Raw genomic sequence first — 53,649 nt, 5'->3', positions numbered from 1 at the left:
AGACTTAAAAAAATTCAAAGATATATAACTAGAAAATAACGTCCCTGGCTATTTATAACATGAGAAACTGTGCCAATAAACCGCTTCCAAGAGGGCATGGTCCCAATGGAGGTCATCGTGACAAGCTAGGCCTCTTTTTCAACATCTTTCTTAAATTCTCAAAAAAATTTAAATTTTTCCTGCTACCAATTTAACACTCCCTAAGAACATCTTAAACTAACTTAACGTAGGACTTAAAAAAAAATGAAAAGATAAATATGGATTGGAACAAACTAAAATCAAGAAACAAAAATATAATGAAAATGACATTACAATGGAGTGATGAATCAAAAGTGAAACAAACACAATTTTAAATATATGCCGACGTTACAATTGTGAAACTCCCAAGTTGACAATTTTAAAACCAGAGACAAAGCACATGGGTGGCATGGTCAACATATCTCCTAAGCTGAAACAAAGGGAGAAAAACACAGAAATTCCTTATAAAATAAATGCAAAGTGGAATGAATCCTTGTCTAGATACGAGGGAAGAAGGAGAGGTAGGTGGTCCATTCATATTTCATATATAGTTGAGAGTTTAACTTTGACCTGCAGGCCGGCCGGATAGACGATATCGGAATACAAAAGGTTTGATGTTGCGACATGGCGTGGGTTGTTGGATTCATTTAATTTGCCGTCGTCAAATCTGCGCCTGGGACAACAAAGGCAGTGTCACATGAAATTTCAACCAAACCTCACTCTCTAATAACATGTCATGTTCTGCTACTATGCCTTCTGTACTATAATGTGTCCAAACTTGAATTTTAGCATGTCCGACCTACACAAAATGCAATACAACTTTCCCCATCTCATTGTTAAATAAATAAATATATATATATATATATATATATATATATATATATATATATATATATATATATATATATGTAAACAAACTAGTTTACTCTATTTTTAAACTCTATTTTGTATTCATTATAAGAGTATTTTCAATTATTCATAATAATCTATCTTACAATAATAAGAAAACTATTGTAAAGTAATAAAGTACATAGAGAAAACAGAGATATATATAATCAAAGAGAAGAGGTTAAGTCCATAGAACTCTTTAACCTTTCATTAGATAACCGTGGATTATATATACATATATACAAACGTGGACGAAATCGTATCTAATTTAGGGAAGAGAAAAATTAGGATAATGACCACAAATAAATATATTTACAACACTCTTCCTTGTTATTATCTTACACAATAGTTATACTATGGACCGTGTCCATTTATATAATGAATGTTCACAATTTACATATATAATGAATATTCACAATTTGAATTGTGAACATTTAGTATGTAAATTGTGAACGTTCAGTATATAAATATTGAACATTTAGTATGTAAGTTGTGTGTCTATAGAATAATTTGCCTATCTTACCATACTCATGCCGCATTAAAAACATTGTTAGGAAAATCCTGTGGGAAAAACCTAGTCAATGGAAAAAGAGTACATGATGTATTTCAAAATGTGTTATACAGGTTGTCTCACTAAAAACCTTAAGGCTAAAAAAACCTAGTGGGAAAAAACTTAGCTAAGGAAAAAAGAGTACAACCATAAGCCTTCCGGGCGTAATTTTCAGGATAACCAATCATAAACCTTCGGTGTATAATCTTCAGGCTTTTGAGGTTTGTCTATACAAGTATTTATATGCAACTTTCCCCATTTTGACATTATTATTTCATACTCATGCCTCGTTAAAACCTAACTAAAAAAACCCAATGGAAAAAAAAAACCTAATGAGGAAAAGAGTAAATGATATTTTTGCATTCATGTGTTGCACAAGCTGCCTAGTTAAAAAACCTTTAATTAATAAAATTATATTAAAACTCAATTAAAGGAAAAAGAGTATAGTTGTTGATATTCAAGATCCCATCTTCATGATTATTCAAGTCCAATATTCAGGATTGATTCAAGTGAATGTCGCTCCCCTAGAGGTAACAATCTTCAAAGTATACACATTCTAATCTAACACATTTTCAAAAAAGTGTAGAAAAGAGATATGGTAATATTCAAGATTGACACTAGAGTGAACATTCTGTATCATAATCTCGTGACTCTTATTTCAAAAAAAAAAAATCTCGTGACTCTTCTGGAGCTCATGTGGGTTGCATCTTGACACTATATATGCTTTGTCAAATATTCTTAAACATACCCATTTACAACACAAGCTTTATTGTCCACAGTACATATATGACATTGAGGGTAATTCATAACATAACCAATATGGGATTTGGCATCATGGAGATAAAAAAACAGTCATTACCCAAATAGCCCATCAAAACCACATATTGATTTCTCACATAAATGTCAAAATCTTTGTACCTCAAAGATACTAGGGGATATGTTAAACATTATTTCATTGCAAAAAAGAGCATTAAATGTTACTAGCAATTTTATTGCAGATATAATATCAAGCCCGATGCGATTATGGAACTTCTGGTTCTATAGTAGTGCTCCAATAGCAACGAAGTAATAGACTTCTAGTCCCAAAGTATCCTCATTATCATTTTCGAGTCTAAATGAACCCTTATCTACTTCAAGAGATTATTGGACAATCGTTAGTGTGATAAGTCAATGGTACTTACCCATATAAAATATCTTCAAGACGTTTTTCAATTAAGCTAACTGGTGTATCAAACTCCTTCAAGGATATGCTCGATCTTCAGGTCAAGACAATACTTGGGACTTCCAAGTCTTTCATTTCAAAATATGTCTTTAGGCATGAGCTAATATATATCATCAAGCTCTTTATATATTTCAATGATGTTCATACCGTCAACACAGATTGAGATAATGAATAGATAACTCCATTAACAACTCTTTAATGAGCACATAATGACACACACACATACACACACACACACACACACACACACACACACACACACACACACACACACACACACACACATATATATATATATATATATTCATACATACATATTCCCATTTCAGGAGGAAACTACTTAATTGACTGTTTACTACTTTAAGTAAAGTCTTTATAATTCAACAAAATATATATTGCAATTTTCATTTCTTTTCTCATTCTAAGAATTATAAATCTATCGGGAATTTTCCCAAATAAACATTAGCGTCTAGTGATCCATAATTATGCAGTCATGACCACGAGGGCAATATGAAGGAAGATGGAAAGCCGACCCAGGCAAGATTGGCCCAAGGTGGACAAGGTCGACCACAAGGTCGGCCATGACTAGGGCTCAACCATCGTGGTTGGCTACGACATTGGAGATTGAGGCCACAAAGAGGCTTGACCGGCAAGGTCGGCCTCGTTGTTCAGCCCCCGAAGTTGGCCTTCGGGGGTAGTTGGGCAAAAACATATTCTCGTGGGTCACACTATTTTCAGGGAGTTGAATTGGTTAGGCTTACTACTTTAAATAAGCATTCCTTGTCCTCATTTAGGACATTTTCATCTTCATCCTGTCTTATCATCATCTACATTGTAATCACATTACACGAATTCTTAATACAAGGCTTTTGTCTACTTAAGCTTCATACTTCGTCTTTAGCTATTACTTAATTATTAGTATTAGTTAATTCGAATTTCCGGGTTAATTAATTTCATCCCTCACCATTCGATTTAGCCTAGCATAGATCACGAAAGTGGCATGTTAGCTCCCAGATTGGCAGTTGGTAATCTTGAAATTCAACATTGAGTTTATCTCTGATCTCCTTCATCTTTAGTCATGGCATTTGAATCATGTGTTACTTTATCCCAAGTCCTTATTTGTTATCTTCTATATTTATTTGTGTACGGTGATTGCTATTCCCCAACTTAATATTATTGCTTAGCCTATGTCAATTTCCCTATCCTTGTGTCTATATACTTTTCTGGATCATGCCCTAAATGCCATCCTAGTGAAAGATTAAAAAAAATAAAAAAAAATTTTGTTTAATTTGATTTAATTTTTACCAAGATCACTATGTATTAGATTTTCTCATACCTAGACAAATTCGGCATAAGAAAATAAGGCACTAGTGTCAGGGAAATTACCAGTAAATCCCATATCTAACTTAACAAACCGACTTAAATGAGTAGTTTATCAAGAGTATTGATAAGACAATATCTAAGATAAAGGGAGATAAGTAGTCAAGCTTGATGAGTATTGGATCATGTGAAAGTTGAACATGAAATAATGATAAAATTTCAAATATCAAGTCTACTAGACTACTAAGCTAAGCTAGATGAGTGATTAGCGTATGTTGACACAAAATTAGACTAGCTAATAATAAGTTGAATGGAAAGTCCTTTGGACGGTGAGACGACAAGATTGTGTTAAATACAATAATTACAGGAGGTGCTGATGAGTAGGCCACCTTGCAGTGCTTTTGGATGGCATTCAATCAAACCTGCAGGATTCTATACTATACATACAGTAATTGCACTGTGCATGTAGTCAAACAGCAGGGCTATCTCACATTCAGATCCATATCTGTAGAAATTCATCATTAACTAGAAGCCATATGTTGTAGTGTGTGTAGGAGATTTCTCAACTATACTGTTACAGGCGAGAAATTAGAAGGATCACATGGTTGATGTTGGCAACCTTATTTTAAATCAAGAATATTCCAGAGAATGTGAGGAGACTTGTCGAGTTGATTATTTAATCAATACGAGATATATATGGGGTACGTGATTGGCAACTTGAATATGTGTAGTTTATAGTGCCAACATTTGCATATTCGTGTAATGCAGGGCATTGACGTAACTAGAAACTAGTTGAGCGCAATTGCCACCTCAAGATTTTTTCTTTTAATAGTAATTTTTTGATACACTAAAAAACAAAAGATAGAACCACAATCAATAGTAGAAAACTAAAACTACCTCATCTTTTGAAATTTTAACTTTGGAATTAAATACATACCAGCAACAAAAGTGTCATGTTCTCTTCCAGATTCAATGAATTAAGATAACCCGCTCGATCTCCCTCTCTCATTTGTCACATGTTTATCAAGTGATCACCATATGATATTTCTTTCTTTAAAAAGTATAGACATCTATCTAATCATGAATATAAGTTATCTCTGATCTCTTTAATATATTCGATCAACTAGCTTGCTACAACCGTAACAAAGTTGGGGAAATTAAATATTTCTAAACAATTATATTAATTAATAATTATAATTTTAAAAATTAATTGTCTCTAAATAAATCTTTAATTTTTAACTTCAATTCCACCCCAAGAAAATGAGGTGCATTATCACCTCATAATCAAGTCATATTCAATAGTGTCATGTGATTTGGTAGAGTAGTTTAGTATGGAGTTGAAACATACTGAGTAATTAATTAATGAATTAATGAGAAATATTATATTGAGGGTGGTGGATTTGGGAATGACTTGGCCAGATTTGCATGCCAACAAGTCAGCAAACCCATGCATATCCCTCATCATCTCTTAGACATCCTTAACGGTTCAAGGTCCCATTACACTATGCTACTCATCATAACAACAATCATAGAAGTCCAAAAAACATACATACGGATCGGAGTGTGATTTATCTTTGTGAACTAATTAAACGTGGTGAAAATTTTAAAATACTGTGCAAGGAATTTTTTTTTTTAAATATTTATAAGTTAATTCCACTTTCATCCCTTAATTATTATATTTTTCTATTTTTAATAATCGGAGGTAATTAAAATTAATTAGATTTGATTTCAAACTATTAAAATTATGTTATTTTGGTCATGCATTAAAATTCATTTTAAAATAAGTAATATATTTTTAACCATACAACTGATACAAGTGGCATAATATTACTACCTCCGTCCCATTTTGTTTGTCTGATTCGGTTAACGAGGCTTGACTGGGATTATTTTTAATTCAATTTTTTATAATATTAAATTTAGTATTAGTATATAAAATTTATATATTTAGAAACTACATCAAAAGTACTATTAAACACAAAAAATTAAATTTAAAAATAATTAAAAATTAATAAAGAAAATAAGCAATTAAGAAAGAGTTGGTTTGACCAATGAATAGTAAACAGAACAGGTAAAATGGGACAGAGGGAGTAATAGATAAAGATCAAATATTGTCAATTTTACTATTTCCATCAACAATCATTATATAATAAACCACTCAATCAGTAATAGCATTGACGATATGATGCATTTGAATATAAATCCTTATTTAATTTCATAAACCAACCAAAAAATACAATATCATTCATATTATATTCATTCTATATATATATATATATATCGTTCCTAATGAAGGTTCCAGATATATGATGAGATAGCGACGAAACATTATATTCAGGTTCTTAAAATTTAACTCAATATGATCAGCTAATCTCAAAATAGACCCACTAAGTCATATACATGTATATATAGCCACCGAGGCATGCCCCATTAAGCATATATGCAAGAGCCGGCGGCGAAGGAAACCACATGTTGCACTTCCTAAGGCTACCAAAGGATCCAATTGGAAGGACAATTGGGACCCCAAACAGGGGTGGTTCATGATGGGCAATTGGGCATAACATTATTATTGGAAACTCAATTTTTATGTCTAGATCATAGTGTGGATTGTCTAGAGTGGATGTGAGTTTTCAAATGAAATTATATGTAGTTATGTTTCAATTTTATTTTCACATCCTTTTTTGTACTTTTTTGGGTGTTTTTTTTCAAGCATCAATTTATGCTTGTTTCATATTAATATTAAATATTAATACTAATATTATTGTAAGCAGAATAGCTCATTCTCAAAAGTATTATTGTGTTTAGAAATAAAATGATTTGTCAAACAACGAAATAGGCCTATTTACGAGAATGTTATTTTCTTACCAACAATTAATTATGTTGTTAAGGCCAGGTGTCCTCTTTAAGTTACACTAGGGTAAGGTTAGATGCACATATTATATTGTTCACTGTACGTAGTTCACCATGTACATTGTGAACTTTGATCTAGATTATGTACTTGTAATTAGTAGATTATATACCTGTTAAAGGTATATAATATGACATAATATGTAAACGATAGGTTATGTACATACTGAAGGTTCATAATATATTAACTATATATACATAATATGTGAACTATAAGTAAATAAATTAAAAGTATACTATATTATGTTAACTGTATGTGCATAATCTGAATCATTGTTTACAATATGCATGGTGAACTCAAATTTACAATGCGAATTATGAGTTCTACTTCACAATATAATGATTGGATCGGATTATTAGGTATTGTTAGCATTGTGCATTATATATAACTAGCTAGTTATTAGAACATCATTTGATCTTATAAAATATATAAAATAAAAATTAAATAACCCCACATGAGGCGTAAAGAGGATTAAAAAACGTGCGAAGATCTGCACAAAAGGATCTTCGATCTGAAAGATTTATCTGGCTCATATGAATTAAATATATATTAAAATTTAAATTTTTTATCATTAGACTTTTTGTAGTTTGGTTTATGTGGCAATTAAGCTATATAATGCTAATGTTTATTAAAAAAAAAAATTGCATGTCAATTAATAACCAATTTATATTAGAAGGATTGAGAGGTAAGAAAAAAAAATTCTTGAGTCAAATATTATAATTAGATATAGTTCTTGTTAATACAATATAGCTTATATGAAAACTCCAATTAGATCTAACTTGTCACTGATTCAAGATTAAGGGTGTGTTTAGTTACCCGAAAAATGATTTTCAGAAATCATTTTTCGAGATTTTGGTGTTTGGAAACCTCCAGAAAATGTAGTCAACGGAAATTTTTTCCGTTGACTACGGAAATATGGGCATTTTTCCGGAAAAATGACTTCCAAACAAAAAGTCCATAAGTCATTTTCCAGACATAGAAAATGGCTTCGTGCCACAGAGAGGATTTGCTCTAGACTGCTCTGGTTTCAATGACTTTTCCGGGGCTGAATTGTTCAATGACAGATTAGAGGCACATATTATATTGTTCACTGTACATATTATATTTTAGCAAATGCCCAAGCAAGGGTCAATGACTTACACATGCCAAAACAAAAAGTAAGACTTCTCCTCAATTGTTCCCCGATCAGGTTATAAATACCATATATCAACCAGTATGGGAAAAGATATGTAATTAGTACGTGTGTCTTAGGTCCTAAATATCTAAAATCAAAACCTTATAAGTTTTGCTCATTGTAATAGAGGAATGGTCTAGACTTGTACTTTTCTAAACTAGATAGAGGACCAATGCTTTGGCAGACACAAAACAAATGTCAAACTTTAGCCGACCACATGGAAGAGATAAATGATACGCATTGTCATTACTCGAAAATTACTAGCTATTCTCTTCTTTTTTTCTTCAATAATCTTAACTCTTTATAGCACTAAGTCAGGTGCTATTCTTTTTTTTTTTTTTTTTTTAAAGACATAGTCGGGTGCTATCTCTTGAATTTAAAAAATTTGTCAATAATGAATGTAAATATTTGACATTAATTTATTAAAATTTAAATGTTTGAATATAACTATTATAAATACTTAATTATATATTTATATATAGAATATTTGGGGGTGTGCAACTGTTTTTCACGTGTAAAATAAAGTAGTAAATATTAGTTAAGACGGATTTCATAGCCATATGGAGGCATATAACTAAACTTTATGATCAACGGATCTGCCAAACTATATGAATTGAAAGAGAAACATAATTTTATACTACTAGCTATTGCATACTGCAGTCTGTAATATAATATCGTATTTAAAATTACAGTCATACCATTAAAATCTTTAGCAAGTCAGTCGGGAATTCGGGATTAATGGAACATTATCTTTTTTGGTAAAATTGCCAAATTGGACTCGTATTGTATAAAATTTGTTAAGATTCAAACCTTAATTGTGTGTGTGTCTCTATATATATATATTTTGGTTCAAATGCGGCCGTGCTCTCCCGTGCGGCCGTGCGGTCACACACCACTCAATGTTACGAAATACACCACTCAATGTTAAGAAACACACCACAATGAAACACAATGAAACACATCACAATGTTAAAAAACACACCACAGTGCATATTTGTGTGGTGTGTTTCTTAACATTGAGTTGTGTATTTCGTAACATTGAGTGGTGTGAACCGCACGGCCGCACGGGAAGGCACGGCCACACCTGAACATGACCCTATATATATATATATATATATATATATATATATATATATATATATATATATGATGGATTCATGGGACCTTGAGACCCGTTTTATTGGATAGATCTTAATCAAGAGGGATTATTTTTTTTATTGTTAAAAAGGAAAGAAACATGGTGGCCCAAAAGAAACGAATAAAATGTTAAGCTAAGAAGGTTTAGCCAACAAGCGCCTTATGGGATAACAACACAAGCACCAACCATGTAAAGATTGTTAACATCCAAGTATTGGGGTGCACATTGTGGCCAAGAATGAAGGCAAACCATAACCGTACATTTGTCAAACATCCGGAAAGCCTTCAACTCTATATAAGAGGCTTGATGTCTCCCTTTAGATGTCACCCTTGTAACCATTACAATACTCATAGCTTAGTGGCTTGTAGTCCTAACCTTCAACTCATACATTAGGGTTCAATTTCTAACAACAACATTATTATTGTTTCTAGTGCTTATATTATTTCAGGTCCACTATTTAAGCTATAACTTGTATTATTTCAACCGCCGACTATTCCTTTACTATCTCTGTACATCCAAAGTTCAAACTCATTGATTTTAGTTGAGATATACACTTAGGCCAAGTACATTTTTGTTAGAAGCTAAGTAAATCAACATACTAAACTCTCTTTTCAATCCAATAAGAGCATTTCAATTATGGATGACATTAGGGAACTGAGAATCATATATTAAAATATCACAAACAAAATTTATGAAAAGGTGTGTTGCCATACTTAAATTTCCCCAACACGAATGGGGACAAAAGACAAACATTTTGTAAAGATGTTTGAAAATATGTATGTTACATAAGTTAATTGTATGTTTAAGTGCGGGTAGATTCCACACATTCAGCCATAATTGACCAGAAAAAATCTCTTCTTTGTAGTTAACTATGGAACAAACCCGACTTCCAAGCTGTAACTTTGTCCAAAATACGACACCCAGAATTGCACCTGGAAAAGTTGTACCATATACCTAGAAAATAGAAATTAACATTAAACGCCCTCCATATTATACTTAATTCTTGTTTAGCAAATTTAATTTCTATTAAATTTTATATTTTGTTACCACATGAATTGTTGTACAATATTAATATGAATTATACTTTTTGGGAAAATTTTACCGTGCATCATGGTCCATGCAGCAACGTGGACCAAGAAGTAAAACCAAATCGTTTAATTTTAATATTATATTTTAAAAAAATAGTTACCATTTTTCTAGTTTGTTACCATTATATAAGCTTTTTTTTTTTAAAAAAAAATGTTTTACTTTAATTTATACACACTAGTTTATTATAGTAATGCTAAAGTATAATTTTAATTACACTCCATATCTCTATCAATCTTGTGAGGACAATTTTTAAATAAAGTTAAATACTCACTCTGTCTCATTTTGCGTGTCATGTTTATTATTTATTGGTCAAATTAACTTTGTATTCATTGCTTGTTTTCTTTAGTAAATTTTAATTATTTTTAAATTTGATTTTTGAGTTTAATAATACTTTTAATTTAGTTTCTAAATATATAAATTTTATATTCTAATACTAAATTCAATATTATGAAAAATATAATTAAAAATAACTTCAATCAAGTCTCGTCAACAAAATAGACAAACAAAATAGGACGTAGGGAGTATTATTTTTAATATTATATATTATCATTATATCATATTTTTAAGATTGAATTAGAGATGTAAGAGTACTGAAAAATATTAATAAATTACAAATATAATAATATGATAGTAGGACTACTTTTAAAGGTGAGATAAAATATTTTTGGATTTTAAAAATAAATTTCCATTGCAAGGACATGTGTGTGTATGGAGTGGATCAGGTGCAAATATAACTTCATGTGCGGTTAGCACAAAAGGACGCACCTTAAGTACAAAAATCACGCACATTAAGCACATACACAAAGTACCTTAAAAACACAAACCACACACCTAAAGTTTTAAAATGGTGCACCTTAAGCACACAAACAAAACACCTTAAGAACATAAACCACGCAGCTTAAGTTTCAACAACTGACGCACCTTAGCTTAAGCATACAAATCATGCACTTTAATAAGGAAAACAACGCACCTTAAGAAGGAAATAAAATCACGCACCTAAAACTTTAGGCCGACGCACCTTAAGTTTCAACAACTAATGCACTTTAAGCACAAAAAGTCACGCAGCTTAAGAAGGAAAACCACGCACCTAAAACTTTAGATTGACGCACTTAAGTTTTCAACAACACACCTTAAGCCACACAGTACAAAAATCACGCACTTTAAGAAGAAAAATCATGCACATTAAATTTGACCTAGATGCAAAAAAGACCAATTATTGTTAATCCTAGGCGTTGATTTAGGCAAAATTAATGGCTCAGATTTAATCGCAAAACTGCACGGGACACACTCAATCGCACGGGAACTGAATTATATATATATTAAAAGGCAAAAACTTTTGTGAGACTGTCGCATGAGTCTCAATCTGTGAGACAAATTGAATCTTTGATTAATGAGGTCAAAGACCCGACCTATTAATCAAAGATTTAACACATTAACCAAATATCCGACGCGTCTCATAGATTGAGACCCGTGAGACAGTCTCATACAAGTGTTACCCATATTAAAAAGGAAAAAAAAATCTTCAAAAACGATGTTTCAGATCAACACTTTCCAAGAATATAATATAATTGTACATATAAAAAGAAAAAAAAAAAGAAAAAAAGAAGAAGAAGAAGATTATCATGATGTTGTAGACATAGAAAAACAACTAAGCTAGTTTTAAGGGGTGTGTTTCAGATGTCACGTACGTCAGCTCGGATTTCTTAATAGTTGATTAGTTTATAATAATAATAATAGTAGTAGCAGCTTAGTAACAAGCTCTGATTTGGTCATTATTTATTCAACAAAACCTATTAATTATATTATATTATATTAAAAATTCTAAGATGACAATCAATACCGGTGACTTTTATATTCAATATTATTTCAGTGAAATATGGAGGCTTTTGAGTATGTACTAATCGAGTATCCATAGTACCCCGCATATATTTAAAATGTTTTTGAAAATATTTGTTCATATATACTTAATACAAGCAGCATCATATGATGAATAAAATAAGTTTCCGGAGCTGAGGAATCGGGTCAAAGCTAAGAATGCAGAGATCACTAGACACCACTGCACGTGTTGGATCGTGACCAAAATTTTTTAAATACCTCACTTCACTGTTATATTATTTATAATAAAAAATTATTTTTTAATACGCAAACGAAAAGATTCCCATATGAAATGTTTAGAAACGACTGACCGTTTTTTATTTTTAATTTTTTTTTTAAATTAAAAAATGATTTTTCTTGCAAATATAAACAATATGGCAATAACTTGTAGTAAGACTTCCACCATCCCTAAAAAGATGGGAATTGCAATACAATCTGACATGGCTATTGTCACGTTACATTTTTTTCTTGAAGGTAAACGTAGTTATTCCATTAATTCATAACATAAAACGTTTACATCAATGATAAATGAAATGGTAAACCATTTCTTACAGTCAGACATAGAAACAATTTTTTAACTATGCTATATAGAAAATATTGTTGAATTGTAAATGTTATAATATAATAGTAAAATATAGTTTTAAAAAGAGAGAAATATAAAAATAGGTTAATAATGTTAGTTTGCAAACTTTGCATATATATATATGGTCAACAATGTAGTGCTAGGTACAAGTTTCCCTACATTGGGAGGGGAGGCCCCAACTATCCATAATTAACGCGCGCTACCTATTCATTCCCCTAAGGCCTAAGGAATGGTGTATTCCATATAATGCATTCAAAAATCCCATTGACAAATTGAAGCATGGCTTCAAACAATCTTGCCGTTACATATGGGAATTTAAATGCATGGCCGCCGTATTGTTCACATTCTTTTAAAAATTTAATTTAATTAGTAGCTAGCTAGTTCATACTGGATCATATATACTTACTAAAATTTATCAGATCAACAGTAGATCAGAGCAGTAAAATTTCTCATCCTCCAATTAAAATCATGATTTAACTATAATGAGAAATATGGATGAGATCATATATATCGTGGGATAACTCCAGTTAAATTGGTCAAACAATTAACTTAGTAATCATAATGTTTAAAATTTATCTTTTTCTTAATTTGAAGCAGTATGTTACGGATAATCTAAATTGGTTGACATCTTTGTGGTCATGTACATCTTAAGTAAATAATTAATTAATAGAAAAAAATGTTAGAATAAAAATGTAAATTGTTGGGCATGCATGGCGGATGCATGTGGTGAAACTAACAAATAAAATAAAATAAAATAAAATAAAAAAAAAGGATGGGATAGAAGATAGAAGGATAACGTGGGCTTGCGTGCTGCTGACTGACACAAATAGGAATAGGGGCCACTGCCCAGCAAGTTTCTCTTCCAGTGTGGCGTATCTCTGATCTCTTCTACACCCCCCCACTCCACCTGGCCCTTTCTTTTCTCCCATCGATCTCTACTATTTCATTTTTGGATTTTCCATTTCATCCACCTGCTTCTCGTCTTACTTTTATTTAGGGTTTATATATATATGTATTTCTTGTTGCTTATAATTGATATATATAAATTAATTGTAATAAATGGCACGTAGATAAAAATTATTTTTACATATAATATTACAATCATCTTATTTATTTCTCCATTATCTTCTCATATCAGATTGTGGGACCTTAGCTTGAGGTTGGTGGGCTTAAGTGTGGAGTATGTGTGTTTTATAATTCCAACCATTGATGCAGATAGTGGTCAAAGGTGAAAATTTTAAAAATAAAATAAAATTAACCATGATTGTGCAAATTAAAAATCTTCTAGTAACCATTTGTTTATGGTTTTTGGTATGTGAGAATTAAACACATTCTTTTTCTGGAGCCATCCAACATAAACATTTTTGGTTAATGCCTTCCGATAGATGGATTCAACAAAAATAACATTTTGTTTTTGTCTTTTAGCAGAACCATGAAGTATTTTGTGGTCTAGCTAATAGCATTGCTATTAGTTTCAAGTTTGAGTGTTTGGTAGTAAATAGGAATTGTAATAAAAATAAATAAATAAATAATTAAGAAAAATATAATATAATATATATACATACATAAATACATATATATATGTGTATACATACTAAAATTTCATATTTAATGTATTGACAATGACTTTTTTTTTTTTCATTTTTTCTCCCTTATTTTTAATTCTAATGTTCAAAAATAGAAGAATAAAATGGTAATGAATTTTGTAATTACTAAAAAGATTTGAATCCAACAGTAGGATAACAAAAGTAAGCAAAAGAACATTATAATAGATATCAAAACTCATAATAGAGTGTAAAAATCTCGGACCAAACACAACACACCCTAAGGGGGCGTTTGGTTCAAGGGATCTGAGATTACCCCGGTAATCTGAAAAAGGTAATGTAAGATTACTATGTTTGGTTTAGGTAATATGAGATGGAAGGTAATATAACATTACTGCCACGTAGGAAATGGGGGTATATTTGAGGTAATCTGATTACCAAGTTTTGTTTAGGTAATGTGAGATTACTTTTCAATATTCCAAAATTGCCCTCATTTATATGCCTCTTTTATTTCATTTATATAGCTCTTTTATTCATAGACACAGACACGGACGCTACTTTTATATACATTCATATCTTCATTGGATTTATTTCTAGTGCTTATACACATTCCTTATTATTATTATTATTATTATTATTATTATTATTATTATTATTTGTTGTATTATTATTATTATTATTAGAAGCATATTGTTAAATTTTGAAATATGGAAAAAAAAAAACTTGTAGTTTACACCTTTCAATTTCTATGAGGGCATTTAAGTAATTGATATAATATAACCTAAAATATAACCTTCAACCAAACAAGTTAATATTACATTCCCAGAACTTTAACCAAACACATCAGGTAATCTTACATTCCCGAAATCTCACATTACCTTCCCGAAGGTAATCCTATTACCTGAGGTAATCTAAGATTCCGTGAACCAAACGGCCCCTAAGTCTTATCCCAGTCAGTGTTGACATTATTTTTTGACTATATATTTTTCTCTTAATTACTCTAATAACCATAATTTTTTTAAAAAAACTACAGCATGCACCATCTATAGAAGCTTAACTTAATAATGAAATTACTTTCCCCATTTTAGGCATGTCTACATCATGCATATACATATATACATATACATATATATATATACACACACACATATATATATATATAGTAATTGTTGTTGTATATAAAAACAAGAATAGCCCACTACTTTCTCCCATGCACTTGTCTTCATTAACTCCAACAACACACTTGTTTAGTGTTTGTGTATGTTTCTCCCATCCAATTCTCTCTCTCTTCCTTCAATTCATCTCTCTGTCTATAATCATTTGTGCCTATCTACTATACACAGTTAGAGTTACAGTTACCACCGCCCTCCTCTCTTCTGCCAATTCAACCCGGCCTAGCTTTTAAATAATCCCCCAGCCAGGCCAACTCACTTCGAATTCATCCATCACAATATTCACTCTTCAACCTCCCTCCATATATCTCTGACAACAACAAAACCCCCTTTTTCCCAATTATCGTATCATCATATCGTATAGTAGGTAGCTAGGTTACTATATATACTACTTAACTAGGTTTGTAAGTTACGTTGTTCCGGCTACCTGAGACAAGCTCAGCTAAGCTAAGCTAAGATAAGGTGATCATATATATAATGTCTAGCCGTAGATCATCATCGCGTTCCAGACAGTCGTCGGATGGAGTGTCCAGAATAAGCGAGGATCAGATCGCCGACCTCGTCTCCAAGCTCCAACGACTTATCCCTGAGATCCGCAACAGAAGTTCCGACAAGGTATGTATCTATATATATACATTATTATTTATTATTATTGTTTCATCATCTATCATATATCGTCACCTATCCTATCCTAGGATGCTACTTTATCTTCTTCAATTCTTTCCCGCCTTACCTATACGTACATACTATCATCTGTATATGTGTACATAAATACACACTACATACATACATTATTATATTATATTGTATCTCTTCCGATCCCGGCCATATTCCAGATTTCTACGTGTGGCCTTCATTTTCCTTAGCTTAGCTTTGAAGATAAGCTAAGCTAGAGCGCAGCGAGGGTCACACATCCCCCCGGCCATTTAATGTCGTGTGGTGACACACATCCATTTGAATTCGATATATATATAATATATAATAACATAAACTCACTCTATTTTCCTCAATAGTATTCAAATACCACCTCCAACGAGGTCAAGATAACCTCAGCAACGGTTCATTAAAGATACAAATTTGTAACCTACCACAATGTCACAAATTCGAATCCCAGTATCTTTGGCTTGAATCCATCAATTATGAACAACTTAGATTGATTGATTTATCTCTTTAATTTGTGGTCCTTTGCTGGTTCTCACATAGGAAACCCCAAAAAAACTTGAAATTTGGACACATACTAATAATTTTAAAATACCTAGTGGGATGGCATGAATAATAGTTTAAAAGTGTGATGATGTGAGTATAGTAATATAGTTTTTATATATGTGGTACATTATATTGCAATGCAATTTGTATACTATATGCTAATTAAATGAAAATGAAAATGAAAATGAAAATAGGCGTCGGCATCAAAGGTTTTACAAGAGACATGCAACTATATAAGAAGGCTGCACAGAGAAGTGGATGACTTGAGCGAAAGATTATCGGAGCTTTTGGAATCGACGGACAGCGATAGTGCTCAAGCTGCTATTATCAGAAGCTTACTCATGTGATCCATTTTATTACTTAATTATATATGCATCACATGTGGTCACAACCCTAAGTAACTCATCTATTATATATATATTAATTAATATTAATGTACTCTACTAGTCTACTCTTATATATTTAGCTGCATGCAACTACCTCAACTCTCCATCTACTTATTGTACTTTGTAATCATTTTTATTTAATTTATGTCCATTTTTAATTTATTTCCACTTTAATATATTATTAATTGCCCACTATATAACTATACATAGTTAAGACCTACCTACCTTATAATTATTGCATAAACTATAAATGATGATCCAAATTAAAAGTGATTTCTTAGCTTGGACTAGTTTAGGTCATCAAGCTTCATGCATCGTTTTGTAGACACATTTTTATATCCATTACCCATTATCAGATTATGGATAATATATCATCATATCCTACTTTCTAACTTAATTGGATAGATTCTCACTTTCGATCTCTCATCTTATAATAATGCCCGGCCCGGTAGAATATATAATGCAATACACAACCAAATTTGCATGGTTTTATTTAATTATATTAATTCAATCCGTAATAAAATTGACCAGTTTGCAAAAGGCCAATAAACCAAAAAAAATGAAATCACATTATATTATAGTGTGCGGAACACATAATATTATATTAGAATAGACAAAAAGGGTAAGAACAAACAAGAATTATATATGTATATTACTTGTGATGGTTTGATAATACAAATAAGTTTGAAAGTGATAATTAATAAAGGGTCACACTTGTGTGAGACCGTCTCACGGATCCTTATTTGTGAGACGGGTCGGGTCGGGTCAAAGCATCATGCAAATGTCATACTTATATGCTCAAATATAACACTAATCAAAATACAATTTTTGTTACTTATTAGAGAAAAAGTAATACATTTTTCATAATAAGTAATGTTGACAAGTGCCCCTTACTTATAAGGGCAAATATAATACTTTTAATTCGAAATGTAAAAATATTGTATTTTCCCTTAAAAGTATTACATTTACCCTTATAAGTAACAAAAATTTTATTTCTGATTAGTATTACATTTGAGCATATAAGTATGACATTTGTGCATATAAGTGTTACATTTGCATCTTAACCCGACCCGTCTCATGGTGAGACGGTCTCACACAAGTTTTTTCCATTAATAAAATGATGTAATAAAATGAGTGTTATTGTTATGGGGCCGGCCGGGTTTGAAAGAGCCGGGAAAATGTGAAAAACTTTTTAAGAAAATACTACTCAGGTTATCAAGTTCTACTCCTTATTTTTACTTTCTTACTCAAAATTTTGATGATGACACATACACAAAATAAGGATAATTTATCATCTCAGACTACATCAGAGTAAAAGTGAACCAGTATAGATTGGGAGTACAAATACTACAACTCAAATTAAAGTTTTATGGCCAGAAAGGTCAACCGGTGGGGAGTGGTGGATAGATATTAATTAGAGTAAGGATCGGAACATGTGACATGTGACATGTGACTTGACCCTACTACAATTCTACAAACCTCCTCTTGCTGTCTTCCTGAAAGTGATGTCTGCAAAAAATGCCTCCGATATGATCCAATTTGTGCAGTGCCAATATAATGCTTGTTTATATTACAAAATTCAAAAGGCAAACAAAAGATATGGAGTGTTCAAATCAATCAAATTTAGTTTAATTTCCAAATGAAATGTAGATTCATGGGATGGGAATCATATATAGTCGTCGCTGGGCAATCAAGTTGCCGGCCGCCCGGGAAATGGAGAATATATATATGCCAATACCTTCTAATCATTTACATATTTCAACTACTGTTTCCTGCCATGAAAATGAGGGAAAATCTTGTGATCCAATTCAAGGAGCTGAGTGATCTGAAGAACATCCCAGATTTAGACGACTCTTAAATTAGTAATGTACCTATACTATACTAGTAGTATATCTTGACTAAGCTAGCTAGATTCATCTTTGTAATTAATCTTCAAAAAGATTCCTATAAAAGCCTCAAATTGTCAACAAATTATTACCAAGTGGCTTGAATTGTGTGTATTATTTTATGCTGGAGACTGGTGTACATGCTAGATCTTAGTCGTCTTACTATACGCTATATTATGCTCTACTTGTCAACTTGATTATCCTTTAATTTTTGAACTTTAAAAATGTTAGTGTATATTGGACAAAGTAATTGAGACAAGTAAAGTTCTTAATTGGTAGCTTATAACGACAAGAACAATATAATATTGCATTGATTGAATTTGGCAGAGTTCAAACTCAATTTTTTTTTTATAGATACAAATTAAAGTAATATTTATAAACTATTTGGGCTTAGACTACATACTAAAAATACTACTTAGACTCCAAAAATCTACTTCCAACTTTTATTCCTACTAAGTGTTTAAATTTTATTGGAGGAAAATAAAAAGAATAGATAAGAATCGCGACCCCCTTATATTAAGCAATCAAAATATACCACACCATTTTTTTTTGAAAAACGAAGACGAAACTTTAATTAAGAAGAGTACGTCAAGCTCTAAAGCAAAAACAACAGAAGGAAACGGAACAACACAACAGTTCGTACAATCAGACTTAAACAAGGCTTCCCTAGCAAGAAGGCGGGCAACTAACCTTATTCGCGGACCGCTTAGCAAACAAAAAGTTAATAGTAGACAAGTCATTAACTATTTTTCTAATGTCATTAATAATAAGGTCGAACGAAGAGAAGAGCTGAGCATTCTTGATATTCTCGACAACAGCAAGACAGTCAGTCTCAATCTGTATAGATGACAGATTGAGCTCCTTGATCCACTTTAAAGCCTCTCTCACACTAATTGCTTTGGCCTCCATAGGTTTGAATAATCCAGTCCAAGGAACATGCTTTGCTGCCTCAAAGTTACGGAGAACAAATCCCATCCCCATTTTCCTGTTACTGCTATCCAATGCTGCATCAACATTGAGTTTGAGCCAACCCTCTGGAAGTGATTCCCATTTGGCATCCTGTGAACCATTCTGACCCAGCTGCCTGGCACTTTGATTTGCCATTTGCCATTTGCCATTCCAAAAGGAAGGATTGTGCTCTTGTTACAACATCAAAAGTTGATAAAACAACATTGTTCCAAAGCTTTTCGTTCTTGGCTTCCCAAATCTTCCAACATGCAGTAATCATCAAGCATAAGGCATTAAGAGATAGGGAAAGGAAATGGTATTCCAGCCAGTCCCAAAAGAGGAGAAGTTTTGATATGCAATACTTCCTAGATGGTCCCAACAACTCCTAGCCAGAGGGCACCTAGTGAAGATATGAAATATGGATTCCTCCTCCAAACCACACAGGGGGGACTTGAACCTTTCTAATGCTCAAAAGCTCATTGGTTGGTAGGGAACCAGAGCATACATGCTAGAAGAAAACTTTGATTTTAGGGGGCAGCCACAATTTCCAAACTCTAGTCAATAAGGGAATTTGCTGACCATGGAGGTCCTCAATAGCAACTCTTGATAGTATAACACCCCTTATCCTTCATAGACCAAATGATCTTGTCCTCAACCACTGGAATATTTCAAATGAGCTCCACATCAGTTGGAACAAAAATATCATCAAGCACAGTATTATCCCAACCAGTCTTAGATGCATTAAATAGGTCACAGACTTTGGTGACTCCAACATTATCAGTCAATGGAGTACGGATAAAAGGCGATGAAACATTAGGAAGCCAAGGATCACCCCAGATATGAATACAAGTCCCATCACCCACCCTCCACCGATAACCCTCTCTTATGACTTCTTGGGTTTCAAGAACACTCTGCTAAATAAAGGAAGGGTTTCCACCTAGTTGAGCCTCAAGAAAGGAAGATTTAGGAAAATATTTGGCCTTATAAATCCTTGACATCAAAGAGTTTGGGAATTTGATTAGCCTCCATGTTTTTTTCCCAATAGGACAATATTAAACTCTCGTAAACAACAAAAATCCATTCCTCCCCACTGTTTTGAAACACACAAGGCATCCCAACCCTTCCACCGAATCCCCCTAGCTCTCTCACCTTCACCACCCCACCAATAGCCATTCATAACTCTCTCAATTTCCCTACTCAATTCCAATGGCATCAATAATACACTTGATGCATAAGTAGGGATGGTTTGAATCACATTCTTAAGAAGCACTCCACTTCCAGCCTGAGACAGGAATCGATTAGTCCAACTCTTTATCCTATCTGTGATTTTATCCTTAATAAAGCCAAGAATCTCCCCTTTGGTTCTCCCTGTAAGTGAAGGAAGACCCAAATAGTTACCATTCAAATTCCCCTCTCCCTCTTGTTCCTCCCTAAAGTGAAGGAAGGCCCAAATAGTTACCATTCAAATCTCCCTAAAGTGAAGGAAGGCCCAAATAGTTACCATTCAAATTCCCCTAAAGTGAAGGAAGGCCCAAATAGTTACCATTCAAATTCTCCCCTCCCTTGTTTCTCCCTAAAGTGAAGGAAGGCCCAAATAGTTACCATTCAAATCTCCCTAAAGTGAAGGAAGGCCCAAATAGTTACCATTCAAATTCCCCTAAAGTGAAGGAAGGCCCAAATAGTTACCATTCAAATTCTCCCCTCCCTTGTTTCTCCCTAAAGTGAAGGAAGGCCCAAATAGTTACCATTCAAGTTCCCCTCCCTCATATTCAACACTCCAGTGACAACCCTCTTAGTACCCTCATTGGCATTTTTGCTGAATGTTAAAGTAGATTTCTCATAATTAACAACTTGTCGTTTTCAAAAAAAAAAACTTGTCCCGATACTTTAACAAACAAATCAATAACCCCTTTGATTGTAATCACTTCAGGAATGTCAGTTTTACAAAAAATATAGCAATCATCAACGAAAAATAAGTTAGAGATCACAAGAACCCCTAGCAATAGCCACCCCATGAACACACCCCTCCCTCACCTTCTGTTGAATCATCAAATGAAAAACTTCCATAATAAATATGATTAGGTAAGGGGAAATAGAATCTCTCTGCCTTAAATCCCTCCCCAATAAGAGGAAAAGCATACCACATCACAAGTGAAAAATAAAAATACATGTAAAATTGCTCAATTACATACATCTTGATAGTAACTATCTATCTTTATAGCAATATTTTGACAGTAACTCCCCACCTGAACACACTAAAAGTGTTCTAGATTTAGTTCCCATACATCTTGATAGTAACCTCAGTAAATGGCAGAAAATCCAGGTATGAAGCATACATGCAAAGTAAGCCACACAGCCCAAGTAAACATAAGAGAGTAGATATTGACAACCAATATAAGACTAATATTGCACTAAATAGGAAAATCAACTTTTACAATGGAAGGGAAGGAATGAAGCATAGTTCCATTATCTTCTCCCAAATACTGCCTATTAAATCAATGAGCTAAGCCCGTGAAGGCAGCGCAGTTCCATTATCATCCATCTTGATGCCAACCCTTCTATTGGTTCCTCCTATCCCCAAATTTCTCTTTACATCCCCACCCCCAAAATAGAAGCAGAAAAAAAGAGGCATTTTAAATTAACTGAAAACACTACAGAGCTACATGTTACAAGCTTAGCTGCTAAGCTGATCAACTTATAGTAACCCCCAAAGGTATGAATGTGTAATGTGTCAATATATTTTACTTCTTTCCGCTCCAAAACCCTGTTTTTGATGTAATGTGCTAGAAGCAGCTTCTGTTGTATGTACAACCACATTGGTGAGTTGCAACATGTTTACCTTTGAGCCACTGCTGCATAATAAGCCATTCTCATTGTTTAACTCTAACCATGAGGACTAGATGGACGTTCCTCTTGAATATTGATCTCAACTCCTCATTTGCATCAATGCCGATCTTCCTGCATAAATATAAATGACAGCCATTCATTAATATTTTGCGAATAATTCCATAGTTGTCAGAGAAGAAAAAATTGCATTAGGCAAAATAATAAATACATAAATAATTGCTTTAGTCAAATTATGCCAGTCACCAGGAATTAATAAAATGAAGTTAGTCCAGCCAAGTCAGAACACTTGATCATAAATGCATTCAGGCCCAAAATGAAGTTAAACATTCTTGGTACTCATAGTGCCTGGAAGGCCTTTGGATTTTTATCAGAACCCTACTGCAAATGAACTACATAGAAAAAAGTGTCCCAGTTTTCTTCTAGTAATACTGTCCATACATAAGCAAAAGATAAATTGGAAGTCCTGAGATATATACCAGTTGAATCAAATAAGGAATAAGGTACTGCTGACTAAAACTAACCAATCTTTATATTAGTACAATGCACAATACTCCACTGAATCCAAAGAGAAAGAAGCACTGTAGCAGTATAATATTGCAACTAATGCAATTGAAATTTATTATTTTTTAGAAATGGACAATAAATTTGGTCCCAAGAGATAAAACAGATATATAAGACTGAGTTTTGCCACAGCATCCAAAAGTTATGGGTTCAGAGTATATTAAAAGTAATTCATTCACGGAAACATTAATTACCCAATTTTAGAACCCTTCTTTCCCACAAGAATCTTGCGTTGGCTTATCTTGGGTGTGATTAAATGCTGCTCAATTCTGAGAGAGCCATCTCGTAATTCTCTCCAATCAATTAAGCGATGTTCAATGCCATATGGAACTTCCTGAATTAAAAATCAACAGCCTTAGGTTAAATGCATAAATCAGAGTTGCAATACAACCAATGAATTCCTTGCCTACTTTTATTTCCTCTCACTTTTTGGTTCTCTCTCTCTCTCTCTCTGTCTCTCTCATATTAATAACAAATATTTTTTTTTTTGAAAAAAAAAAAAGAAAGAAAGAAAAAGTAGTACCTGATGCACATTATCTAACAACTTTTCCCTGACAATTTCCATTGATATGTTCTTCATAGTTTCTTCACTAAAGACAAATGGTATTTCATCCCAGGGCCTTTCAACTGCCTAAGCATATTAATAATAATATAACAAGGAGCAGAAATAGATTATTAAGATCGTGATAAATTAAGAGAGAAAGCACCCTCATCTAGGGGTGTGTTCAAAAAAAACCATAAAACACTTCTTTAAGGAAAAATATACTTGAAGATAGTAGTTCCTTTCAACAATCAAAGTAGAATGACTTATCAACTAAGCAGCTAAAGTTCCTTGGACAGTGCATGTCTAATAAATAAATTAACAAAAAAATGGACATCATTGGGTAACCCTTCAGAAGAATAATCGTACTAAAATCAGAACAAATTAGATGGTGTATACCTGATAAATCAAAGAATAAAAAGACAACAATTGAAATAAGCCTTCATATGGATAAATCACAACAGAATTAAAAGAAGTTAGAGGGAACATGCCTGTTCCATCAAGTATTGTGTTAAATCTTTCACCCCTGATCCCTTTAGCCCGGATATCATAAAATGCCTATCAAAGGAATTTTTAAAAGATTAGGCATAATTATAAGCATTTTCAATCAAAAGTACAAAAGGTGAAACTTACCTGTCATATCCATGAAGATGTTTGAATTCCTCGGTAACCTTCAATAAATCTTTTTTTTTCTTAACCAAGTCAACTTTATTCATACACAAGACACGTTTCTGGTTTTTGTCAACTTCAGAACCCATCCGTTCAATCAGTTTCACTACTCTTGAATCAGGCCTGTATAAATTATTAGTGGAAATTCAAAGATCAGCTAATTCTTCTCCAGGAATGGAAAGGTTTCCACATTAGACATCCAATAGTGTATTCACTGTATTGAAACTTGTTTTATTTGAGATATTATAAAACTTTCTTTTTTCTTTATTTGCATTCCTATGGTTTTTTTTATAACTCAATTACAGAGGGATGTGAAGAAGCAAGAGATAAACTGAAACTTGGAAGCCAAAAATGTTTGCACTTCATGGTCACCCTTACCCAATATCAAGAAACAAAGAAACACCCTAAAAGAAGAAATGAAAGGAATAAGCATTCTATATTTCTAACCAAATAGCAATTAAGTACATGCCTCGCCAACAAAGTCAGTTCATTGGGAATATGGAAACTAAGGCTTTATTTATCCATGCAATACTCTCTCACTTTCAAAAATAGACTCTACTACCATATCATCATAGTTGCAATTCACTCACTATTTTCTCTACATCTCTACAATTCCAACTCATTCCTAAAATATTATAATAATAATAATAATAATAATAATAATAATAATAAAACTATTTTTACAAAATTTGTTTGGGCCCACTCTCACATTTAGCAGAATGAAAGTCACGCATGCAAGCTTGCAAGCAATTTAAAAAATAAAATAAAATAAGAGTGCAATGTCATATTGAAATGGTTGGTCAGTTGGTCCTTCAGGGATACTCAGCCTAATAACCACTATGAGTCTATTACCAATTACTTAAGTAGTAAAAGTATCTTGCCAAAATACAATTAGTAGCCCATAACTTGTCAAAAATAACCAAAATAAAATATTTGCTGGGGCTTGCATACTGTGAGTAGGCTGAGTCCCATGTTCATCAATTAAATGAAAAGTAAAGAAAATATAGATGAAGCATTTTCAAGGTCAAGTCAAGAGAAAACTAACTTGGTAAGGTGTCTATGAACATCAAATATGACAAGGAGTACATCATAAAGACTAACAGAACTCCAGGCACTATGAACACGCACTTTCATGTCTCTATAGGGGAAGCCAGTTTTCTTTAACATCAATCCTGGAGTATCAAAGAAACACTGCATAATCAATTAGTCAAAGTTTAACTCAAAATGAGAACAATCTGAATATTCATGTATGCAAATATAGCCAGACAATATTCTATTTCATTGTTTTCAGTTTTTACATTTGAATAAATAACATATAAAAGCAAATTCTAAACAGAATTACAGAAATAGACCATATGAAGTTTTCTGTCCGTTCTTAATGGTGACTATCTTTTACCTGTAACTTTGCACTTGTTTGCCTCACAGAAACGAGCACCCAAAAAAAAAACAAAACAAAACAAAAAAAAAAAACAACAAAAACAAAAAAAAAAAAAACTCTTAAAAATCATTCTCTCATTACTCACTTATCAAACATGCCACAATTTTTTTCCTTGCCTTTTCTTCTGAGTGGGGGAGTTGATCAGGTGAGTAATGTGTTAAGGACTATCACCAGTTCAGTTTTGTTAGCTGATGAAGCTATGAGGTTGCAATGCATTAGAGTAGAGATCAAAGAACACACTTACAATTTGTGTGTTTCCTTTAGTCAGCACTCCTAACACTTCATCCGTCGTAGTATTCATCTTGCGTGAGACAGCAGCAACTTTGGTCCCAACCTACACAGAGAATAGTGAGGACAACCAACTCAGAAGAATATATAGTTAAACAAAAGGACCAATTGCTTACTATCATGGTTAATAAAACATAAATCCTGAAAATAGTTATAATGGACAGGGCACACAACAGCCTGAAGAAAAACATACATGAAAATCATGTAAGCAGATTGATGAATGTATCTTAGGCATCTTCCAGGATAAAATAATCACAAAATGGCCTAGCAGAAGTCTTCTTAGTCATATCATAGCTCGTTAGTAAATAGGAGGTGTGCTGATTGTGGCATCAGAATCAAGATAAAGTACCCACAAGGCCACCAAAAGAGATGCCTTTCTCCATCCCCAAGGAGATTTACAATGACAAAAAAAAATAGATCATAAATGGTTGGTTAAAACCTCAATCTACTTGTTAATATAACAGGATTTTTAGCTTTGTAGACTGGAAGTATAATAATCTATTTTTTACTGCAAAGCATGCAGATATAATGTTCAAAGAACAGAATTTTAGGAGGCCACTACTTTACTCTTGTGTCTAAATTCTAAATGAGGCATTTCATGGTTCTATACTATGCCCACCATATCTCACAAAGTCACAGGCAATCCTTAGAGGTGTCCTTAAAAACCATCCTACCATTTTGATAAATAACATAGAAGAGGGAAGAAAGTGTCTTCACAATATAGAATCAAACATTCACACTCAGTAGCACTATTGCAACACCTTCAACCCCAAACCAGAGCAAAAAAAGAAAGTGAACACCTGATGCCAATCATAGTCAGGGAAACTAACAATGCCAATTCTAATCAATTAATAACTTGTTTTATAGCAATCTTCAACATATATGTGAAAAAAAAAAAAAAAAAAAAGTTTTTTAAGCCCTGCTCCAGCAACCTATATAGCCCACCATATAATTTGTTAGGTTGATCAAAGACAAAACACCTACTTTGTGAAATATAATTTATCATCAAGAAGTTGGTATTCCTGCAAGAAAAGAAAGCTAGTCTGAATTAGAAGGAGAAGGCTGACCATGGAATTGGTGAGAGAAGATTTTCCAGCATTAGGAGCTCCAATAATCCCAACAGACACAGATTTCTGATCCTCCTCCTTCACCAACCTCCCATCCTCCTGCACCTCACCTTCATTCTCACTCCTCCCAATAGCAACCTCAAGAAGGCTCTTCGCCAGGGCAGCAGCTCTCCTCCTTTTCTCCTCTTCCTTCACGAAAACTCTCGAACTACTCGCCTGGGGAATATCTTCCCCAAACACCCTCCTCCTAACTTCATCCCTGTACTTGTCATCCCAAGTGGGCACACCGCTCGTATTGCTCTCCGAATTCCCTGTTAGATCCGAACCTAATGCGTATTCCGAGCTGTCGAAAACATCTGAAGATGAAAACTCTTCTTCTTCCGAAGACGATGAAGAAGGGAGCGCGGAGGCTGAGGAGTTGTCGGCTTCTTGAGGTTGGGCAGAGTAAAATCGATAGAAAACGGATAAATTGAAACGGGGTAAGGAGGGTTGGGTTGATACTGATAAGCTCAATACTCTCAGGGCTTTGAAGGCTCTCATTTCAAAACTCAATCAGAATCTTCTAACTAAACTGCAAACATGTAAGCGAGAAGGCGAGGGTTTGCACTGCACACTGCAGACTTGAAACTTGAAAGGAGAAGAACACAAGGGGTTTTCAGGGTTTAGGGGCGCAGTGTAATAGTTTTCCTGGCTTCCTATACAACCTTTAAGATTCTGCCACGTGGGCACTATGCAATCAATCAACGGGATGAGATTTAGGGGAACAAACTGCCGTTTGGTACCACAAACCGAAAATTGGAAAATTTTACAAGGAGTTTAGGTTGAATACAATTGAGTTGTTATTGAATTCTAGGGTGTGTTTGGTTCGCTGCGAATCGAAATCGGTATGGGTATCAAATACGGGTAATTTTATTTGTACCATCTAAAATTCTATTTACACTACCATCTAATAGGTTTGATAGCTTTATAGGTGGTGTAAATGGAATTTGCTATTTGCACCACCTTCATTAAAGTTGGTCAAAAATTATGTTTTCTATTTAAAATATTTATTATTTATTATTTATTTGTATTTCTAATTGTGATATTATAATAATTTTGTCTATAATATTTTGTAATTAAATATTTAAAATATTTATTATTTATTATTATTTCAAATTGTGATAGTATAATAATTTTTAATTATTTTCTGTAGTATCTAACATTTAATAAATTTTCATGATATTCTTTATAACTCAATTTTTTTATATGCATTATTTTACCTTATTATAATAATATAATAAAATAATTTTGAATCTCTAAAAACGATAAAAACACATTAACATCACAATAAAATATAAAAAGAAAATCTCCATTCCATTTCAATCCGATATAACAATATCATGAGTACAACTAGAGCGTACCATACTCATTGTAAGTATTGATTCGATTCACATATGGAGTAATTCATGCATCTGCACAGTCATATTTAAAATAAGCCCATTTTGAAGCAATAGTAGGCATTGGGTACCCTCCTGTCAATGTTATCTTAACATAATGATTATTAGTAACGTAACCAATGGCAATTGCTACATGCTCGTACCAAGGTGGTGGGCTAGATCGGAGCGGTAAATATGTCGTACTGCTAGCCATACTAAAAATGTGAATAATTGCATTGGTTGCACAAATATGCCTTATTAAAAAAATGTATTAAAATATACATATAATAATACCTGGAAAGTCAAGCAAAACTGCTTTTAGTTGGCTAAATGGGACATATATGCTTCTTGAGACTGAGACTCAACTAGTGCATTATATGATTGGTAGAATAAGTCCCAATGGTGGCTTGATGCTATCGATGACCTGCACTTTCTCAAAATACTTCTATAGATATGCCATCTACAAAGTAATCCTTTAGCTTTCCGATACACATTCTTGCATGCTTTCATCAATGCCAACTCTCGATCTGTGACGATAACATGTGGGGTAATGCATCCCTCAATTGTGGCTTTGAGACAATTTAATGCCCAATTATAATTGGACTCAATCTCTTTGGGAATGAAGGCAAACGCTATGCAAAATGTCATGTTGGTCGAAGTTACACCAACCATTTCGACAAGGGGCATTGAGGGCCATATAAATTATAATAGGTTAATTATAGTTTTACCATTTCAATAGAAAATGCGCATGCAACCTCGAGATTTGGGTTCTTCGGATCATCATTTTTATTTCCATTGTCATCATGAAGTTCGATTGCATCTTCATTCTAAACAGACAAACAAATAACGACTTTTAGTAATTATATTTGACAGTATATAATTGTGGTAGAATCTAGTGTTTTTATCCCCATCTCTAACCCAATCCATTCTATATTTCTGAAACCAAAGCGCCTCCTCTTGGTCCAAAACTTGTTGAGATCATTAAGGAGATTCCCTTCTAATCTCTGAAGGTCCCTATTGGAATGGTAATCACTAGCGCATTGGATACTATAAATTCTAGCTTCAAGTCGTCTCTTCCTTTTAAAAATGTTACCGAAAACATTCTGGTTCCATAATAAACTCTTACGAGTAACCGAGGAAATAATATCAACCATATTTGAATCCCTCGCCTTAGCCGCCTCTTTCCAAATCTTTTTATAGTCATCCCTTTGTAGCCATGCTGCTTCGAAACGGATCGGACGGTTGTTCCTTTCAGGAGGGGAACCAGCCTCTTCCACGAACAAGATTAGGTTATGATCCGAACATAAACGGGTAAGAACCACCGTTTTGGCCTCCGGAAAGGTCAATTGGGCATTAATATTCCAGAGGACTCTACCAAGTCTTCTTCTTTGGACCACTCTCCTGCCCGCTAAACGACACCAAGTGAACTTTCGACCCGAAGAGCCCGGGTCGTTCAGGCCGCAATCACTATAGGCATCCACAAAATTTTAGAGATTAGCATTGTTGATTGATGCACTACCCCACTGCTCCTCATCCGCGGCAATGTCGTTAAGGTCGCCCATGAGTAACCATGCGCCTCGCATAGAGCCCGAGAGGGCTTTACAAAACTCCCAAAACCTAAGCTTAGACATAGGGTTAGGTTAGGTCTCACATAAGCAAAGGTAATAAAACAATCATTAAGATGATTTTTCACTCTCGTGTGAATGGCTTAAGAATTATGGCTAACCACCTCCAGGTCGACGTGACCCTATTTCCAAAACAAGAGGAGGCCGCCAGCAAAACCTAAAGGATTGACCAAAAAATGATTGGAAAAGTCAAGACAAGAGGTTATAGCAATCATCCTCTCCGCTTTTGGAGAGCGAATTTCAAGGAGGCAAATGACATCGGCTTTAGTCGAAATGAAGAGGTCTTTAACGAATCTCCTTACCCGAGCATTAGCGATGCCCCTACAATTCCAAGAAATAACCTTCATGAGGAAACCACCGGGAGAGGGGAAGATTGATCAACGCCATCCCCAAGCGAACAACAATTCGGGTCACCTGCCACAACGGGAGGGAACCCCATCGTATTCTGCCACGCCACAGGCGGAGCAGTACTACCAAACTGGAACACAAAATTTCCAATATCATGGTTGGTATTACCACCACTACTAGGAGGGATGGCCCGACTCGTCAAAGCCCCTCGGCCGGAACCCCTTCCACGAGACGCAACAGACCCGCCACCCCTTCCCCTCACACTTGGCCCGGGATTACCACGATTCACGTAGTGGGGTGTCGGGGCCATGTCTTGTCTTAAAGGGTTCTGAGGGGAGTTCAAAAAGATAGGCGACTTACCTTTGGAACTATCCCGGCGTTCCCCAACCGATTTGTCTTTTCCTTTGGACTTCTATGTTTGCACGTCACCACCTCCCTTGTCTGCAAGAACCTTAAATGGATTCGAGTTGCTATGGGAGGTGTCACCAACTTTCTTCCCCTGGTTTTGACTCTTATTTTTCCCCTGGTTGTGATTGGTATTCTTCGTCTGATTATGATTCGTATTCTTCACTGGTGCCTTGGGTTTTCTAGTCACTAACATCTAAGGACCATATCCCCTAGGCGTATTAGCGACCTTCTCACTAACCGGCTCCTTTGTCGCCTCTGTTGCCATGTCCGGTTCCGTAGGCGGCACCGCATTGATATTGATGTTCGAAGAATCAACTGGTGCAGTTTTCGTGTGGGGGCAGTCCTGCTCCCTGTGACCAACCACCCCACATCCAAAACACACCACATGCAAGCCTTCATATTCGACCATTTGCACATCATTTCTAATCAATACCTTAGTGACCAGCGGTTTACTCAAGTCGACCTCCACAGCGGCCCTTGCAAATCGCCCTTTTTCCCTTGACACCGTCGTGCGGTCAAGTTTCAATGGTTTACCCACACCTTCCAGGATCGACTTAACTATATCGTCTTTAAAGTATTCAACCGGGAGTTCTGGGAGCCTGACCCATACCGCCATCTTCGAAAGCTTGGCTGATCGAGGCCTGAACTCTGGCTCCCAACGTTGAGTGACGAGGTAGTTGTCAAAAATTTTCCACGGTCCATCGAGGAGAGCATGTAAATAATCCTTACAGTTACCAAAACGAACAATGAAACAACCATAACCCATATCAATGAGGTTGAACTTACCCTGGAGACGCCACATGCTGCTAAGTCTTTGGTTTATAACATTGAGGTTGATGTTTGACGGTAATAATGTTACCGGTATATTATTTGAGTATTATTGAGTATAAATGTTGAGTACAGTGCTTGAGTGCAGTACAATGCTCAGTGTATGTTTTTTTGTCTAAGTTCAAGTGTCGTCCCCTTGCAAGTGTTGTGAGCGTCCTTTATATTCCTAAGCGCAACGTTCCATCTTCAATGCGCAGTAAATGGAGCATCAATGCTGAGCGCCGTTAGAGTGCCGTTGTAGTGAATGCTGAACAGCTAGTTTGAACGTCCACTCATTGTCTTGGGTCTGCTTGCCTGATTACTCTGTCACCAGTCCCCCCACTCCATAGCCAACGAGAGCGATTGAGGTGGTTTTGGAGTAATGACTTGTGCGAAAATTGTTCTTGTTTTTGTTGTTGTTGTTGTTTTTTTTTAAAATTTTTTTTTTCGAGCGCGAGATTGGCCGAGGTCAGGCCTCGGCCAAAGTGGGCCGAGGATTGACCTCGGCTAGAGTTGGCCGAGGACTAACCTCGGCCAATTTTTATTTTATTTTATTATTTTATTTTATTTTTTTGGCGCTCTGAGCGCGAGCTCACTTCGACCGCCCGTAGGCTCGGTCAAAGGTCAGCTCTCCCGTCAGGTAGCTAGCGAGATCGAATCTCGTGCCGGCCCTAAGGGATTAGAGTTTGGTGTTTTTTGAATCCAAACCTTTTGCTGGGCTCAGAAAAACACTCTCCCGTCAGGTACCTAGCACGATTGGATCTCGTGCCGATTTTTTATTGTTTTTTGGTTTTTTAACAAAATTGATCAGGGCAGACCATGACCAACTACTGGGTCCTTTTTCTTATGGAGGTAAACGCACAAGTGAAGGAGGCGGATGCACCAGTGGAGGCGACAGACGCACTTGAGGAGATAGATGCACCAGTGGAGGATGCGAATGCACAAGTGCAGAAGACGGATTCACAAGTGGAGGAAGCAAACGCACTTGAGGAAGAAGCAAACGCACTTGAGGAGGATACGGCGCACTTGAGGAGGCGGCGCTGCTCAAGGTGGTGACGTTGCTCGTGGAGGTGACACCACTTGAGGAGGTGACGCTGCTCGAGGAGGTGACTCTGCTCGAGGTGGTGACGCTGTTCGAGGAGGTGACTCTGCTCGAGGTGGTGACTCTACTCGAAGTGGTGACGCTACTCGAAGTGGTGACGCCGCTTGAGCAGGTGACGATGCTCGAGGTGGTGACGCTGCTCGAGGTGGTGACGCTGCTCGAGGAGGTGACGCCGCTCGAGGAGGTGACGCCGCTCGAGGAGGTGACGCCGCTCGAGGAGGTGACGCCGCTCGAGGAGGTGACGCCGCTCGAGGAGGTGACGCCGCTCGAGGAGGTGACGCCGCTCGAGGAGGTGACGCCGCTCGAGGAGGTGACGCCGCTCGAGGAGGTGACGCCGCTCGAGGAGGTGACGCCGCTCGAGGAGGTGACGCCGCTCGAGGAGGTGACGCCGCTCGAGGAGGTGACGCCGCTCGAGGAGGTGACGCCGCTCGAGGAGGTGACGCCGCTCGAGGAGGTGACGCCGCTCGAGGAGGTGACGCCGCTCGAGGAGGTGACGCCGCTCGAGGAGGTGACGCCGCTCGAGGAGGTGACGCCGCTCGAGGAGGTGACGCCGCTCGAGGAGGTGACGCCGCTCGAGGAGGTGACGCCGCTCGAGGAGGTGACGCCGCTCGAGGAGGTGACGCCGCTCGAGGAGGTGACGCCGCTCGAGGAGGTGACGCCGCTCGAGGAGGTGACGCCGCTCGAGGAGGTGACGCCGCTCGAGGAGGTGACGCCGCTCGAGGAGGTGACGCCGCTCGAGGAGGTGACGCCGCTCGAGGAGGTGACGCCGCTCGAGGAGGTGACGCCGCTCGAGGAGGTGACGCCGCTCGAGGAGGTGACGCCGCTCGAGGAGGTGACGCCGCTCGAGGAGGTGACGCCGCTCGAGGAGGTGACGCCGCTCGAGGAGGTGACGCCGCTCGAGGAGGTGACGCCGCTCGAGGAGGTGACGCCGCTCGAGGAGGTGACGCCGCTCGAGGAGGTGACGCCGCTCGAGGAGGTGACGCCGCTCGAGGAGGTGACGCCGCTCGAGGAGGTGACGCCGCTCGAGGAGGTGACGCCGCTCGAGGAGGTGACGCCGCTCGAGGAGGTGACGCCGCTCGAGGAGGTGACGCCGCTCGAGGAGGTGACGCCGCTCGAGGAGGTGACGCCGCTCGAGGAGGTGACGCCGCTCGAGGAGGTGACGCCGCTCGAGGAGGTGACGCCGCTCGAGGAGGTGACGCCGCTCGAGGAGGTGACGCCGCTCGAGGAGGTGACGCCGCTCGAGGAGGTGACGCCGCTCGAGGAGGTGACGCCGCTCGAGGAGGTGACGCCGCTCGAGGAGGTGACGCCGCTCGAGGAGGTGACGCCGCTCGAGGAGGTGACGCCGCTCGAGGAGGTGACGCCGCTCGAGGAGGTGACGCCGCTCGAGGAGGTGACGCCGCTCGAGGAGGTGACGCCGCTCGAGGAGGTGACGCCGCTCGAGGAGGTGACGCCGCTCGAGGAGGTGACGCCGCTCGAGGAGGTGACGCCGCTCGAGGAGGTGACGCCGCTCGAGGAGGTGACGCCGCTCGAGGAGGTGACGCCGCTCGAGGAGGTGACGCCGCTCGAGGAGGTGACGCCGCTCGAGGAGGTGACGCCGCTCGAGGAGGTGACGCCGCTCGAGGAGGTGACGCCGCTCGAGGAGGTGACGCCGCTCGAGGAGGTGACGCCGCTCGAGGAGGTGACGCCGCTCGAGGAGGTGACGCCGCTCGAGGAGGTGACGCCGCTCGAGGAGGTGACGCCGCTCGAGGAGGTGACGCTGCTCGAGGTGGTGACGCTGCTCGTGGAGGTGACGCTGCTCGAGGAGGTGACTCTACTCGAGGTGGTGACTCTGTTCGAGGTGGTGACGCTGCTCGAGGAGGTGACTCTGCTCGAGGAGGTGACGCTGCTCGAGGAGGTGACGCTGCTCGAGGTGTTACGTTGCGTACTCGGCACGAGGCCAGGCCTCCGTGCCGAGGCGTGACCTCGACCAGCGCCGAGGTCGCGATTCGTGACCTGGGCCGAGGTCACGATGCGTGACCTCGGCCAGTGCCGAAGTTACGCTGCAAATGTTCATCTGACTGTGGTTGTTCTTCCTCGACGAGAGGGGGCGGGGAACTCACCGTGTCTGCAAATGATCTCTTCATAGCCTTAAACTTCTTCATCGATCTTGGAGGGTCGTTGTCCAATGCCATAGGAACATCAGATGGTGCCTCCGTCTTCAAATTTGGATCCGGAGCTACCTGCTCCGTCGACGCCATTCGCCACCACCCACCGCTAGCGGCTAGGAGGAGCGGAACTTGTTACCGAAAATATCTTAGCCGGGAAAAGGAAAGAATCTCTCGAAACCGAGAGAGAAAATTTTCCCATTACTAGTTCATTAAGTCACTACATACCTACAACTTATTACAGTAACCAACTATGAATAACACCACCAATCATTTTGTTTTATATTTTAACAAAAATCTTTTTCCGTATTTAACAGAATACATTAATAAACTGAAATTGTTTTCAACCTTTTGCACCTTTTTTTAATTAAAAGTATTAAGTAATAGAAACTTTTTTCATAAGTTAATATAAGCAAAGAATTACACAACTGTGGTAAATCTAAAAAAATAACAAAATCTTATTCATAACCCTTTTGATAATACACAATTTTAAAACCAGTTCTACACAATTACACAACAGTACCAAATCTCACTAACCATAATGGATGTTAAAATTTTAAACTACAGTTCTACTACTCTATAATACACAATCTAAATTTGAATACAAACATCTTTTAGAGAAATCCAAATGAGACCTTCATCACTTCCCTCAATCTAAACTGCAATTTTAAACAAAATGTTGATACTGCTCCATATGTGGCACTGTAGACCCTAAATCAGTTTAAAACATTATACACACCCAATTTTAATGTTTGTACTCTAAGTGAAAGGTCCTTATCTTTCTTACTGAAGCGAATTAATGTCAAATTCAGACATAGTAAGATAAAAATTTGTCAAACGAAGGCATCAGAATGTATAATTCATCACTTGCCTGAGTCTAAACCAAAACATGTTAGATTATTCAGATAAATAAAAAAAAATATGTAAAAAAGAACAAAAATTATCATTTGCTGACAAAAAATATAATCTCATTATAATTTTTCTTTCTTTTATCCCTTTAATAAAATCTTTTTTTTTTAAAAAATTTTNCTGCTCGAGGTGGTGACGCTGCTCGTGGAGGTGACGCTGCTCGAGGAGGTAACTCTACTCGAGGTGGTGACTTTGCTCGAGGTGGTGACGCTGCTCGAGGAGGTGACTCCGCTCGAGGAGGTGACGCCGCTCGAGGAGGTGACGCTGCTCGAGGTGGTGACGCTGCTCGTGGAGGTGACGCTGCTCGAGGAGGTGACTCTACTCGAGGTGGTGACTCTGTTCGAGGTGGTGACGCTGCTCGAGGAGGTGACTCTGCTCGAGGAGGTGACGCTGCTCGAGGAGGTGACGCTGCTCGAGGTGTTACGTTGCGTACTCGGCACGAGGCCAGGCCTCCGTGCCGAGGCGTGACCTCGACCAGCGCCGAGGTCGCGATTCGTGACCTGGGCCGAGGTCACGATGCGTGACCTCGGCCAGTGCCGAAGTTACGCTGCAAATGTTCATCTGACTGTGGTTGTTCTTCCTCGACGAGAGGGGGCGGGGAACTCACCGTGTCTGCAAATGATCTCTTCATAGCCTTAAACTTCTTCATCGATCTTGGAGGGTCGTTGTCCAATGCCATAGGAACATCAGATGGTGCCTCCGTCTTCAAATTTGGATCCGGAGCTACCTGCTCCGTCGACGCCATTCGCCACCACCCACCGCTAGCGGCTAGGAGGAGCGGAACTTGTTACCGAAAATATCTTAGCCGGGAAAAGGAAAGAATCTCTCGAAACCGAGAGAGAAAATTTTCCCATTACTAGTTCATTAAGTCACTACATACCTACAACTTATTACAGTAACCAACTATGAATAACACCACCAATCATTTTGTTTTATATTTTAACAAAAATCTTTTTCCGTATTTAACAGAATACATTAATAAACTGAAATTGTTTTCAACCTTTTGCACCTTTTTTTAATTAAAAGTATTAAGTAATAGAAACTTTTTTCATAAGTTAATATAAGCAAAGAATTACACAACTGTGGTAAATCTAAAAAAATAACAAAATCTTATTCATAACCCTTTTGATAATACACAATTTTAAAACCAGTTCTACACAATTACACAACAGTACCAAATCTCACTAACCATAATGGATGTTAAAATTTTAAACTACAGTTCTACTACTCTATAATACACAATCTAAATTTGAATACAAACATCTTTTAGAGAAATCCAAATGAGACCTTCATCACTTCCCTCAATCTAAACTGCAATTTTAAACAAAATGTTGATACTGCTCCATATGTGGCACTGTAGACCCTAAATCAGTTTAAAACATTATACACACCCAATTTTAATGTTTGTACTCTAAGTGAAAGGTCCTTATCTTTCTTACTGAAGCGAATTAATGTCAAATTCAGACATAGTAAGATAAAAATTTGTCAAACGAAGGCATCAGAATGTATAATTCATCACTTGCCTGAGTCTAAACCAAAACATGTTAGATTATTCAGATAAATAAAAAAAAATATGTAAAAAAGAACAAAAATTATCATTTGCTGACAAAAAATATAATCTCATTATAATTTTTCTTTCTTTTATCCCTTTAATAAAATCTTTTTTTTTTAAAAAATTTTATTTATATCTTTTTAAAAAGTTCTGTATTCAATGTATGAGTCACAAATATTAAGATGTGAAAGTATAATATCTGGGCTTAAACATTGGCCGCCAATTCGTTCTGTGTTTCAGTAATTAGTAGCAGAAGCTACTGGGCTTTCCCCAAACCTCCTCTTATCAACAAAATGTTCCACTCTCTTCCTACAAATTTCTACTTCAAATACACACCGCCCCTTCTAAATACTTGTACGACTTACGTTGTAGCCAAATCTTGCTTAAAGTCAAGTCATCCAGGTAACCAACTTCCTTCCTTCCTATATAACCAACAACGTTCCGTTGGTAACATTTCAATTTCGAAATAAAATCCTCGAAAGATCTCTCTCTCTCTATATATAGCTAGCTAGCTTTTTCCTGGCCTGAATTAATGTAATGTTTTAGAAACATTATTTGATTTGTGGATTATCTTTTAACGTATAGGAATCTTTTGTTATCTATTAGTTACGTTGATGTGTACGTGGCAGGCAATCAGCATAGCATGAATAATCCAGGTGGTTACACTGCTGAAGTTACAAATCTCTCCCCTATTGCTACCGAGAAGGAGCTTCATCATTTTTTTGGTCTCTGTGGAAAGATTGATCGTATCCAGATTCTCAGGTACGTATAGTATTGTACTACTACTTCCATCATCTATTAATAAATTCCTTCAATTATATTAATCCTGGTAGGTGTTAATTAATGTTAAGTTCAAATATTTTTTGTTTTAATTTTGATTTGTAAAAAAAAAATACATACATACATACATACAGAGCTAGTGAAGTTGCAAGTACAGCCTATGTGAGCTTTAGATCTTCACATGCATTGGAAATCGCTGTATTCCTTAATGTAAGTGCTAAAACTGAATTCCAATTCCCTTACTAGTTTGTTTGGTGAGTACTAAATCTGAACATTATATTATATTGATACCCCGGCCCGGGCAGGGCGCCATAATTGTGGATCAACCTGTATGCATATCCCGTTGGGAACACTACAAAGATGATGATATCTGGAACCAGATTTGCTGGAAGTCTGAAGAAGCAACTCATTCTTCATCAATTATTGTATGCTTCATTCATTCTTTCCTCAGCTCGTACAAAAATGATCGAGTTTAATTTCCTATTGGCTAATTATATTATATTATATGTTAGGAAGAGGCATCATCAGATTCAGGAGTTGGTGAGCAAGATGGTGCGGAGAAAGTAATGAGCGTGGTTAAAAGAATGTTATGGAAAGGGTATGTAGTAGGAAAAGATGGTTTGGAAAGAGCTAGAGCTTTGGAGCAATCGCATCAAGTGTCAGCCAGTATCTTAAAGGCTTTGAGTGAAGCGGCAGAAGCTGCGGTTGAGTTCGGCAGTCAAGGCATGCATTATTAACAAATAATAATAAATTGCTATATATGAATCTATCGGATTTATAGATGCATGCATATATGGGATGGGTACGGTATTTCATATATGATCTGTCTACACAGACATACTTTTCAGTGCATGCTGGATTTCAGTTTTATCATATCGCAGCTACTTACATCATTCTCCGCCTGTAATTTTCACCTAAATCAAAGTATTAGGACCACTTAATTATATTATATATTAAAATTACTATGAAGAGATGAGTAAATACATATTAGCGTTTCAATTACTAAATATTTAATTTCTATTCTAATTTCGACCCATTCTTATATATATGTTCGAATCAAATACACCCTTAATTTTCCCCACATTTCTTTGGCGCGGCCTACTTACTACAACTACAATGCTTCAATTCCGATGTGGAGAGGTAATATAATGAGCCTCTCCTAAAAGATCAATACTTAATGTCCACAAAAAATCCATCACATTAGGTGTAACTCTCACACTGTGACTGACATGACTCGGTCATGTATTTTTTTACAATTTACCACCTGAGTACTAACTTAAACTCATACAGGCAATTTTGATATTGTTGGACATGAACCGTGTTTGTGTCATTTTATGGGATTTCTTGGATTGTCTTTCAATTTGAAAATAACTAATAAAGTTTCATAGGTATTGATTGTATTTTCTTGGGTTGTCTTTCAATTTTGAAAATAACTAATAAGGTTTCATAGGTATTGATTGTATTTTCTCGGGTTGTCTTTTGATTTTGAAATTAACTAATAATAAGGTTTCATAGTTATTGATGATATAAGTAGAGTTTGATAGTTGGACAATTGTTCATTACTATAGTCGAATTATTTATAAATTGCTGATTTTTTTTTTTTTGTATGAATGAGCAATTAAATGAATACTCTAATATGATCTAAATAAATTTGAATCGTATTACTCACATTTAGCTAATGTCTATATAGAACGAAGTTGGAGTTAGATGACTACAATTCGGTTTAAACTAGGTACTTATACAATTATACATATATTGAAATTGTATTGTGGGTCTTGAATGTACAATTTAGCTAAAGGTTCCAACTTTGTTTTAAAGGAAATATTTATCTGAAAGAATTAAACTATAAAAACAAATAAATAAACAACAAGAAAATAAAGCGATAAAAATTGAACCAAACACCAGAATTGATCACGCAGTTCGGAGCTCCACTCCTGCGTCTGCGAGGCACTTCACGTCAGCCCAATCCACTAGATGATCACAAGGGCTACAATGAGTCTAACAACAACCATCCTACACTAATGGTTACAAAAAAAAACTCCTAGCTAAGCCTTCCTCATCTTGGAGCTGACACTGTGCAGTACATCACGATTCATCAACATGGATAAATCTTCAAGCAACCAGAATAAGAACACGTGAAGAACTGTAGAAAAACCAGTATGAAATCCTCTTATAAAATCTGATTTGAAAGAATAATGGAAGTGAGATTTAGAATAGTTATTGGCGTGTTAGAATCCCATGTGATAGAGCTCTATATGTAGCCAAGCCATTAAACAATCTTCCCTTAATATTTGCGGCTGAAAACCACTCCAAATAAGGATCAATCATAAGTTTAGATCTGAGTAAAATGAGGATCATGATGACTGAATTCTGATTTGAATAAATCCCGTCCACTAGACTACTCGCTGGCGCTGTTCCAGAGTATGTGAGGAAAAAAAACTGCCTTTAACCAAGATAACGGACCCAAATTAGAATCGAATTAGAACTGTATGGATGGTTTTGATTTCGATTTGCAATTTATTGGAACTAAAATTGCTGATGATTCTGGTTCAAAAACGGAAGTGTTCCGATTCTCCCAAAACGTATAAATTGGTTTTAAAAAATAATACTAAGCTCGATATATTTGATCTAAAATATTTCTTTGAGTTGAAAATTCTTTAAAAATAAAAATTATAATTTGGAAATGCAAAAAATAAAATTTTTTAAAAAAATAAAAAATATTAATTGAACTGACAATTCAAATCGTATCCGTTGATTCATATATTCAGAATTATTAAACCGTCCTTATAAGGTTTCAATTCTCATTCCTCCGATCGAGGAATTAGGAATCATCGATTCATAATTGAAACCAACCTAGGGTGATGAGTTGAGAGTAGATTGGTCAATTTAAGCCTAGTAAGCACCTTTTGAGGAAACTTAGGGCGGAGAACAACCCTAAAAGCTTAGTAATTGCAATCTAACCTAGAGTTATCAAAAAAGACCAACCCTACTCATATGGGCTAGCCCATCATGGACCGACGCAAACCGAGTAGGGCCTATTAACCCGAGTAGATCGCTTTTTAATGTAATTAGTTGAGAAAATGAATCCAATCCATATAATAGCGGGCTAAACGAGTCAATCTACTAGTCCATTAATTTTTTAAAAATATACTTTAAAATATTATAATATTTGTATAATGTAAGAATTGAACATCTAACCTCACATATAATAATTGATTTTCTTTTCAATTTGAACAACATATACTTTTGAAACAAAATATGTGTATACAAATAAATGAATAAGTAAATGTATGTATGTGTGTGTGTGTGTATATATATATATATTGATTCCACTTTATATTAACTTATAAAGTTTATAAAATATATTTTTTATATAATAAAAAACTTTAATTAACTATATAATTGTATTAATATTTATATAAAGATAATTAATCATACATTAAAAATTGTAAACAAAATATGATTAATTTAAGTATATATAATTTAATTTATAATTATTTATATGTTATGTGTGTGTGTGTATATGTATATAGGGGATGGTTCAAGTGCGAGAATAAGTTCAAATGCATAAGTTAAAAATGTCATTAATTTAAAATAGTTTTGGTACTTTTGATATTTTAATAATAAATTTAAATAATAATATTATTATTATATTTTGAGAATAAGTTGGAGTTATATATAGATAGATGATGTGATAGTAGAATTCACTTTTAAAAGTAATAAAAAAAAGTATATAGATAAATATAGTCTAGCCTCTAGAGCATTGATCGATCTAGTATATGTATTGTCTCACTTACAACTTGTTTCCAACAACAGGGTAGAGTTTTGACTCCTACCACGCATATTGAAGGTTTGAGTTTGATTTACGTTAGACTCTTTGCGTGTAGAAGTGTACAATTTGATATTAAGTCTCAAAACTAGATAGCATAGAATCATAGATCTACCTCTTCATAGACTTGACTAGGTGCATATTCATAAGTTTCCAAATATAGACTAGCGAAAATAGAAAATTTGGTTATTAAAAAAAAAAACAGATAGCTAAATGATTTGAAGTAAGAAATTGAAATGACAGAACATATAATAATAATAATAATAATAATAATTATTATTATTATTATTATTATTATTATTATTATTATTACGGAGAGTTCAAAGAAGAGTACTTACCTGTCCAAATCCAACAAGACAAAGGCAGAAAGGCCCAGTTGTTGATATACTAATGTTCATTACCCCACAGATCCTTGCAAGTCAGACCTCCCAACACAGGCCCCAATTTTAAAAGTTCCACTCCATTATATACATCAGTCCATGTGAATCCGGGGACCTAATTTTTTTTTTCCCTAATAAATTTCTCTGTACTAGATTCTTTGCTTTGCTTAATTTAAATTTTGAAATACAATATGTAAGCTATCAGGAATTTGTTACAGATAGAGAGATTGAAAGTGTAAATTAGTCTATATTCATCATGAAATTAACTATTGTGTCAAATAGATGGCTTCATTTGTTGGCTTTACCCCAATAAAAAAAAAAAAGGGAAGTAGCCATGCCTCGAGACCTAATAATATAAGTGCTATTCAAAATCTATTGTTGTGACTTGTGAGGTAAGTTAAATTTGGAAGCTTGAATTTTAACATGCTTTGCAATGAATATTAATTAAACAATAAAAAGGGGCATTTAGCATCATATATATAAATAATAGTAAATGTACCATCCAAATATCACTTTAGACTTTCTCTTGAGACAAAATACATTTTTTTTATTTGGTATTAGAGTCAATCACATGCACAAAATATTGTGTCCAAATCTCCACGTCACCCAAAAAAAATATGACTACAGTCTACGTGTTGTTTGGAACTCTTAAAAAAGTAATTGGTCTACACATATGCAGTATGTAGTTCAACTATTGGAATTAAAATATTTAGTAATTGGCGTCGGTTTTAGTGTTGTTAATTTGTTATCTACTTTGTAAATTGTAGTAATAAACTAAAATTGGAATCATTGTTAAAATTAAATTTTAAAAAAGTCCTTAGCTACAAGTCAAGTCTTATTTTATAGCTATAATATAAAAAGATAAATATTACAAGCTAGTTTTGTTTCTCCTATCATTTAAATTACAAAAAAATAAAAATAAAAAAATCACTATTTTGATTCCTCAACTATTTTACAACTGCCAATTTAATTCATAATTTTCGATTTGGTCGAATTGACCTTCCAATTATTTTAAATCTTGTCAAATAAAACAATTGGAGGGTCAATTATTTTAAATCTTGTCAAATAAAACAATTATTTTCTCTAATTTTGTTCAAGCAAAATATTTACTATTAAAAGTAAACGCGGACACACTATCCAAGGAAGTTACCCAAATAAGTAAAGTTGCTATGGGAAGAGTAAAAAATATATTTTATAGACAAGTTGCATCTAAACGGTTGAGCAAAAATTTATATTTGTCAAATCCTTGCAAGTTAAAATATTACATCCTCTAATGACTCTTGAGGTGAAAAATTGGAGGTTAGAATTAGTCAATATAAACTATGAAATCTATGCATTAAAAACATATTAGAATTTATTTCAAAAAAAAAATATTAGAATTTGATTCATTCAAATTTGTCTCCTTCTAATGGACAAATCTGAATTTCCAATATAAGTAGGAGTCAATTGGTGAAGATGAAGACACTAGAAACACAAGCAATAAGATATAGTTCACACGAAACACAAAAGATATATGTGATCATACAATTTTTTGAAAAGAAATAGAGCAAAGCATTCAAGCTAAGCAATCCAATCACTCAAAGAATCAAGAGCTTTAAGGCTAATCAAAAATTAATTTCAAGAATCTAGGAAATATTAACCTAAAGTTGATTGTAAATCTTAGCTTTCATGTGGTCGTTGTAGGAAGAAGCTGAGTATAGTAGCAAGCTCGTGGAAGCATTGTGAAAACCTTACAAATTGTGTGAGCTTTGTGATTAAAGCACAAGTTTGTCTTTCACTCGTAATTAGTGAACAAAGTTAATAGCAAAATTCCTCATAGTGGAAAGGGGAAGAGTAGAGTAAAGGAATTACACCATCATCGAATCACTATAAAATTCACCATCTCATCTTTACTTTATGCATTTACTTTCAACACTCCATTTATATTCTTAGCCTAACCATTTCCAAACTTATTAAAATTTTAAGTGTGCTACAAGTATTTTTCTGCTCTGCATTAATCGTTGATCAAATTTTTACTTGGTTAATTCGTTAAATATTCAACATAACATTTTCATGGAATGTTGATAAATTAACTCTTGAAGTCATTACACTAAGTCTAAGTACACTTTTTGCCAAAAAAAAAAAAAATCAAAATCATAATAAGTCTATTTATTCTTCTACCGTCATCAAATCACTATAAAATTTCCTATCTCATCTCTTCTTTACGTGTTTACTTTTAAGACTCCATTTATACTCCTAGCCTAATCATTTCCAAACTTATTAAAGTGCTAAGTGTGCTACAAGTATTTTCTTCTCTAGATTAATCATTGATCAAATTTTTACTTGGTTAATTAGTTAAACTTTCAACTGATATGGTAAAATACAGATGTACGATTGAAATACTCTGTATAAATACTGAAGTGGGTACAAGTTAAAATACTCTAGGAGAAACCGATCTACGTGACAGTGGGTCAGAGGTTTCCGGTCACTTTGACTATTCAAGAGATAAAACAGCCAAAAGTCCTTCTGCCTGTAATAAATGCGCATTTTATAGGTGGCATTGGGAAGAGTTCCGGCCTAGTGGCATGCGCTACGCGTATCGGGCATGCACCGGTCCGAGTAACGGCTCAATCGCTCGGTAGCCAGGTGTTAGCCTCGGATAAGCCAAGGTTCCATCCCAAATAGGGTACTAAAGTAGACCAGGACGCTAGTCCGACCGATCCCTAGAGATCGGGATAAAACGGGCTCTAGAGAACAAAAAATACATCCTCGGGGGTGGAAGGTAAACCGGGAGATCGGTACAAATAGACCGGGATTTTATCCCTATCAATGACATTTCCATAGAATGCTGAGAAATTAACTCTTAAATCCTGATAAGTCTATTCACCCTCTTTAAACTTATTCTTTTACCATCATCAAATCACTGATCTGTCTTATCTTTACTTTACGCATTTATTTTCAACACTACATTTATACTCCCAGTCTAACCATTTTCAAACTTATTCAAGTTCTAAGTGTGCTATAAGTATTTTCTGTTCTGCATTAATCATTGATCAAATTTTTACTTGGTTAATTAGTTAAATTATCAACATAACATTTTCATGGAATGTTGATAAATTAACTCTTGGTGTAATTACACTAAGCTTGAGTACTCTTTTTGTAAAATAAAAAATAAAAAAAAATTAAAATCCTAATAAATCTATTCACCTTCTCTAGACTTATTCTTTTAAAATGTACCATCAATTTGGATTTGATGTTGCACCGAAATTAAAGTTAAAACTAATATAATTATTGGAAAAAAAAAAAAGAAGAAGAAGATTTTTATATCCTGAACTGTAGTACTGTTTGATGACTAACAATTTATTGAGTTTTTTTAATGTTTATTAAATGGGTTAAAAAGTTATATTTATTAGGTATTATCAGAGATATATATAGAAATATAATATTTTTTTCAAGATCATCCTCGAAGTTAGATTCAAAAGCCCGTGACTTCTTTCTTAAGCAAATATTTTTTTTTAAAAAAAAATTGTAATTAAAAAAACCATTTCTATATTAATTAATAAATTAATTTGCATCATCCAAATTCCAAACTCCAAATCAACAATTTTAAATATTGTTTATACCTTATTAATCCAATAATTCCATGTTATCGGCCACCACTTGGCGCAAATTATATCGTGGACCGTGGTCCACAATGCATTGTGGACCGCGCATCAAAACGACGTCGTTTTGATTGATGAAAACAGATGGATGAATTCGCGCTACTCACTTTCAGTTCATATACACTGCAGTTACATTTCAACACAACTACAGTAACATTTTGATATAACTACAGTTTCATTCGATAATATAAAAACACAAATGTGAAACTGTTATTCAGTATCTGTTCATATACACTGCAGTTACATTTCAACACAACTGCAGTTACATTTCGATATAACTACAGTTTCATTCGATAATATAAAACACAAATGTGAAACTGTTATTCAGTATCTGTTCATATACACTGCAGTTACATTTCAACACAACTACAGTTACATTTCGATATAACTACAGTTTTATTCGATAATATCAAAACAAATGTAAGGCAATATCTTTTGAGATGAACTGTAGTGTCAGTTACGGGCTCCGTCTCCTACTTACTGAAACGACGTCGTTTTGGGACCACGGTCCACGATATAAGAACAACTGACCACTTGGGCCCCTTATACTATAAATTATTAACATAAATATCCTCATAACGGCAACAAGATTGCTATTCTAGAATATAAAAAAAATTGCTATTTAAAATTGGAGTCCCACGGACGTGGTTGCTTATGGATTTGTATTTAGACCAACTAATCAAATGATAGTTTATAGTTAAACTTTATTTATTATATATTTAATTAGTAGCATATATATATATATATATATATATATATATATATTTTTAATCTGAAACGGAGGGGAACCCCAGGAGCTCTAGCAGGAATTATGCTCCAACACTCGTCTCGCCCAGGTGACATGCGCCAAATCGTCAAGATATGCCTCCTCCCCAAAGATGGGGCACACTTCGAGAATTCTCCGGCCTTCTATTTGACAAGCACCGAGTGACGCCAAACGGTCGGCCACCCTATTCTGCTCTCTATAAATCACCCTAAAAGCAATATTCCAATCCCTGTTAAGCCAACCCCGGACTTCGCTGATGATATGCGCCAATGGTCCACGAACCGCAGAATTCTCGCGGATCCAAAAAATGACGTTCTTATAGTATATTGATAATGTTTCCACTCTTATACAAATCGCACAATTTATAGCTCCTTCCAACTATTTTTGTGTGATTAGTTATTTTTTCAATTTTATTTTAAATTTTAACTCATCACAAAATGTCACATTAGAGAGTGATCGATTGTGCGAGTGGTAAATTATATATTTACAATAAAAGATATCTATTTGATGTCGCACACATATATTAAACATTACACACGTATGTACGCACACTTTTACACATGTTCATTATATATTTATTTTAACTTGCTTCATAGTGTTTTATTTATTGTACTGTGCTTAAATAATGAGTATATTCGATGCCGTATTTTATGAGTTTGATGACTTAATATATGTTTTGAATGATTCTAATGGTAAATTAAAGGAGAAGCATTTGGGTTATTATGCGAGGAAGAGTTGATGTATGAATGGGATTACTTTAAAGTGAGTCTAAGACTTGAATCAGAAGCCAATTAAAATAAAGAATTTGTGTTTAGAAACTTTTTGATGCATCGAAATATACACAATTAAAACTTACACGGGATAAATAGTCACATATATGAGTCCTATCACATCCGTTGATCTCTTAGTTGAGATTTCTCTTTGTCTTCATTTACTCACATGCTTATTTATTTGTTTAATTTGACTTTGTGTTTCCCCATTGCTTCTTACAATAATACTTGAATTGACACATTGATTTACTATTCATCAATACTACTCTCAAAATGAGTTGTTTGTACTATAATAATTTATTCGTTCTTCAAATGTTCGCTCAAGAGTGAATATTTAACCCTAGACTATTATTTTGTAGATTGAGTTTATGCAAAATTATATCATAAATGCAACCGATTGCTTTGAAAAATTTTAAAGGGTAAAATGAATTGGACCATCTTTTCATCAAGAGGGTTTTAACTTAATTTGAATTTTTTTTTTGAAAAAGTTTTTTCAATTTATTTTGCTGGGCATGCATAATTGTTGAAAAAGTTGATGATATGATTGGCGGCACCGTTCATTTAATGGCATCTATCCATCGTCTATGGTTAATGCTTTTCGGTTGAGTGAACATATATGAATTGAGTTACGTTTGATGTGTGGAATTACAGGCGGCCGGAAATATGAATTGCCGGGGATTATGAAACATCATTAGTTAAGAGGTTTTTGAAGCTAGCTTATTAATAACTGTGACTACTTCATTAATTGAGATTGAAATTAAATTAAAGATATGATGGAGAATTAATAATATAGTTATATCTTAGAGGGCGGCAATGGCAATATAATTAAGTAGGCTAACCCGGCCTCTAATAAAGCACCGATATGATCGGATGGATTTGGAAGCTGTCATTTGTCAAAAGCTCTGAATTTCCAACCGCCCATTATTTCTGACTCCATTCACACCAAACACATGCGCCTATTTATCTAAGCTCTCTCTCTGCTCTGGTCAATATCTGCTTTTTAGGTTTTTGAACAGAAAGCGACCACCAAAATCATATATACACCACTTTTTTTTTTTTTTTTCTAAAAAAATCCAAATGATATTTACAATCAATTTTATTTTATAATAAAGTCCAATTCTACAACTAGTAAGGTAGTTTTTTTTTTTTTTTTTTTTGAAAGCAGTAAGGTAGTTATTTAATGTAGCTAGTATAATATTTTAGAATCCTACATCATAATACTAATCGAATTGGCATTGTAATAGCTCCCTTATATTTTATAATATCCATCTATATGTCTACAACATTAACTCTTTATATATTCATTAAGTTGCATTGTCAAATATTCAGATCAAATCTAGTATAATAATAGGGCAATCCAATCAATTTGGTCGGACAGTTGGTTTGATAATCACAAAATTCTAAGTTTCTATTGGCCTTAGCTTCTTGATTTCGAGTTGCTCAGCAATGAAGAATCTAAGCTGATTTACTTAGCTTTGTTGTGACCCTTTGCTAGCTAAGATCACAATTCATAAATGTAAATTTCACCCTAAGTTTTTATGGGTTTTTAACAAGGCTAGTTAATTTGAGAGTTAGTTGTTGAATACAGGCTAGTAGTGAGTAGTAGGTAGTATAGTGGAGCAAGAAAAAGATGAAAATAGTTTTTATCAGGTGATCTGATCTACTAGTTAATTAGTGTTATGGATGGGAATACTATACATATGATAGATATAGTAAGTAATTATTGAAGTGATTAGGTTGAGAGTAGTGGATAATGTGAGTCCAAATTAAAGAACAGAAGGTCAGAGTGTGCATGTTGTGGTGCAGTGAACTCATCAACCTAATCAAACCTAATGTGAAGAAAAGAAAAATAATAATAATATATATATGCAGTGGGTACCCATCCAATGCAGCAAGTATAGTATACGTACAGTTGTATGTGTGTAGAAACAACTAATTTAACGTTGTTTTTGTTGGTTTGATTTGATTCCATAGTCCGTCCTTTCGTTGTCACTGTACTTGTCACAACCACAAGGCACAATTCAAGCTAAGCTGCTTAATTAACGTCCCCTTCACGAGAACTGTGACCATTTTCCAACTCTCTTTTGTTTTCTTCCACTCTCCCATCTCTCTCTGTCTGTCCTCTTCCCCCCTTGGAATGTGTGCTGTGCTTCAAATATTGCTTTGCATTATTGTTCCGCGGAGCTGAGGGCTCTAATCTAACATTATGCCGTTGAATTGTAAGCTGAATTGATTGCTATGAAAATAAAATCATGCCTTTTGACATTTGTGGTAACCCTATATACTAATACTCCCACTTTCCGCCCAACAATTCTTCTAATACTATTTAGTCTTAACTGTTATAAACTAATATATAACAAATGTGAAACTTTAATTTTTTATACTACCATATTTTCAAGAGGTAGAGTGCTGAAATTGGCCCTTCAAGTTTCCGTCCAACAATCCCTAATAGCTACCTGGTGTTGGATTATTTGGCCTTTCACGGGATAAGTCCACAGCACTAGATGATGACTAGGGGATTGATTTAATTTATTTTATATACAAATTGTAATTAAAAAATATATATACTTAATTTCAAACTACAAAGTTAAGATGAACAAAATTACTTAAAGTTCTAACATTGAGCATGTAAGGGAAAGATGATTCAATGTCAATAATGAAGGCCATACAAAATCTTATGAAATTTATGTATTTGTTAATAATAATATATAGACATGGGACATTAAAATCTAATTTCTAACAGAAATTAATTGTTCAACAAGCAAGTGCATGCATGCATGCAATTCATCAATAAATTAAAGTATATATGAGAATATTATTTATGATTATATATATATATATATATATATATATATATATATATATATATATTTCATACATAAACATATATAAGCAACAACACCACCTTAAAATTAAATTTCCCAAATAAATGCAAGGCATATGATCAGATAGAATTAACTCCGCTAAAGAGTTATATATAATAATTAAGCATATATATCGTAAAATTTCATAACTTAATTCACAAAAAAAAAAAAAAAAAAACAAAAAAGGTACTCCGTATATAGTGTTCTTGCTACTAGCTTAAGTTTATACAGAAATTAATTAAGCCTCATTCCTAGCTAGCTAGGATAGGCACCAAACTAAAACAAAGAACCTCATCAAACCCCAAATAAATCTAGCTTATATGTAGTAAAATCTCATCACAACGTAACATGGCGTAACGTACGTAGTGGATATGATATGATATGATATGATCCACGCAGTAGATATAGAAATGAAGATGATAATGGATGATCAATTGAAATGGTGTTGATCCAACCAGGGCCAGAATCCTGCAGAGTGATCATCTCCCCCACAGAACATGTTGGATAGGCTCTCTTCCTTCACACTCGGGTCCTGCATTTTGAGGCAATGATGGATAAGATCCGACTGTCTTGACGATGATGATGAATTATTATTATTATTCTGAAACAGATGAGGAATCCCTGCCGGGAACAGAGATGATGTTGTAGCTGTAGTTGTAGTTGTTGGATGGCTATCAATGGCGGCTGTGCTCCTTGCTGAGATCTCTAGCTTCATTATTTCTGCAGAGCTGTTTTCACTCCTACTGTTACTGCATGATCCTTCTGTCTCTTTGTTCAGATTTATGGATTCTGTGGGTTGAATGCTCTCCCTGCACCTACTATTCTTCAGTGCCACTATCTGCAAATTAAATAAATCACACTATTAAGAACCTGGCTCTGATACCATGTGTTAGATCAAGCCCTTGCTGATTACGCCAAAAACTATTGTCCGTAAAGAAAACATAATTTTATTTTCTTATAGACAGGAGAAGCTGAATGTTGGACTTTGACAGTTTTAAGCCTTTTACTGGTCTGATCTTTACTCAACAATATTAATCCCCAGTCACGGGGCGTTAGACTTGACCTTTACTGGCCTCTGCCCAACACATAGGTAGATAGGTAGGAACCTAGCTAGCTAGCTAGGTTAATTAATTACCTGGGCATGGAGCTTTTGATTATGAGCAAGAAGGGCATCATTTTCAGCCTTGACAGCGTCGAACTGTCTCTTGAGGGATTCGTAGTCCCTTTCCAGCTGCTTAGTCTTCCACCTAGCTCGTCTGTTCTGGAACCAAATGGCGATCTGTCTGGGCTGCAAACCCAGAGCTCTAGCCAGCTGCATTTTCCTCTCGGGTTCAAGCTTGTTTCCCACCTCGAAGCTCTTCTCCAGAGCCTTCACTTGCTCCGTGTTCAGTCTCCTCTTCTTGCTATTCTCTCCTGCCTGCAATGACCCTTCTTCCTCATCTGACACCTCTTCCTGCACATCTCCATGTGACAATGCCTCTTCACAAATGTTCATTGATGATCTCTTCCCACCAAGAAATGAACTCACACCCACTACTCCTACATACATACATACAAATCATCAACAATCATATATACAGAGAGAGGCTGTTGGTCAGAGGCCAGTAAAGGCTAAGTCCAACACTCGATGACTGGGCAGAAGCTCAATAAAAGCCAAATCCAGCACCCAACATCTCAAAAATGTAATAACTATCTAAAGTTACGTTTTCGCTATTAGCTATAGTTTTTGGCGTAATGATATTATAGATACATACCATGGAAGTTTTGAGGAGGAGGAGTAGTGCATGAAGGAAAGAGGGGAGAGAGAGCGGTGGAGGGATGATGATGATGATGATCATTGGGGTCATGATGAGGGGTTTGAAGCATAAAATTGGTGGGGAAGAAATCCATTCCGATGCAAGAAGTCATGACCTGACCTAAAACACTAGCTTAGCTTCCTGGATGGATTCTTTGCTGCCTTTTGTTCATACTTAATTACAACGGATATAGATGAAGAAGAAGAAGAAGATCAGATCAGATCAGATCTATATATGAGTAGAAGAACAGTACAGTGGAAATATATATTTATGGACCAAAAATTGGATCGGAGAACAGTAGTTATTTTCAAGAATATTCATGTGGGTTCAAGAAAGAGAAAATAATAATAATAATAGTGTGAATTCTGCAAGCTAAGGGATGGGTTTGTGGATTCAACTTCTAGAGATGGATGGATGGATGGATGGCAGATGCCTTATATACCTTATCACCTAATTCAACAAAACCTTTTTCCTTTTCTAACCTCACCTCCATTTGGGTTTCTTTGTGTATGTGTGTATATGATAACATCCCACGTCACCTCCACGGCTAATTACAGAATGAGTGTACATATATGGCTCGCATGGACAACTCAAATAATATATAAATTGAGATTAAATTTTCACTCATAAATTAACTTTTGTGATGGAGTTAGGATCTTGAGAGTTTAGAGTGCCGTATCATTTATGTTTAACCCGCGATGTAAATATGTCAAAAGAAAATAACGCGTGTAAATACACAATATAAAATAGCGGAATACACACTAGCTAGGCTACCATATATATATTTGACATATTTGGTTTAGTAAATGAATAGTGTAAGCTAAGAAAAAATAATTTAGTTATAGGATTTTGATTTTTTGCACACATTTATTCAAACCCATATGCAATATAATATTCATGAATAATACTAATTGAAGATGAGTGCTAATGATTCCCTCCCAACAGAATTTGTAATTTTTTCTATTATGGTTTATTTCAATTTGTTGAATTGTGTCTATTTTGATGTTAAGTGACAAGGAGTGGGCAAGGCAATATGTGCAGCTGGCATGCATGCCTCTGTATGTGAAGACAGTTGTCTTGAAATATATATATATATATATATATATATATATATATATATATATATATATATATATATATATATATATATATATATATATATATATATATATATATATATATATATATATATATATAT

General features: G+C 35.3%; 4 protein-coding genes across 5 annotated transcripts; 2 read left to right on the top strand and 2 right to left on the bottom strand.

The window, feature by feature from the left end:
* Nucleotides 1-15,571: 15,571 nt before the first annotated feature.
* On the top strand, nucleotides 15,572-17,232 carry LOC116027839 (transcription factor PRE6-like). The gene is made up of 2 exons (XM_031269599.1): nucleotides 15,572-16,093; nucleotides 16,879-17,232. Exons 1-2 carry the CDS (start codon nucleotides 15,956-15,958, stop codon nucleotides 17,029-17,031), a joined length of 291 nt encoding a protein of 96 aa, XP_031125459.1. The 5' UTR covers nucleotides 15,572-15,955; the 3' UTR covers nucleotides 17,032-17,232.
* Nucleotides 17,233-22,286: 5,054 nt separating this feature from the next.
* On the bottom strand, nucleotides 22,287-27,979 carry LOC116028072 (GTP-binding protein ERG). The gene is made up of 8 exons (XM_031269867.1): nucleotides 27,316-27,979; nucleotides 26,205-26,294; nucleotides 25,568-25,713; nucleotides 24,487-24,645; nucleotides 24,345-24,411; nucleotides 23,836-23,943; nucleotides 23,507-23,646; nucleotides 22,287-22,862 (listed from the first exon to the last, which is right to left on the bottom strand). Exons 1-8 carry the CDS (start codon nucleotides 27,853-27,855, stop codon nucleotides 22,775-22,777), a joined length of 1,338 nt encoding a protein of 445 aa, XP_031125727.1. The 5' UTR covers nucleotides 27,856-27,979; the 3' UTR covers nucleotides 22,287-22,774.
* A 9,916-nt stretch (nucleotides 27,980-37,895) lies between these two features.
* On the top strand, nucleotides 37,896-39,142 carry LOC116027074 (protein vip1-like). The gene is made up of 5 exons (XM_031268501.1): nucleotides 37,896-38,027; nucleotides 38,255-38,387; nucleotides 38,540-38,615; nucleotides 38,711-38,830; nucleotides 38,918-39,142. The coding sequence occupies exons 1-5, from the start codon at nucleotides 37,919-37,921 to the stop codon at nucleotides 39,140-39,142; spliced, it is 663 nt and encodes a 220-aa protein (XP_031124361.1). The 5' UTR covers nucleotides 37,896-37,918.
* Nucleotides 39,143-50,831: 11,689 nt separating this feature from the next.
* On the bottom strand, nucleotides 50,832-52,970 carry LOC116026706 (homeobox-leucine zipper protein ATHB-13-like). 2 transcript variants are annotated; one of them, XM_031268071.1, is made up of 4 exons: nucleotides 52,410-52,970; nucleotides 51,791-52,194; nucleotides 51,281-51,493; nucleotides 50,832-51,187 (listed from the first exon to the last, which is right to left on the bottom strand). In XM_031268071.1, exons 1-4 carry the CDS (start codon nucleotides 52,561-52,563, stop codon nucleotides 51,086-51,088), a joined length of 873 nt encoding a protein of 290 aa, XP_031123931.1. In that variant the 5' UTR covers nucleotides 52,564-52,970; the 3' UTR covers nucleotides 50,832-51,085. The 2 variants fall into 2 exon arrangements, with proteins under 2 accessions (XP_031123931.1, XP_031123930.1); XM_031268070.1 differs by having other exon boundaries at nucleotides 50,832-51,493; nucleotides 52,410-52,963.
* Nucleotides 52,971-53,649: the final 679 nt, after the last annotated feature.

The sequence above is a fragment of the Ipomoea triloba genome, chromosome 8 (assembly GCF_003576645.1).
Source record: "Ipomoea triloba cultivar NCNSP0323 chromosome 8, ASM357664v1".
Classification (NCBI taxonomy): Eukaryota; Viridiplantae; Streptophyta; class Magnoliopsida; order Solanales; family Convolvulaceae; genus Ipomoea; species Ipomoea triloba.
The sequence above is the reverse complement of the archived record's forward strand: the minus strand, read 5'-3'. Positions and strand labels throughout refer to the sequence as shown.

Excerpts from the sequence above, each read along its gene's own strand:
- LOC116027839 (XM_031269599.1), top strand. The coding sequence starts at position 15,956 with ATGTCTAGCCGTAGATCATCATCGCGTTCCAGACAGTCGTCGGATGGA. Across the intron at positions 16,094-16,878 it reads GCAACAGAAGTTCCGACAAG|GCGTCGGCATCAAAGGTTTT; the intron begins GTATGTATCTAT and ends AAATGAAAATAG.
- LOC116028072 (XM_031269867.1), bottom strand. The coding sequence starts at position 27,855 with ATGAGAGCCTTCAAAGCCCTGAGAGTATTGAGCTTATCAGTATCAACC. Across the intron at positions 23,944-24,344 it reads CACAATACTTGATGGAACAG|GCAGTTGAAAGGCCCTGGGA; the intron begins GCATGTTCCCTC and ends TAATATGCTTAG. Across the intron at positions 23,647-23,835 it reads TGTTAGATAATGTGCATCAG|GAAGTTCCATATGGCATTGA; the intron begins GTACTACTTTTT and ends TTTTTAATTCAG.
- LOC116027074 (XM_031268501.1), top strand. The coding sequence starts at position 37,919 with ATGTTCCACTCTCTTCCTACAAATTTCTACTTCAAATACACACCGCCC. Across the intron at positions 38,616-38,710 it reads AAATCGCTGTATTCCTTAAT|GGCGCCATAATTGTGGATCA; the intron begins GTAAGTGCTAAA and ends CGGCCCGGGCAG. Across the intron at positions 38,831-38,917 it reads CTCATTCTTCATCAATTATT|GAAGAGGCATCATCAGATTC; the intron begins GTATGCTTCATT and ends ATTATATGTTAG.
- LOC116026706 (XM_031268070.1), bottom strand. The coding sequence starts at position 52,563 with ATGACTTCTTGCATCGGAATGGATTTCTTCCCCACCAATTTTATGCTT. Across the intron at positions 52,195-52,409 it reads TCCTCCTCAAAACTTCCATG|GAGTAGTGGGTGTGAGTTCA; the intron begins GTATGTATCTAT and ends GTATGTATGTAG. Across the intron at positions 51,494-51,790 it reads ATCAAAAGCTCCATGCCCAG|ATAGTGGCACTGAAGAATAG; the intron begins GTAATTAATTAA and ends TTTAATTTGCAG.